The sequence below is a fragment of the Chironomus tepperi genome, unplaced genomic scaffold, assembly GCF_022539635.2.
Source record: "Chironomus tepperi strain 1889 unplaced genomic scaffold, CSIRO-AGI_Ctep_v1 contig_247, whole genome shotgun sequence".
In the NCBI taxonomy this organism is placed as follows: Eukaryota; Metazoa; Arthropoda; class Insecta; order Diptera; family Chironomidae; genus Chironomus; species Chironomus tepperi.
The window spans coordinates 43,783-112,667 of record NW_027226369.1 but is presented as its reverse complement, the minus strand read 5'-3'; the positions used below and the strand labels follow the sequence as shown (position 1 = coordinate 112,667).

The 68,885-nt window shown below is 34.1% G+C and overlaps 12 protein-coding genes and 1 long non-coding RNA gene across 13 annotated transcripts in view; 9 read left to right on the top strand and 4 right to left on the bottom strand.

Moving 5' to 3' along the window:
• The window catches only part of LOC139091541 (delta(9)-fatty-acid desaturase fat-7-like), a 2,058-nt gene extending 342 nt beyond the window's left edge, over positions 1-1,716 (top strand). The window contains exons 2-4 of the mRNA XM_070641675.1: positions 450-580; positions 640-845; positions 1,041-1,716. Of these exons, the coding sequence (XP_070497776.1) occupies positions 450-580; positions 640-845; positions 1,041-1,632 (929 nt within the window). The 3' untranslated portion in view covers positions 1,633-1,716. The remainder of the gene's footprint in view (positions 1-449; positions 581-639; positions 846-1,040) is intronic.
• Positions 1,717-3,544: 1,828 nt separating this feature from the next.
• LOC139091540 (general odorant-binding protein 67-like) lies at positions 3,545-5,198 on the bottom strand. Its single transcript, XM_070641674.1, has 5 exons — positions 5,160-5,198; positions 4,892-4,966; positions 4,173-4,274; positions 3,784-4,032; positions 3,545-3,722 (listed from the first exon to the last, which is right to left on the bottom strand). Exons 1-5 carry the CDS (start codon positions 5,196-5,198, stop codon positions 3,588-3,590), a joined length of 600 nt encoding a protein of 199 aa, XP_070497775.1. The 3' UTR covers positions 3,545-3,587.
• A 1,347-nt stretch (positions 5,199-6,545) lies between these two features.
• On the top strand, positions 6,546-9,684 carry LOC139091531 (trypsin-4-like). Its single transcript, XM_070641664.1, has 4 exons — positions 6,546-6,699; positions 7,532-7,871; positions 8,639-8,652; positions 9,313-9,684. Exons 1-4 carry the CDS (start codon positions 6,577-6,579, stop codon positions 9,643-9,645), a joined length of 810 nt encoding a protein of 269 aa, XP_070497765.1. The 5' UTR covers positions 6,546-6,576; the 3' UTR covers positions 9,646-9,684.
• A 3,123-nt stretch (positions 9,685-12,807) lies between these two features.
• Positions 12,808-14,481, top strand: LOC139091538 (atlastin-2-like). The gene is made up of 2 exons (XM_070641673.1): positions 12,808-13,017; positions 13,081-14,481. Exons 1-2 carry the CDS (start codon positions 12,808-12,810, stop codon positions 14,479-14,481), a joined length of 1,611 nt encoding a protein of 536 aa, XP_070497774.1.
• A 112-nt stretch (positions 14,482-14,593) lies between these two features.
• On the bottom strand, positions 14,594-16,765 carry LOC139091534 (atlastin-like). The gene is made up of 2 exons (XM_070641668.1): positions 16,533-16,765; positions 14,594-16,469 (listed from the first exon to the last, which is right to left on the bottom strand). Exons 1-2 carry the CDS (start codon positions 16,740-16,742, stop codon positions 14,847-14,849), a joined length of 1,833 nt encoding a protein of 610 aa, XP_070497769.1. The 5' UTR covers positions 16,743-16,765; the 3' UTR covers positions 14,594-14,846.
• A 517-nt stretch (positions 16,766-17,282) lies between these two features.
• LOC139091535 (atlastin-like) lies at positions 17,283-19,413 on the bottom strand. Its single transcript, XM_070641669.1, has 2 exons — positions 19,171-19,413; positions 17,283-19,107 (listed from the first exon to the last, which is right to left on the bottom strand). The coding sequence occupies exons 1-2, from the start codon at positions 19,378-19,380 to the stop codon at positions 17,728-17,730; spliced, it is 1,590 nt and encodes a 529-aa protein (XP_070497770.1). The 5' UTR covers positions 19,381-19,413; the 3' UTR covers positions 17,283-17,727.
• Positions 19,414-19,776: 363 nt separating this feature from the next.
• Positions 19,777-21,654, top strand: LOC139091537 (atlastin-2-like). Its single transcript, XM_070641672.1, has 2 exons — positions 19,777-20,019; positions 20,083-21,654. Exons 1-2 carry the CDS (start codon positions 19,810-19,812, stop codon positions 21,445-21,447), a joined length of 1,575 nt encoding a protein of 524 aa, XP_070497773.1. The 5' UTR covers positions 19,777-19,809; the 3' UTR covers positions 21,448-21,654.
• Positions 21,655-49,069: 27,415 nt separating this feature from the next.
• On the top strand, positions 49,070-50,782 carry LOC139091548 (uncharacterized). The gene is made up of 5 exons (XM_070641682.1): positions 49,070-49,144; positions 49,803-49,874; positions 50,097-50,198; positions 50,310-50,558; positions 50,615-50,782. The coding sequence occupies exons 1-5, from the start codon at positions 49,109-49,111 to the stop codon at positions 50,729-50,731; spliced, it is 576 nt and encodes a 191-aa protein (XP_070497783.1). The 5' UTR covers positions 49,070-49,108; the 3' UTR covers positions 50,732-50,782.
• Positions 50,783-53,796: 3,014 nt separating this feature from the next.
• LOC139091549 (uncharacterized) lies at positions 53,797-55,444 on the top strand. The gene is made up of 4 exons (XM_070641683.1): positions 53,797-53,905; positions 54,121-54,222; positions 54,583-54,831; positions 55,266-55,444. The coding sequence occupies exons 1-4, from the start codon at positions 53,798-53,800 to the stop codon at positions 55,383-55,385; spliced, it is 579 nt and encodes a 192-aa protein (XP_070497784.1). The 5' UTR covers position 53,797; the 3' UTR covers positions 55,386-55,444.
• A 176-nt stretch (positions 55,445-55,620) lies between these two features.
• Positions 55,621-56,963, top strand: LOC139091546 (uncharacterized). Its single transcript, XM_070641681.1, has 5 exons — positions 55,621-55,692; positions 55,858-55,929; positions 56,396-56,473; positions 56,533-56,781; positions 56,841-56,963. Exons 1-5 carry the CDS (start codon positions 55,657-55,659, stop codon positions 56,961-56,963), a joined length of 558 nt encoding a protein of 185 aa, XP_070497782.1. The 5' UTR covers positions 55,621-55,656.
• Positions 56,964-58,287: 1,324 nt separating this feature from the next.
• LOC139091547 (uncharacterized) lies at positions 58,288-58,957 on the top strand. Its single transcript, XR_011544521.1, has 3 exons — positions 58,288-58,367; positions 58,423-58,671; positions 58,742-58,957. It is a non-coding gene; the product is annotated as an uncharacterized lncRNA (long non-coding RNA).
• A 558-nt stretch (positions 58,958-59,515) lies between these two features.
• Positions 59,516-60,655, top strand: LOC139091545 (uncharacterized). Its single transcript, XM_070641680.1, has 5 exons — positions 59,516-59,585; positions 59,719-59,784; positions 60,011-60,118; positions 60,181-60,441; positions 60,568-60,655. The coding sequence occupies exons 1-5, from the start codon at positions 59,526-59,528 to the stop codon at positions 60,640-60,642; spliced, it is 570 nt and encodes a 189-aa protein (XP_070497781.1). The 5' UTR covers positions 59,516-59,525; the 3' UTR covers positions 60,643-60,655.
• A 3,161-nt stretch (positions 60,656-63,816) lies between these two features.
• Positions 63,817-66,825, bottom strand: LOC139091533 (trypsin-1-like). The gene is made up of 6 exons (XM_070641667.1): positions 66,594-66,825; positions 65,283-65,543; positions 65,063-65,224; positions 64,213-64,221; positions 64,033-64,113; positions 63,817-63,971 (listed from the first exon to the last, which is right to left on the bottom strand). Exons 1-6 carry the CDS (start codon positions 66,799-66,801, stop codon positions 63,877-63,879), a joined length of 816 nt encoding a protein of 271 aa, XP_070497768.1. The 5' UTR covers positions 66,802-66,825; the 3' UTR covers positions 63,817-63,876.
• Between the last annotated feature and the right edge of the window lie 2,060 nt (positions 66,826-68,885).

Genomic DNA, 68,885 nt, shown 5'->3' with positions numbered 1-68,885 from the left:
TTGCAATGTTCTGAACCCCTATATTGATCTTGGGATTACACTCAATTCAATTTTGAGCTTTCAAAACCCTAGCCCCGACCAATTTATCCTTGAAATCTTGAAAATTGTACGATTTTTCAAGTTTCAAAATGAGTCCATGCCACCAACGCCACCCATTCTTCCCTATTACTCTATGATTACGCCCCTAGTCAGTCATTCTCGTAATAATCGTAAAAATTATGATTTTGTATGATTTTTAACAGTTTTTATATGAAAAAATTGTATAGAAATTTTGATTCTTAATAACAATTCTTATGATAGTAGACACTAACAGGCAATGAACGTGCTTACAAGAGCAGAGCCAGGAGAGAACTACTAAATTAAGCAAGCTCACGAAAGCATGATCTTTGCCTGTTAAGAGGATACTCAGGTTATTCAGTAATTATGACTCTCTTACTTTATATTCACAGCATTCGTGTTTTTCCTAATTGGAGGCATTGGAACGGGACCTGGTGCTCACCGCTATTTCAGCCATCATGCTTTCAAAGCTACTCGACCATTTAAAATTTTCCTAATATTTTCTCAGCAGATCTCCGGAATGGTAATTTAAATAATTCACCATAAAATTCAATTCCGATGTTAAAGTTTCTCAATTCCCAGAAATCCATAATTTCCTGGTGCCGAATCCATCGAGTACATCACAAATTCTCCGACACAGAAGCTGATCCCACCAACATCAAACGCGGACTATTCTTCTCATTTTTGGGATGGCTGTTTATTGCTCCAACACCTGAATGTGCCCATGAATACAATCGGATTGATTTGGATGATTTATTTAATGATTCTGATGTTGCTTTTCAGTACAAGTAAGTACACGTGCACATGGAAGTGATTATGACCTAGTTGTGTCTTCAACTAAAATTGAAAGATGAAGCTATTTATGAATAATTAATATAATTAAAATTAGAAGCTAAATTTTCCAAAACCAAATTACTCATCAAAAATTGAATACTTAATTATTTCGGCGAATTTCAATAACGATTTTATCTTAAATTTCGCAGGCACTACCCAACACTCTTCATCACCATCACCCAATTCCTGCCCACAATCATTCCATATCTCATTTGGAATGAGTCAATTTACGTGGCATTTAGTATGAATATGTTAAGAATGGCTTCAAACTACATTCAATTATTATTCGGCAATGGTTTTGTTCATTGGAATGGACCGAGACCGTACGATGCAACGTCATCAGCAACTGATAATGTCCTGTACAATATTATCACACTAGGCGAGGGTTTTCATAATTATCATCATACATTTCCATTTGACTACCGAAATAACGAATTTTCATCATTATGGTATGTCAATTCCCTATCGACATTCTTTATAGAGCTATGTGAATTATTTGGACTTGTTTATGACAAGAAAATTGCATCGCCGGATATGATTAAGAGTAGAGTGTTGAAAACTGGTGATGGTAGCCATTGGATAGCAAAGAGGGAAGCATTGAGGGCTGCTGAAAGTGTTTATTCGAGTGGAAATGACAGTGGAAGTGTAGTGAGGAATGTAGATGAGGCATTGAAATTGGAAAGTTTATCGGAAGTGATAAAAGATGTTAAAAATTTGCAGGAAAAGTTAGTTTGTTTCTGATTTTATTTAGAATGTTAGGTTATTATGGTTGTAGTGCTATGTGAATTGTAATTATGATTAAATATAAATTTTAGAAAGGTTAAAAAATTGAACTAATTCAGATTTTTGTGTTTATTTAATCTAAACTAGTAAGGAAACCTCCCTCCTCCCACATCTTCTCTCCTGTCTAAATGACGAACCTAACTGAACTTAATTGCAGGTAATCGTCGCTTCAAGACTTTAACGACAAACTGTGTCCTACCTCCAACATTGTGTCATAAAGAGTCAACTGAAATTTGGGAGTCCGATCTTCAAAAGCCTCCATGATGTCCAGACGCCATACTGCAGTCTAAGGGTTCTCGATGCCGAAACCGAGGCCAGAGACTTCCGATGATCTCGGTCTCAGTCTCGATCTCGAGAATTTGTCGAGACCGAGACTTCGGGAAACCTTACTGCAGTCCTGATTCAACATCAAGTCCGGACACCATTAGAGTCCTGACTTAGCATAAAATCTGGATACTGCAGGAGTACTGACATAACATCAAGTCCGGACATCACTTCAATCTTTACTCAACATCGATTCCGAATACCACTGTAGTACTGACTCCAGTGAAAGCTTCTCCACATCAAAGTCCTCTCAACTCAGACTATCTTACCTCTAATATTGTCCTTGACATCAACACGTGTATTCAATTGTCATTCGACAGAAGTCATCCTACGCTCAATAATTGTTTACTTTATATTCAAACAATCGAACTTTTGCTTGAAAACAATTGCCAAATATTCATCAACAACGAAACTAATTCGCAATCTTTAAAATAAACTTTTTGAATGTTAATAGACTACTCAAGTCTAATGATGTGATAAAAGCACTTGAATTGTCCGGCTTAAACCTACTGTTCTTAAAATTCTATTTTCGTTCATGATGAATGTATTAATTTCAAACTCTAAACTTCTTGCATCTTCGTTTTTCACTAAGAATATTATTCATTCTTATGGAGAGAATTGTCAATATAGTCACGGTTTTTAGTTATGTTAAAATTACGAAGAGTTTGCCGGCGTTTGCCAATTTTTGTTTAGAAATGTGCTAAATATCTTCAAATAAAGGAAATGCAATATGATTGGCTGGATATCCAAACGGTAGTCAATGTAGGACTCTTCATCAAAGCTGCAACCCGTCTATATAGAGTGTATTAAATAAAGCCATCAAATCCATCTCCATAAAATATTTAAACCAAACATCCACCAATCGATTCATGCCCCAAATGAACTATAAAACCTCCGAAAAAATAAGAAAAATTTTGGCACAAAAAGAAAACTTTGTAAACCATAAAACGAAAGCAAAACTTGGCAAATTTTCTCCATTACACAAGCAATAAATCTTTTATGCGCAGTTAATGGAATTATCAAGACCCAAAACACAAACACAATCATCAAAAACTTTATCGTCAATTAAGTACAAATTTTCTGACGAAAAACTATAAAAGCTATGCATATTTTAGGGTGGCTATCTATTTGCCAAGCGAAGCTTGACCTGCCCGCTGGAGCTTGGTTCCTCAAACATTTGCCAAGTGAAGCTTGACCTACCCGCGAGACTTTTTATGGAACGGTGTGAATATATCCGCATTGTGTTTTATTTCCTTACTTCGCTGAACAGAATTAATTGTGATTCACGGCCTCCCTAAAACCAGCCCTATCGCTGGCTACTGCTCTTGCCAATTTCACATACAAAATGCAAAACTGACTCTATCGCCAGGCTTATACCAAAGACGATAGTTTATTCCAGATATGCCACTGTATCGTGTCAGTAGTGTGCCTATATCACAGCATACTGTACCGTACCAACTGATGGAAAAATCAGCTCCAGGAAGAAACCCAAAAATTTAAAATATAGCAAATAAAATTCAAAAACCTTAACTTTACTGCTTGTATAATATTTTATTGATTTTTCTCAAAATTTTCATTTAAAATGTTCTCTAATTAACTTTAGCAATTTTCAATTGATTTTGGACGTAAATATTCATTGCTTTTTCGTTCTCATAGCACTCAGCCAAGAAGGATCTGGTTCCTTTACATTCAGTTGAATCTGTGAAGCTTTTTGCTGGACATAACTGTTTAAAATTGATTATTTAAGTGTCAAGATGGATAAAATCATTCAAAAAAAGTACAAACCATGAAAGAAGTTCCCAAAACGCAATCCGAAAATGCAAGGTATCTAGTGTCGCATTCCTCTTTTGGTACTTTAACAATTTTATCATACATTTCTGAATACTTTGGTAAAATGTCGATACAATGGCTTGTAGCATTCTCATACAAAGTCAACCATTCTGGATCTTCGATTATCGTTGGCAAATAAGCCTTGTAAGCAGCTTTATCAAAGTCTTTAAGCTTCATAGCTTCAAACACTTTAACGGCAAAGAGCTGAAAATTTTGAAAAAGTTATTGAATGAATCGGTCCCAAAGAGAACCAAAATACGTTATAACTAGTGGATGGCAAGTTGATGTTCTAGTTCTAACGTATTTTTGTCCAATCGGGAAATAAGAAAATTTCAAAAACTTACACAATGAAATTTCATAGAATTTGGCTCAACCGTTTTGACTAAATCATCAATAATAGCCTTTATGGTGTCTATTTTTGCCATTGTCGGGTATTTACAGCATGTCTGAAATTAGAATTTATTTGAAACAATTGATGATGTACCGAGAATATGCAGCATAAATCGGTTAATCGGATTAAAATCCGGCACTGGAATGAACTGACTATTGTACCTTACCTAAATTGAATTTGGACTTAAACTGAATCTGGACTCAAGCTAAATCCGGAAATAAACTAAATTCGGACCTAAACTGAATCCAGAACTTAAACTGAATCCAGACTTAAACTGAATCCAGACCTAAACTGAATCCGGACTTAAATTGAATTCGAACTTAAACTGATTTCGGACTTAAACTGAATCTGGACCTAAACTGAATTTGGACCTAAACTGAATTTGGACTTAAACTGAATCTGGATTCAAGCTAAATCCGGAATCAAACTGAACCCGGACTTAAACAGACTCCGGACTTAAATTGAATCCAGACCTAAACTGAATCCGGACTTAAACTGAATCCAGAATCGGCTCAGAGTCAATCTGGCTTGTGTGATTAAACAAAATTTGGAATCAAAAGTCAGACTCACAGCGACTAGAAGCCGGAAATTTGATCGATTAATCGACTTTTGCTACTTGAATATCGAATCCAAATTCATTTGGTACGATTGATATTCATAAATTATGCTTACATGAATGGTGATTGCCTTTTCAGCCTTTTGCTCGCATGTCTCGCTACCTTGAACAACCAAGAATGTCTGAAGAAGCTGTTGATTTGGAAGTTTATTATCAAATGAGCATAAATATTAATTTGTAAAAATGGTAAAATTGAAGAAAAACTGATTAAAGATTCCCTGTCTGATTAAACAGGCAAAGAGCATGTAGCTATGTAAAAGCAGTCTCTTTGCCCGTAAGGGATTGATTTAAAGTACAAAAAACAATTCAATATGAAAAACTCACAACCAAAATCACTGAAATGTTAACAATTTTAGACGTCATTATTACTTTACTAAGACACAAGCTAAAAACAACTATAGGTGAATAATGAAGTGTCATTTAAATTTATAGTGATTTTTATAAAAACAAATTTAGATAATTTGAAGCAAAACAAATTTAAATTAGCAACACTACTTCCTCTGTTCATGCTAAATTTTGTAGCAAAAATGATTTCAATAACAATGAAATTGATAAGATTTGTGATGTTGTAGATGACATTTTAGTTGAATTAAAGGTGTTTTGTTGAAAATTGTAGTTTAATTCTATTTCTTATGTCGAGTGACATAAAAGAAAAAGGCAACATGGAGGGGGATATCGATTGGTATTAAGGAACGTTTATACGAGTTACATGACGTAAAAAAAGCATTTTCAGACCATTCCTTCTTATAAAATCATAAACCAAACTTAGGAATTTATAAACTAATTGTCCGAACAGGCAGAAGGCTTCGAAGGATAGAGCTGTCCTTAGACGTTCCCTAAGCTTGGCAAAGGATTCAAGAGCTTCCCAGTCAAGAAAGTAAGAAAGTAAGTAACCTAATTGTTGTTCCACTCTCCGTGTGTGTTGCGGAATTTCTATACGTTTCCTCAATGAGTGATCTACGATGGATCTTATGTGGAGTTTTTGGAATACACACCGTTTTTTATTTGTATTGCTCGGGTATTAGTTAAAGTTCTTTAATTTCTATACATACATTAAGTAGGGTGGGCAGAGGATTTTCGCAAAATATCGGAACACTTTCGGAAAAAATCGGGACACTTTTAAGTTTTTCACTATTGGGGTTCTCCGATGTGACTTTGACATGGCCCGAATCCGAATCCTACACCAAGTCAGCGTCACGCCAGCCAGGAGCTGAATTTTTGATCGATAATCCAATTTGCTCTATTGGGATGAATTATGAAAAAATCAAAAAATATCCACAAATAACACTAAAATTGATGATGTAATCAAAAAGGTGATTCCCCATCGGAAGTGGTGATTATCATTACAGATACAAAGAAAGTCGTGTCACCTTGTGTTCGCAATTTAACGATAAAGTTTATCAAATAAAACAATGATTGCTTAAGGTGTGTGGATTTCTTTTTTTTCGCACGAGAGGCTTAGGGTCGATTGTAAATGATGTCCAATTTATTTATAAGAATGCAGCAACAAGGCCCTGAATCTGTAAGGGCTTATCTTTCTCAAAATGAATTTTTTTGTAGAAATTTAGTGCCAATAGACGTAACTAAAGAATCCCTCCTGATATCAATTTCCGTAAAATTAATTACAAAAATTCACAATAAACTTGATAAGCACAAGCTTTATCATAATTATTTTGCCGTCTTTAATTACTCCAATTGATTCAGTATTAATTTAACCATTGAGGAATTAAAACAAGAAAAAATGTCTTTAATAAATTTATCAGTTCTTTTACTCAGCTTTGTTGCATTTGGAGAGTCAGTGATTCAAATTTCTCCTTTTATTACTAAAGGAACTGAGGTTCAGTTTGCCGAACTTCCGTTTTTGGTGAGTTTTTTTGGGTTATATTGGCTTGATGAATTTTCAAGTCGGCTTAATGGCACCTTAAGGGTTGGATTTGGCTTATATTGATCATAGTGTAGCTGCTAAGCTACCGCTAAGTCGCATTGTTGATGACAAAACGTCTAAATGATGGTCAAGTGCTCTGGCAGCACTGTAATGGCTATTTTTAGTCAATTAAAGCTAAAGGTTTAGTCAATTTTGGACATATTGCAGCTGTTAGGCCAACGTACGAGCTGTTTTGTCAATTTTTGGACACATTGTGACTCCTAAGACGTCGATTTGTCGCTCTGTCGACGGTAGGATGTCTAAATGATGCACAGTTGCTCTGGCAGCACTGCTAATGCCATGTTGATTCATTTTGACTCCATAACGTCGCCTTTATGGTACTGCAAAAGCTGTTTTGATCCATGTTGGGCACAATGCAGCAGCTAGACCACCGCTCTGTCGCTTTGTTGATGACAGAACGTCTAAATGATCCACAGATGCTGTAGCAGCATTGCCGTGGCTGTGTTTGGTTCATTTTGACTACAAAAACTCAGATTTGCTGTATCGTGTCACAGGAATATGGGAATATTGGCTGAAAATGGCCAGCATAGCTTTAAATGGATACAAATGAGCATAAGTGTAGTTCCTAATGCCGATTATACGCTTATTAAATTGATAAAAAAATAGGCAAAAATTCAATTTGTCAAAATTCTGGGCAATAATCCACCATAATGCTCAATTACCTTGACATTTGTCCTCAAATCCACCTAAACCCATCCATCAACCAACCACAAAATCAATAAAATTCTCCCCCTTATTTTATTTCCCACAGATATCAATTCAACAAGGTTCCGTTCATCTGTGCACAGGAACCTTAATAAGTGAAAAATTCAGTCTCTCATCCGCACGATGTAATTCATATCGCAACATTTCACTTTTGACAATCGAATATGGAAGTTCAATTATTAATCCAGGAAATAAAACGAGGGAAAATATTGTTGGAGTTTCAAAAATAATTTTTCATCCAAATTTCAACTATACGACAATTGAGAATGACATTGTAATTATTGAATCAACAACGGAAATTAGACTTACTGACTTTTATGAAGCTTATGCACATATTGCCTCGAGTGGTGCTAGATTTTCGAGTGGTGTGTTAGCTACGCATGCAGGTATGTGATGAATGGGATATGTGGGGTTGTGGATTGACAATTTTGGTGTTAGGTGGCTCTCTTTGACGGTTACACTCATGAAAAAAATTTAAAATTTTAGAATAATTTGAAAATTCCAAAAAAAAAATTAAAATTTTAAAAAAGTTCAAAAATTTAAAACAAATCAAGTTTTAAAAGAATTAAAAACTTTGAAAAAATTGAAAATTTTGAAAAGAATATGGAAAATTTGAAAAAATTGAAAAAAAAAATGAAAATTTTAAAAATTTTATAAAAATTGATAATTTTAAAAAAATTTTGAAAATTTTAAAAAAAGATGAAAATTTTGAAAAAATGAAAATTTTCAAAAAAAAAATTTTGAAAAAATTGAAAATTTTGAAATAAAAAATTTTGAAAAAATACAAAATTTAAAAAAAAAATTTTAAAAATTCAAAAAAAAATGAAAATTTTAAAAAAAATTTAAATTTTTTCCATGAGTGTCCCTAACATCCAAATGACCCCTTAATAAATGATATTGTTATCATTGATTGCAGTATTGTTAAGCATTTCCGCGATATTGTGGAAGTTGTTGTTATCAATTTTACGCTGTTTTTGTGACAGATTAGTCACATTCTCATATTATTTGCACGTCATTATTGATAATATTAAACAATAAACAAAAAAATGGGTGTAAAAAGTTTTTGATAAGTTCATATATTTTATGGATTTTAAGCTGTAAAAAATTTTAGGGTTTGAACAAAATTTCACCATATTTTTTTTTTGTTTTGCAGGATGGGGTGATGTTGTAAGTATATGGAATATTAAAAGATTGCTTTAGAACAGTGGTGGACAACCTGTGTGCTGCGGCACAACAGTGTCAATAATTGGTAATACCGTGCACCGTATGCTGTGTCCAATTTCAGTTGAGGTTAAGCAATAAGGTGTGCCGCGGTAAATAAAAGGTTGAGCACCACTGCTAAGATTTCCTAAAAGACAGAGAGCATGCTCTGAGCATATTCAGCAGCACTTTCAAAGCTTGTTACTGAATATTCTTACAACAATGTGCATGTTCATTGTATTTTAAGGCTGGTTCGATTCTTAGACCTTCCCGAAAAGCACATGTTGTGCTTCAAGCTTCTGACAGACTCTCGGGACAGACTGTATCGAATCTGATCTAGGACCAGATTCACGGTGATCTAACGCTAGATTTTTGGCCATTTCTACGTCGTGTGTCTTCTGTCCTTCTATTAGAGTTGTCAGACCTCCGTAGAAGACGGCGTCCATTGGAAGGGCCCTCAGTAGAAGTCCCTATTGGAGGCCACCTCACAATTGAGCACTGTCAACTCTGCTTACAAACTTAAAACTCATTTCCAGTCGACAGGCCTCAATGGAAGTCACGGTCCAGTTTGAGAGCCATCAGTAGAGCCTACTTTGACTAATTTCCATCTTCTTTCTCATTTTCCAGGCTCCAGGAGTTCGCAGCAAATTCCTCCACCGTGCAAATCTGCGAATAATCTCCCAAGCTGAGTGCATTGAAGCTGCCGGCGAGACAAAGTTTCCATTTTTCAACACCATTTGTGCGATGGATGAGAGTGTAGTCTGTGCTGGTGACTTGGGTGCTCCATTGCTTGTTAATCGAGTAGTTGTTGGTATTTCGTCATTTAGGAATGGTGATGAATGTGTTGGCACACCTGGACGGTACCCGAATGCCTATATTGCTGTGTCCTTTTACACTCGCTGGATTGAGCAAGTGACTGGAATTACTTATCGTGTAAATACTTTTTTGAGTAGAAATTGAAGGCAATAAAGTTAAAATTTTGTGAATTTTTAAAAGGAACTGCTTAAAAAATATTGAAATTTTCCATTTCCTTCCTTGAAATTTTCCACTCAGTTAAATCCAATGAAATCGTCTCGTTGGATGTATCGTACATACTGTAGACGAATTTATAATGGAATATTTGTATTTAAAATCACTAATGCTGAAAATTCAATTCAACCTTTCCCTCCGTCTTTTTGGAATATGTAAACGAGAAACTTTCTTACTTCTTCTTTATGCTGCTTATGCTGCTTATGTGTGTGTATTGGACAAATATACAAAAGAACAAATTGTTCGTATGTACTTGGAGAAATGGGACTAATGGATGTTGTTAGAGATATGGAAAATAAAGGAAATGTAGAGAAGGTAAGGTAAATAGAGAAAGTATGAAAAGGTTTTGTAGACTATTTAAATAAGAAACTAGTTGAATGATTAAGATTAAGGTGGTGGAGACGACTTTCTGGGAAATTTTTTGAAAGTTATTGAGAAATTTGAAATATTCAAGGTTTAAAATTCAAATTTGAAATTATTTAAAATAAAACGATATTTTTTAAAATTGACTTTTTTTTAAAAAAATCAGATTTTATTAAAATTTATTTTTCAAAGAAATTTAAATTTGAATTTTTAAATAAATTTAATTTTTTTTAATTTGATTTTTTAAACAAATTTAAATTTTCTAAAATTTGATTTTTAAAAAAAATTAAAATTTTCCTAAATTTGATTTTTAAATTTTTTTTTTTAATTTTTTTAATTTTGTTTTTTATTTTATACTGAAGAAATTTATATTATTTTGAAATTTCGAAATTTTTTATTTTAAGTTAAACTTTTCCAAGTTTTGATTTTTTAATTTAAATCATGAATAAGTCTTTATAAATTAAACTAGATTTCACTTTAAAAAATATTTTTAGACATTTGTCTTAAAATTTGATATTTTTCAAAAATTTCTATTGAAAAATTCAAAACTTGAAAACCAAAAATTTCAAACATGTTAAAAAATTCAAAAAAAAAAAAATAAAAAAAGCTTTTAAAATTGAATTTTTTAAAATTTCAAATTCCAGCCAAGCTTACCTTAACAACTCAAAATTTCCATCAGACACACACTTTCCAAAAAAATTGCAAACAAAAATTTTCAAGGTTCAATGAACTGTAAGTTAAAGAGTTTATATATTGTTATGTCTTTTGCCATTTTTTGTGCCATTTCCTTCTGCCAATTTTCAATTGCAACTTTTTATTTCCATTTTGTCTTCGAGTGGATCAATTTCCATCTCACTGATTTATGTGCTCATTGTTATTTCAAATATTTTTTTTTTTATCAAGAAACAAAGTTTTTTTGTGTTCATCCTTTGCCTTTACTCTCTATTGCTGATTGAATTGAATGGAATGGAATAGAAAATTTTATGAGCAATATACATTCATTGGATATGACCACTGAATTGAAATTGATATGAAAGTTTTACTTTGCTGAAATTGTATGTGGAGGACGAAAATTGGAAGTTCTTTTTTTTGGACATGCAGGTTATTTGGGGATGATGATTGGACATTTTGGGACTGTTTTTCATCACTTTTTTGATTGATCGCTTGAATTTAAATGATTGAATTGACCGAATTTTGGTAGAAACTCTTTAAATGGACATCACCGAGCGACACAAATGAAGAATGCTTCATTACGGAGCTTTTAAAGCTCTTTTTTAAAACATCATATGGAATCCAAATGACTACCACATGACATCTACATGACTACTACATAAAATCAACATGACTGCCACATAACATCTACATGACAACTATGTGACTTCCATATGACATCCACATGACTGCCATGTGACATCCACATGACTGCAATATTACATCCACATGACTGCCACATGACTGTCACTTAACATCCAAATGACATCCATATGACACCCAAATGACTACCACATGACTGTCTCATGACATCCACATCTATTACAAACGAGTTCACTACGAACATTTAGAAAGCTCCTCAAAGTCTCCATAATTCTCAAAAAATGACTGAAAATCCAATTTGCCCATCACCAAATATGCGCCTTCCCCAATCCACCTCAAATCCCATTCCCAACTTCCATCTGTTTTTCCACATGTGCATATATACAATCTGTATCACTGTAGGTAGCCATGCATATTCATTTACTTTCTATCAGAAATATATTCTTCCGTATTTTTTTTTTTGTTGCCCTTTCCGAAAAATGCATTTCCGATTGAATGATTTATTTGTGTTACATGCGACACATAAAGCACATACATGAGTACACACACAGACAAACATCACATTCAATAGATTTTTTGATATGAAATATAAATGAATGCAAAAAAGTTTGATGCGATATGAGTTATAAAATCGCCGAAGCTCCTTTTTTTGAGTATTATAATGGAACTGAATATTGAGGCGATTTATTTTTGGTTGATTTACATTTTTTGATTGGATTTTTTTTGTGTCTATTTTCCTTTAGTGTCGAAAATGGACAAAAATGAAAAAAAGCTTTAAATAATTTAATGGCTGGTCACTTTAAGTCCAAAATCTGTTCCTCACCTTCCTGGAAAAATCATCGATAATTGTCTCATCATGCTGTTTTATGGTCTGACATCTTGTGGGTGTAAAAGGGCAGAAAAATCAGAAATTCTTGGAAGGTAATGTCATGACTTTATTGACAGTTTGATATGAGAAAGTGTTTTAAAATTAGGAATGAAGGAGATTAGGCTTTGTGTGGGGATATTCACACCTACTTACTGATTTTACCGCATTTAGAGCTCGTCGAAAGCTGGATCTGGCTTTAGGTAGCTTCTACCAGCTTCTAATTCCCAGCACTTTTGTATCGATGCTCACACAGTAATCTCATAAGCTTTTTGGTCTACCTCGAGATTTTAGATAGTAACCGCTGTACCGCATATCATTTTCTACAGTCACAGCATCGTGTGACTCAACAAACTATGAACAACACTAATCTATTGCTCATAACTAGCAAAAAAAAACTTGAAATATAACTATTTGTTATGTGTGAATTTTTTCGAATTCGGAACGTACTGATTTTTATGATTTTTGGCGATTTGAAGAACCAGTTTTATATAGATATAAAATTTTTGTAAAAAAAGCTCAATTTTTGTGTTAAATAAAAATAATTAAAAATGTCGCATTTTCATCAATTTGGAAGTCCAAAAAGTGTTTTAAGTTTCTCAGATACAAAGGAAGTCATCGTAAATTATGAAGAACTTGATCGAATCTTTAGCCATCCGGAGATTCAAGATCGTAAGGTTGTGATTCTTTCAGTAATTGGAGCTTTTCGTGGTGGAAAAAGTTTCTTTTTGGATTATTGCTTGAGATTCTTGTATGCTCACGTAAGTTTCTCATGTCTCAATCAGTAATAAGCTTTAATAAATTGTTAATTCTGCGTGTTTCAGTTTCCATCAATTTCAAATCCATGGAAACCAAATTTTATCTTTAACATCAATCCAAATTGGATGGGTGACTCAAATGAACCATTGACTGGTTTCTCATGGCAAGCTGGCTCAAGTCGTAACACAATCGGAGTCATTTTCTGGAGTGACGTCTTCCTACACACAATCGACAGAAATGGTGAAAAGCTAGCGATTTTCGTGATGGATACTCAAGGTCTTTTTGACAATGAATCAAGTTTAATTGACAATTCAAGAATCTTCTCACTTGGAACTCTCCTGTCATCAATTCAAGTACTGAATCTCATCAATCACATCCAAGAAGATCAACTTCAATATCTACAATACGCAATAGAACTCACAAAGTATAATGCTGATATAAAAGGAAAGCCATTCCAAAAATTGTTGTTCCTCATTCGTGACTGGAACCATGGAGATGATTATAAGTTTGGTTTTCAAGGCGGACGGAAATATCAGAAAAAATTGCTAGAATTAAAACCTAAAAATGATGATCAGCTTTCAGTCCGTCAATCAATAATTGATAATTTTGATCACATTGATTCATGTTTGCTGCCCCATCCAGGGAAGACTGTTGCTAGAACTCGAACTTATAATGGATGTTGGTCGGAAATGGACAAGGATTTCCGTGTGGAACTTAAAAATATCATCGAAAATATTCTAGATCCCCAAAATATGATTAAAAAGACACTTAATTTACGAGAAATTAGAGTCAAGGATTTCAAGTCTTTAATTCATGAATATTTCAAGCTTTTTCAATCAGAATCACTTCCAAAGCCAAAATCAATGTATGAAATGACCGTCGAAAGTCAATTGAATAATTTGGTTGAAAATAAAGTTGATGACTACAAAATGAAGATCTATCGCAATAGAGACTTACTTGATGAAAAAACAGCACCAGCTATTCATAACTTTTGCAAAAATAATGTTCTTGAAGACTTTATCAAGGAACAAAAGATGGGATCAGCTGATCATGCAATTAAATATGAATTAAAACTATCTAATGACATCGACAGCACCTTTAACATGATCAGCAACATCAAAAACTCAAGACCTGATGATTTCAAGAAAATTAAAACTGATCTCGAGTCAAAAATGACGAAGGAAAAAAACAAGAAAGCTGAGATTGAAAACGAAATAAGGCAGGCAGAAAACGCTTTACAGAAGCTTGATGAGATGTTGGAAAGCAATAAGATTGATAAAGATACATACGACCAGATAAGTAACATTTGGAAAAAACGCGTCAAAAGTGATCAAAAAAGATTGAAAGATGAGGATGTGAAGGAACAAAAAGGAAATTTATTCCGAAAACAGCTGATTGATTTTATTACTAATTTTGCTACTCAATTTTTGGCAAAAGTTGCAGTTGAACTTTGCCGTCCTAGTTAATTATTAAGAAAATATGTTTTTTAATCATTTTTTATTACTTTTTAGTTACTTTTCATTTAAAATTTATGGATTAAATCAGTGGGCAATATTTTCATTTCTGCGGCACATCTTGGTGGTAAACCTTGACCAAAACCACACACGGTATATTTTTCTAGTATTTCCAAATAAATATAACGACAAACTAATGTGCAGCAACACACAGATTGCCCACCACTGGATTAAACAAATAATTTTATTAGTTGAGGACAAAATTGCTTCATAGCTTAACATCAACTGGATATTTAGGTGATTGGTTAGTCAATTATTATTGATTCATTTATATCATACATTAACTGTTATTTCAAAATTTAAACATAATAAAAATATTACATAATCAAGCACTGATTTGGATGTAACCTTTCACTTGCATCTCTTACGTACGGATCGTTCAAACGTTCCCGTTCAGTATTAATATCCGACAGCAATCTGTTCGTTTTCATCATTTTAAATGCAATAAATGATAACATAGCTAGAACAGCAATTGATCCTGTTCCTATTGTGCAGAACGAGCCAGCAATAAAGTAAGATACAAGTGCTGCTGCTACGGATATTAAGATTGCAACTGCAATTGCAGTGCAAGTTATAAAAGACTCTAAATTGTCGTTAATTCTTGTTCTAAAAGACTTTTCAAACTTTTCTTTCTGTTCGTAAAGCGTAATTTTGTCTTTCTCGACATTTAAACGTGTTTTGAGTATGTCCTTTCGTCTCTGATACTCAACCTGATCAATTTCGTTGATTATACTGTTGTAATTTAATTTTGTTATCATAGTACTAATGTTAATGTTCATTTCATTGGCATTAGTAGCTTCACGTTTTTCATTGTCCAGAGCAGCATTTAAAATTGCAATTTCATCATCACATTCTAGACTTGACATGTTAGCACGATCCCTAAAATACTGAAATATCAGATCTATTGAATCCATAAGTTTTTGTCGATATTCCTCCTCGTGCTCAGTATTTCCCATTTTTCGTTCCTTGAAGTACAACCATAATGCTCGATCTTTGCATAAATCATGTACAATTACGTCCACTGCATCAATCTTATTAAGCAATTGTTTATTACGATAAATTGCCAATTTGTAGGACTTGATGCATCTTTCAATCAAACTTTCCATTGCACAATCAACAGTAAATTCATAAATGCTTGATACATCTGGAACTTCGTTCTGTTTAAATAAGTCGAAATACATTTGATTGTATGTCCTCATTTCCTTGACTGTTAATTCTCTCGAATTTATTTTCTTCTTCATTAAGTCATCGGGACAAAGTAAAGACTCAATAAATCCTTTAAGCACAATTTTAAAATCTTCATCCATTGCTGACCAACGACCATCGTAAGCCTTTGTACGCGCGACTGTTTTGCCTGGATGAGGAAGCAGACAGCATGCAATATTCTCAAAACTATGAACTATCGTTTCTCTTACAGATTGAAGATCTTTCTTTTGATTGGGTTTAATTCTCAAAATATCTCTAAGATACTCTCTACCACCAATTAATCCATGCTCAAAATCATCTTCATTTTGCCAATCTCGAATACAAAATACAAAATTCTGAAATGGAGCTTTTCGGTCCTTTTCGCTTGCTGAAAATTTTGATAGTTCCATTGTATACTGCAGATATTGTAGTTGATCTTCTTGGATGCGATTGATTAGATTAAAGACTTGAATTGATGACAAAAGAGTTCCAAGTGAGAAGATTCTTGAATTGTCAACAAAAGTTGATTCATTGTCAAAAAGACCTTGAGTATCCATCACGAAAATTGCGATTTTTTCTCCAGATATGTCGATTGTGTGTAGGAAGACGTCACTCCAGAAAACGATCCCGATTGTGTTACGACTTGAGCCTGCTTGCCATGAGAAACCCGTCAATGGTTCATTTGAGTCACCCATCCAATTGGGATTTTTTTCAAAGATAAAACTTTGTTTCCATGGATTTGAAATTGATGGAAACTGAAACACACAAAATTAACAATTTATTAAGCCTTATTACTGATCGAGACATGAGAGACTTACGTGAGCATACAAGAATCTCAAGCAATAATCCAAAAAGAAACTTTTTCCACCACGAAAAGCTCCAATTACTGAAAGAATCACAACCTTACGATCTTGAATTTCCGGATGGCTAAAGATTCGATCAAGTTCTTCATAATTCACGATGACTTCCTTTGTATCTGAGAAACTTAAAACACTTTTTGGACTTCCAAATTGATGAGAATGCGACATTTTTTAATTTTTTTCACAAAAAAACTTTTTTCGTTCGTCTCAAATTTTTGGAAACTAATAATCAACTAAAAAACCAGTTCTATAAAACTACTACAGATAGAAAAAGCGAATCATTGAGGAATAAGATAACAAAATGTTATCCTCATATAACAGCAAAGCTTAATAATAACTCATAAGTTCTACGAATGGAAATTAGAGTTTGAAAAGAATTTTAGAGCAAGAGTTAACGACAGTTTAGAGTCATTCATAACTAGTACTGCAATTGCAGTTGCAATCTTAATATCCGTAGCAGCAGCACTTGTATCTTACATTATTGCTGTCTCGTTCTGCACAATAGGAACAGGATCAATTGTTATTCTAGCTATGTTATCATTTATTGCATTTAAAATGATGAAAACGAACAGATTGCTGTCGGATATTAATATTGAACGGGAACATTTAAACGATCCGTACGTAAGAGATGCAAGTGAAAGGTTACATCCAAATCAGTGCTTGATTATGTAATATTTTTATTATGTTTAAATTTTTAAATAACAGTTAATGAATAATATAAAATAATTGACTAACCAATCACCTAAATATCCAGTTGATGTTAAGCTATGAAGCAATTTTGTCCACAACTAATAAAATTATTTGTTTAATCCAGTGGTTGGCAACTTGTGTGTTGCTGCACATTAGTTTGCCGTTATACTTATTTAGAAATACTAGAACAGTATACCGTGTATGGTTTTAGTCGAGGTTTACATCCAAGATGTGCCGAAAAAAATTAAAGATTGGCCAACACTGATTTAATTCATTCATTTCAAATGAAGTTTAAATATTTGTCGAGTACAGAGTTGGTAGGACTTTGTGAGTCTGAATTCCATGAATCCAGTGGAGGTGCCTCGTCATTAGAGTCCGCCTAACTCTGTCTGACTTACAAGGTTACATTAAACAAATAAAGAAGTAATAAAAAATGATAAAAAAAAACATATTTTCTTAATAATTAAAGTATATTGCAAAAATTGGATTTACCAGTTATGCTTATAAATTTTTCCAAATATTTTTGGAATGAACTTTCTTCCCGTTCCTTATCATCCACACCTTTCAATCTTTTTTGGTTACTTTTGATGCGTTTTTTTAAAATTTTACTAATCTTGTCGTATGTCTCTTTATCAATCTCGTTGCTTTCCAACATTTTGTAAAGCTTCTGTTTATAATTTTCTGTCTGTTTTAAATCGTTTTCAATCTCAGCTTTCTTGTTTTTTTCCTTCATCCTTTTTGACTCGAGATCAGTTTCAATTTCCTTCAAGTCATCAGGTCTTGAGTTTTTGATGTTGCTGATCATGTTAAAGGTGCTGTCGATGTCATTAGATAGTTTTAATTCATATTTAATTGCATGATCAGCTGATCCCATCTTTTGTTCCTTGCTAAAGTCTTCAACAACCTTATTTTTACAATAATTATGAATAACTGGTGCTGTTTTTTCATCAAGTAAGTCTCTATTGCGATAGATCTTCATTTTGTAGTCATCAACTTTATTTTCAACCAAATTATTCAATTGACTTTCGACGGTCATTTCGTACATTGATTTTGGCTTTGGAAGTGATTTTGATTGAAAAAGCTTGAAATATTCATGAATTAAAGACTTGAAATCCTTGACTCTAATTTCACGTAAATTAAGAGTCTTTTTAATCATATTTTGGGGATCTAGAATATTTTCGATGATATTCTTAAGTTCCACACGGAAATCCTTGTCCATTTCCGACCAACATCCATTATAAGTTCGAGTTCTAGCAACAGTCTTCCCTGGATGGGGCAGCAAACATGAATCAATGTGATCAAAATTATCAATTATTGATTGACGGACTGAATGCTGATCATCATTTTTAGGTTTTAATTCTAGCAATTTTTTCTGATATTTCCGTCCGCCTTGAAAACCAAACTTATAATCATCTCCATGGTTCCAGTCACGAATGAGGAACAACAATTTTTGGAATGGCTTTCCTTTTATATCAGCATTATACTTTGTGAGTTCAATTGCGTTTTGTAGATATTGAAGTTGGTCTTCTTGGATGTGATGGTTGAAATTCAGTACTTGAATTGATGATAGAAGAGTTCCAAGTGAGAAGATTCTTGAATTGTCAAGAATTGTTGAATCAGTGTCAAAAAGACCTTGAGTATCCATCACAAAAATTGCGATTTTTTCTCCAGATATGTCAATTGTGTGTAAGAAGACGTCACTCCAGAAAACGACTCCAATTGTGTCACGATTTGAGCCAGCTTGCCATGAGAAACCAGTCAAAGGTTCGTTTGAGTCACCCATCCAATTGGGATTTTTTTCAAAGATAAAACTTTGATTCCATGGATTTGAAATTGATGGAAACTGAAACACACAAAATTAACAATTTATTAAGCCTTATTACTGATCGAGACATGAGAAACTTACGTGAGCATACAAGAATCTCAAGCAATAATCCAAAAAGAAACTTTTTCCACTACGAAAAGCTCCAATTACTGAAAGAATCACAACTTTACGATCTTGAATTTCCGGATGGCTAAAGATTCGATCAAGTTCTTCATAATTCACGATGACTTCCTTTGTATCTGAGAAAGTTAAAACACCTTTTGGACTTCCAAATTGGTGAGAATGCGACATTTTATAATTTTGAAAAAATAAAAATATTTTTGGAGATTTTAATGGCTTTTAAAAACTGGTTTGAAAAGTCTATAGTTTGTTATCTTTTCAAAAATATTTCCGTTACTCATATTTTTGAGCACTAAATTACTAAATAAATTTGTTATTCGTCAATTTATCTTTAATCTTTTAATTAGCTCGTGAATTTCACATTTATTATTGAAAATTACGATATTTCTTAAGTATAAAAATGCTTAATTTAAGCAATTTGCTTTACTATAAGTTATTATTAAGCTTTGCTTTTCTATGAGGATAACATTTTGTTATCTTATTCCTCAATGATTCGCTTTTTCCATTTGTAGTAGTTTAATAGAACTGGTTTTTTAGTTGATTATTAGTTTCAAAAAATTTGAGACGAACGAAAAAATTTTTTTGTGAAAATAATTAAAAATGTCGCATTCTCATCAATTTGGAAGTCCAAAAAGTGTTTTAAGTTTCTCAGATACAAAGGAAGTCATCGTAAATTATGAAGAACTTGATCGAATCTTTAGCCATCCGGAGATTCAAGATCGTAAAGTTGTGATTCTTTCAGTAATTGGAGCTTTTCGTGGTGGAAAAAGTTTCTTTTTGGATTATTGCTTGAGATTCTTGTATGCTCACGTAAGTTTCTCATGTCTCGATCAGTAATAAGCTTTGAAAAATTGTTAATTTTGTGTGTTTCAGTTTCCATCAATTTCAAATCCATGGAAACCAAATTTTATCTTTGAAAAAAATCCCAATTGGATGGGTGACTCAAATGAACCATTGACGGGTTTCTCATGGCAAGCTGGCTCAAATCGTGACACAATTGGGATCGTTTTCTGGAGTGACGTCTTCCTACACACAATTGACAGAAATGGTGAAAAGCTAGCGATTTTTGTGATGGATACTCAAGGTCTTTATGATAATGATTCAAGTACATCTGATAATAATAGAATCTTTGGCATTGGAACTTTAATTTCATCAATTCAAATTTTTAATGTTATGGCTAGAATTCAGGAAGATCAACTTCTAAATTTTCAACTTGCAACTGAATTGACAAAGTTTTATGGCGCGAGTAAACATCCATTTACAGGATGTCCATTTCAAAATTTGTTATTCCTGATAAGAGATTGGACTGATGAAGACTATGCATATGGAATTGAAGGTGGAAAAGAATATTTTGATAAAATTTTTATGAAAACTGTGTCAAAAAATGAAGAATTAAGGAAAGTCCGAGAATCAATTAAAAATTGTTTTGAACGAATTGAGTGCTGTCTGCTTCCACATCCAGGGAAGACTGTTGCGGGTAAGAAATCATATAATGGACGAATATCAGACATGGATGAAGAATTTCATGATGAAATAAGGAATATTATCGAATATATTCTGTTACCCGACAATATGATTCGAAAGAAAATGAATTCACAAGAATTGACCAGCATGGAAATGAAAAAATTCATTTTTGATTACTTTAAACTCTATCAATCAGAAGACATCCCAATAACTCCGACAATATTTGAACAAACTGTTAAGAATAAAATGGAAATTTTGATTGAAGAATGCGTCGAGGATTACAAACTGGCTGTTTATCGTAACAAAGATCTAGTAAAGGATCAAACATTTGAGACAATTCATAAAATGTGTAAAGCACGTGCTCTAAAATTGTATGATGATACGAAAAAACTGGGATTTGATAAGCATATAGAATTTTACAGAGCTGAACTAGAACAAAATATTGAGAAAGTTAGTAAGGAATTTGCAAGATATATTCCTAATCAGTTTGAAGTATGTGATGAATATATAGCTGAACTAGATGTAAAATTACAAAATTTCATAAATCGTCCAAATGATTTGAAAAAATCTCTAGAAAAGGTTGAAAATGAAAAAAGAAACTTTATTCCAAATGATGAATCCAATCTATCAAAAAGTAATACTTCGGAAATATTTTCACAACGTTTCATAGCCGAGAATAAGCGAATTGATGACGCAAAAAAAGCAAAAGATAAAGAAAAAAGTTTTAGGGAAAGGTTGAAAAGAGCAATTCGTCGTTTATGTATATTGATCTAATATCTAAATAGCACCAACCAGGCAACCAGGCAACTCTGACACTATTTTAATCAAATCCTGTACCAAAATAGATTCAAACCGATTCGTGATCCGTTCTTTTCTCTTTTCCCCTGGATATTTAGGGTAATATAAAAATAGTCTATCTTGTATAGTTCTAAAAAACAAACATTTTGATGTATAATATGTTAAATAAAACACTATAATTAAGCCGAAATTTGAAAAACAAACTCGATTTCTGACACTGAAAATTTGCGACTTAATCTGAATTTTTGGACAAAAATGTTTGTAATTTCATGAATAATGAGTTCTAAGGTTCAAAAATTAGTCGTACTTGTTCATTTATCAATGCTCTACAATGCAAAATATCTTAAGTTAGTCAAAAACTGGTTTAAAGTAGTTAAATTAATGATTTTTTGTAAAAGCGTTAAGAAGTTTTTTCATACAAATTTTTCTGTGTTTACAACAACAAAAATATACACAAAAATTCGAAAAAAATTAAAATTAATAGCTTAATTTGTTAATAATTGAACTGGAATGGAACTAGAGGCTGTATTTATGTTGCCTTTTTGTGTTTTGGTACTCAGATTATTTAACAGAAGTCGTTTTTTAAAGTTTTGAGTGATTTTAGTAAATGGAACTTTTTTTTCGTCTAAGCCTAAAAATTGGAATATTTTTTCTATGATACATGAAGGCTGCCTTCCTCATTCACAGAATCACGTAACATTCGTACAATCCCACAAAGTGATATATTGCAATTCAACTTCCTTCCTCCTAAAATCAACCTTCCCATGACCATCATGACACCGACAAACCATCGATGCCAAATCGAGAAAATTTTGTTATTGAATTGAACAATTTTTCTCGCATTTTAATTAATTAAGTAGTCCCCGACTCGCATCAATGAAGCTTCAGGTAATTTTAAAATCATCTCAATTTGCTAGTAAATTTTCAATTTATATTGAGTATCTTTCGTACCTTAACCGTCGACACAACATAATATGTACACTATAAACATAACCGAATGACTTTTTTAAATTGCAATCAATACATTCAGCTCCGGTATTGCCATCTCATATCAACCAGACGTGTTTTTACAGCAATTTTCCATTACATCGATTGCAATGGTAATGGGCGATAGAGCGTTTGAAATTAATTTTCACAGAACTCTGAATCTTTTGCCGCTTCTCAATACAATGCCTTCGATATTCCTTAGCGCTTACACACACACACATACATACACACAGCATTATGGGGAAAATAATTGGAGAGTAAATGGAATTTTCTTATTGTTCTAACTTTTCCCTCTGTCACTTTATGGTTCAATACAGAGTTGCAAAACAGGTGCTTGTGACATGCGAAAACCGTACAAATTCTTGATAATTTGTATGGTTTTGTAGGAAAAACCATATAAATACGGTTTTTGCCTGTCACAGGCACATACTAAAACCATACAAATTCTTGATAATTTGTATGGTTTTGTAGGAAAAACCATATAAATACGGTTTTTGCCTGTCACAGGCACATACTAAAACCGTACAAATTCTTGATAATTTGTATGGTTTTGTAGGAAAAACCATATAAATACGGTTTTTGCCTGTCACAGGCACATACTAAAACCGTACAAATTCTTGATAATTTGTATGGTTTTGTAGGAAAAACCATATAAATACGGTTTTTGCCTGTCACAGGCACATACTAAAACCGTACAAATTCTTGATAATTTGTATGGTTTTGTAGGAAAAACCATATAAATACGGTTTTTGCCTGTCACAGGCACATACTAAAACCGTACAAATTCTTGATAATTTGTATGGTTTTGTAGGAAAAACCATACAAATAAGGTTTTTGTCTGTCACAGGCACATACTAAAACCGTACAAATTCTTGATAATTTGTATGGTTTTGTAGGGAAAACAGTTCTTGTCTGTCACATGCACTTGTTCTGCAACTCTGGTTCAATATATCTGACTTGTACATGTACAATTGGTATAGATGAGAAATAATTGAAAATCTGTTCAATATCTTATAATTGAATGGGAATAAAAAAATATATTGGATGGGATGATGATGATGGCGATGTTATTAATTGGTAGTTTATTGCTAGAATCAAATTATTAATTCTCGTCTCTTCTACTCTATTAACTTCGAACTTCTCGTCTAGCTGAATCTCAATTGCATTCAGCATTTGATGAATAATGAACTATGAGTCATTATGATGCAAAGTTAAATCCATTGGAATATTTTTGTAATCAAATGAAGGGATGAATATGTCCATTTATTAATTTAATTAAATATTTAAAAGTTTTATGGTGACTGGTTGGTATTGAAAGGAGTCACTTGTGGATATTGAGGGAATGTCTTCGGAATAAAAGATAGATGCAGGAACTAAATGCAGTTAGTTATGAATTTTTGATTAACAAAGCTTCATTTAGCACATGATCTTGAAGAAGACTGCTTGATTATGCTCTTGCCTTAAGTTTTGTCCAAACTGTCCAAACTGACACACATTAGTGTGCCGCCAAGGTTTTTCAAAATGTCATGAACAGTATACGTGCAAGGTGTGGCATGGCGCAAACAAGGTTGGACAATACTGCTTTAGGGGAAAACTTGGGACAGAAGTCGATTTTTGATAGTATAACTAATTAAAATTCAACAAAATCAAGTCGATTTAAATCAATCCAGAATTATAACTTAGAAATGGTTGTGATTCACAGGATAAACCGGTTTTCCCAAAGCGGTCTATAATTTTTCAGTAAACCACCGAAAAAGCGGACGATAAGAAACTATCCCTAACAGGCAAAGAGATCGTTTTTAGGTATTGTAGTGATTATTTTTTACCATCCATTCCCTGTCAAAGCACTGTTCATTTTCTGCAAAATTTGACTATTTTCGGTCAATTAATCAATCGTTTCTGGCCAATAAATAGAAAAACGGTCAAAAAATTGGCAAGACTCGCCTGGAAAATCGTCAGCGTTCGATCGAAAAATGACAGAATTTGGTCGGTAAATAGTATGATTCACTCGAAAAATCTGTCATTAAAACGGTCGAAAATTAGGTTGGTCTCATGAATCACGCCGTAGGAATCAACCTACATCTCCAAAATGTTCAGCTCCATCTTGGATAATTTCAAAACTGGAACTCTAAAAGTCATTAAAATGTTGTCAAACTCTTCAAATAGCATCAATAAGTCAAAAACTCAATTTAAAATAGCAACAACAACATCTCATTAGCCTCATTCATCTCCAAAATCGTGACATAATATCACCCAAAAAATCAATATTTTTCAATCATTCTCTATTTTCTCATTAATATCATCAACATAAAATAAAATCCCCCGCCATTAAAATTCAAATCACAAGAAAAGTCATCAGCTATGCAGCTACCATCCACTAGTTATATAAAAAAAATTTTTTGCTTTCTATCCTAATTTCACGCTCGATTCCTCTCGACGTCAGATTGTAAACATGTTTTTTAACGATGAAATTTATCGACAACTACTTTTCATACAAAAGATCAACTTTTATTTCTTTTTTTTTTCATCAAAGATGAGTTGAGAATATTAAATATTTTCTACTTATTGTCTTGAAAGTTTTATTTTTTTTTTGTTGCTGCTTTGCTTTTACTTAATTTTTTATTGAGCAGGATTTTCGGGAAGAAAAAGTTTTGTTAATGACACAATTGTGTCATACTTGTGCACCAGGTACTATGATGGATTTAAGGGCGTATAAAGGATACAGTGAAGCTTATAGTCTCGATTTTCACCAATTTTTGAGAGTGATATCGAGACCAAGACGAGACGGGGACAGCGACTGTAACGCACTTTTCGGAAGACGCATTCTCGACCAAATTACGAAATCTAAACCGAAGATCTTGATCTCGGGGTTGAGAGCTCGAAAATAGTGATCGAAACTGTCGCTTTTTACACATTTAGTTGTACCAAACCCTTTAGATCTACAGTTTATAGTGGAATTCAAACTACTTGCATTTCGTTTCCATGGTACACTGTTACAAAATTAATTTCCATAATGACTGCTTTTTGGAGGCTGCTTCAAAACGAAGGCCTCAAAACCTGGTGAAGCTCCATATGAGACATTAAAGGAATTCAGTTTGAGTAATCGACAGTGGAAGAAGTTACATGGCAGAGAAGATATTTGTAGATATTAACAGATTCAGAAGCAAATCCTGACTGATCTTGGAAGGAAGCAAAAAAGTTGATTCAGATAATTCAGTACCAGAGTGTGGCCGTCTCAAATTCGAATTCTTCGACATTTGAATGTCGAAGAAATTCGAACTATTCGAACTCAACTTATTTTAAAATAAAAATTTACGTTACGAAGAAAAGTATGAGTAACGGTCAAAAAAAAATTGAATTTTATCGAAAAAAATATTTTTTTTGAAAAAAATTAACAGTCGTTTTTGAGAAAGCCACACTCTGTTCAGTACAAGAAGGAAATGGGGTTTGACTCTAACCTAATAGCTTGCGCTAAATTTTTTATGATAGAAATTCAAACATTTTTAAGGATTTTTGGGTTTTTGTCTAGAAAAATTATAGAAAATTGAAGAATTTTGTCAAAAATGCATAAGTTTTGATTTCCTCAGATACGGTTTGGTGTGACTATACCGTGAGACCGTATCATACCAGTACTAGATATAACATTCACCAATTGTCTTAGTTCAGTTCAAGCAATTCAGCCAACGCTGTAATTCTACCTAGCTGTTCCCATAAATTCATAACTTGAATGAAAAATCATTTTAAAGACATTCAACTTTAATTACCTTTCAAATGCGCTTCCCAACCCTTCCTACCTCAACTTCCATTTCCCCTAAAAGTGAGCGCATACACGAAAAAAATCAAGAAAATAAAGTTTTTATCTCAATTTTTCTTAGCTTATTTCGCCTTCTTTTTTTTGTCTATGAAAAGCTGTTGTCAGATATTTGAAAAGTTTTTCTCGATATTGCTTATTGCTTCCGTCTTTTTCCTTCCTATTATCTATTTAGTCAGCGATTTTTATTGTATTGTGTTTTGCTTTTCTTTTATTTTTGTAAAGGAATAAACTTTTACTTGTAGCTTGACTGTTGAAACTGATAGAAAATTTCCTTCATCGTCCCTTTTTTGATGTGCTTTATAATTTTTTTTAAAGTTGAAAAGCTTCTTAACAGATTCTCTATGTCTTTGTTTTGACAGTCACTTCTACATAGGGACACAAAAAAACTGGTGTCATTTCATGAATGGCTCTTTTTTGTGAATGTAATCTCTAACTTTTGTATATATTCTAGCCATCTTTCAAGGGCTAGACACTACAATGAACAAGACTGTACTTACTATGCTTACTGTACTGTCGTGTACTGTCGTGTACTGTCGTGTACTGTCGTATACTGTCGTGTACTGTAGTATACTGTCGTATACTATCGTATACTGTCGTATGCTATCGTATACTGTCGTATACTGTCGTATACTGTCGTTTACTGTCGTGTACTGTCGTGTACTGTCGTATACTGTCGTGTACTGTCGTATACTGTCGTATACTGTCGTATACTATCGTTTACTGTCGTGTACTGTCGTTTTTTGTCGTTTACTGTCGTTTACAGTCGTGTCCTGACGCTTACAATCGTATACTGTCGGGTACTGTAGTATACTATCGTATACCAGACTAGCGTCATTTCAAATATTGATCGTTATTATTTGAATGAAAAAACGGGGATGGAAACTATATTTTTAAAAAATAAATGACCGTTGAAAATTTTTAAATTCGAAAAATACGTTGCAAACAAAAAATCAATAATTATTCAAATTATGTTGCATGTAACTGTTTTCTTTCAAATGAGCAATGATATCAATGATAACTTGAGTCTTAATTTCATGAAATTTCATGAAAAGAACTGATAATTTTTAAAAAATATTTTTCGTTGTTTACATTTATATCAACGGTAAAATATTTTTTGAATTTTCGCAATCAATTTCGAATATTTTCGAACTAATTTCGAATTTTTTCGAAATGAAATGACGCAAGTCTGTCGTATACTGCTGTTTACTTTCGTGTACTGTCGCGTATGCTGTCGTTAACTGTCGTATACTGTCGTATACTATCGTATACTGTCGTGTACAGTCGTATACAGTCTCATACTGTCGTGTCCAACCCTCTGCCATCATCTGTACTCTTTTTTAATCTCTTTCCATTCACAAGTGTCGTTATCGTTGATGGAAAGAAAGATGAAAAGTTTGTCTGAATGAGAAAATGTCTTGATTGAGCAATTTTAAAAGTTTTACAAATGGAAATAGTTATTATAACATTCTTCGTTATGGATTCAATCTTGACGGCGATTTTGAGTGGAGAGCTTAATTTTTCAATCTGTTGTAATTGTATAAAGTTATGTGATTTGGAGTTATTTTGATGTTGTGAGTTTGGATATAGAATTAGTATTAAATTTGATTTTTAATGGAGTGGATTGATGACATCTGTGATTTGAATATGATTAACAATGTTATGGATATTTTGAGAAGTTTAATGGTAATGTTATTGGAATTGATGTCTTTAATGGCTGTTTTGAAGATTTTTTGATGGGTTTCAAGATTTGACCTTCTAAATTAATGGTAATTTTTGGATATATCAGAGTTTCCAACTAGACTAATCGCAACAAGCTTGGTGTTTGGTTTGAGGCTCAAAGCCTTCCTCTTTTTTGACCAAATTCTTGAATTTTTTAGAGTTTTCCTGGCTATACAGACCATTTGTGATCAATGGACTCCCTCAGATGGCACCTGAAACTGGCTCTATCGCTCTTCACCACCAATATAAGCTGTATGATTACAATATGGCTCCAAACAAGCCAAAATGACAACAAGTCTGAATCCATAAATCTCTAAAACATCAAAATATATTTAATTTTTGTTCATACAAATACCTTTTTCCTCAAGAATCCAACTAGCCACACCTTTGATGATCCAACACCTCAAAAACATGTCCCAATTTTACTACACTTTTCCTTATTTACACTGAAAAATATTTTTCCTGCAAAAATGTCATCTAAAATCGATTTTTGTCTATGCAAACTATGATCAAAAAAATATTTTTTTTTTATATCTATGCCAATATTTGCAAAACATTGAACATCGGTACACAAGTGGTGGGCAACCTTTTTTATGTCATAACACATGGGGCGGTGCCAAAGAATTTTCTTATGGAAGCCCGACCGTTGTTTTTTGATTTTTTTTAAACGGTTAACGGTTTTCCTAACCTCCAAGGGGCGAGGGGCACGTGAACTTAATGCCCCCTCTCCCCCTGTGCTACGCTCCTGACACGGTACATCTTTATAGTAAGCCTCACACACGGCTTGTGGTGAAGCTATAAGGAGGATTGATGATCCAGTTGATCGGCCGTCAAACCAAGTATAGTACAGTATAGTACAGTATAGTACAGTATAGTACAGTATAGTACAGTATAGTACAGTATAGTACAGTATAGTACAGTATAGTACAGTATAGTACAGTATAGTACAGTATAGTACAGTATAGTACAGTATAGTACAGTATAGTACAGTATAGTACAGTATAGTACAGTATAGTACAGTATAGTACAGTATAGTACAGTATAGTACAGTATAGTACAGTATAGTACAGTATAGTACAGTATAGTACAGTATAGTACAGTATAGTACAGTATAGTACAGTATAGTACAGTATAGTACAGTATAGTACAGTATAGTACAGTATAGTACAGTATAGTACAGTATAGTACAGTATAGTACAGTATAGTACAGTATAGTACAGTATAGTACAGTATAGTACAGTCCAAAATATTATGGCGTAACGCAGGTTGCCCATCACTGCCGTACACAATGAAGTATAAAATGTACAGAAATAAAACAATTTATCACCAGAAAATTTTATTATTGAACCAATGTTTCAATGTTTTCAGTACATTTGTTTGATGACAAACAAGAATTTTTCGTTAAGAAATTTTATTGAATAACTTTAAAATGTTTGCAATTTTGGGTCTACAGTTTCATCCATGGACAAATTCCTATCCATCTAAACGACAATCTTTCTCCAAAAAAGTTCTCATAGTTGTTCCATTCATGCAACAAAATTTGTGGTCAAGTTATATAACTTGAGGCAATTGTCGAACAATTCAACTCAATTTGTCCCCTTTCCTTTTATTCTCACTTGAATCTCATATGTATGTGCTCAGCATATCCCTTAAAATATAATTTCTTTCCCATCTACTTTTTTAAATCAAATTCATTCTGAAATGTACACTTGGTTAAGCACATTCTATTGGCACTAAAGTGAAGGATGTCTCTTTTTCTTTTCATTTGGTTATATGTGACTGTATATCCATGGGTGGAATGATATGAATATCTGCAAAATTAATTTCTCAATTTTTGCATGCTATAGCAAAAGTTAAGTTTGGATTGGATGATTGGGAAATGGGAAGGGGTTTAAGGCGCATTTTACATGCATAAGAAGCTCGGGTAGACATAAATACGTAAAAATTAGGCATCAACTGGATATAAACTTGTCATCAACTAGTTATAACGTATTTTTTTCCATTCGGGAAGTAGATGAGGTTATGACAATTTTTTGTTTTATGGCGGTCATATGACGTCGCCAAGATGTTAGTCATCATCGTCATTCTTCAGGTTCTATTTAATTTCAAGTCATGTTCAACTGACAAGTCGTTTCTCATTTTACCGATTAACACGGAAAAAATCAAGTAAAATGTCAAAAATCTGCTAGTTCAAAGTCTGATTTGCTATAAAACTTACACAAAACCAAACCAGCGCTGGCTCTATGCCACTTAATAGCCTTAAATAGGTATATGACGTGAAAAGTCGAAAAGTGGGACAAGAATTTGCAAAATTGGATTGAAAGCTAGAGTCAAAACGGGCAGTGCCGTTCTGTGGATACTATTTTACAAATTTTTGACACCTATAGTGCCCATTAGAGTTATTATTGACGTAATTGACACATTATTTGTCTCCTTTACCGACTTCTTATCCCATCAATCAGAGCTCGAAGTAGAAATTGCCGTGCATTTAATGGCATCCGGAAAGCACATAGTATGGAAATGGACTAAATTCCGATCACAATCCAATTTGATTCTGGTTTGAGGCCAGGTTTCATTGAAATTGGTCTAAAGTCAGAGTCAACCATTACTTGGCGTACAACAGTAGAGAAGGAGGCAGAACAACAACAAAAGAAGTTAGCAGAAGTAGCCGTTATAGCCCGGAACAGAGACCTGTTCAATCGCTTTATTAACGTCCTACGATTCACAGTGGATCAATAGGAACCTATCATCATCATCAGAGTCAACCTGGATTGAAGCTGAAATATCGGTCATTTCTGTGACGTGTGTCTTTTGGGGCAATTTGTGGTCTGTTCTATTCACAAATTCCTTAAAAATTAGACCTGAATTTCTGTGAAGTATCGTTCTACAACAATAAGCATCTCACAATACATTCGTCATCTATAAATTTGAAAAATTACACTAAAATTGCTGCAAAATTGTATATTAAGAGCCCAATCACTCTACAGCCATCCAGCCAAACCATCGCCCATCATAACTCATCCTCTCCCTCAACGCGCATCCATCAAAAAATATATATTTTTGAATGCAGCTAATTTTTCAATTTTTGTTGCGAGAATGAAGAGCAAGACTAGAGTATGAAGCAATTGTAAATGGTAGGAACGATTTTCATGCATGAGATGTTTTGTAAATTAATTGCCAGAAGTGTAGGAAATGGAACAACAATTTTTTTGCTTACTGTTTCATTTATTGTTGCTGTTCCTTGCGGTCGAGAGGAGAAAAGCAGGAAAAATTTGAAATATATAGTTTGCGAGTGCTGAAGCAGAAATCCATGTCCAGAAGGCAGCATAGATGCACACAACAAAAATTACCGCAATAATTTTATTTTTTATTTATCTCATGGATGATAGTCGGGTATGGGTATGGGGAGATAAGAACTAAATTTATGTAGTGCAAGTTTTTTTATGGACATTACATGAATTTTAAAATGATGTCAAACAGTCACAAGTTGAATATTAAAATGGGATGCATAATAAAAAATGCCTGAAATGAAAATTTTCTTATTAATTAACCAGGATGCAGGACATGATTGAGAGCACAAGTTTCAACTTCTTCTTCTGTTTTGCATTTATGAAATATTTTCTGTCTTTATTTTCTATAAATGAGGTTTTTATGGCTTCTTCATGTAAAATATGTTTTGGCTTTTATGGACAATATTTTATGTTGTGTGGGTAACTTAATTGCTTTTTATTATGAACTTGTTTTATTGAATTTTGTTTGTATATTTATTAAATACCTTAAAGGCACAAGGATGTCTAAATTTAGCAAATGTATCTAAGCATTTCTGGGGCTTCTGAATGGTAATCTACAAGGCTTTTGGCTCAAATTTTGTGAAGTAATTTCAAGTTCGTCTGTTAGAATTAGAGGCAGTGACGTAGGATATCTCGATGCATTCCAGCTGCTTCCTCAACAGCTCACCGATCAGTACACTCCAGAGCTACGATGACAGGTACCTGTCACAGGTGTCTTTGGCCTGTAACAGACCAGTCAAATCTTGTTGTCAATAGCATGACTTGTGACAATCTTTTTTGGGTTAGACTCCGACTTGGGTTAGACTCCGACTTGGGTTAGACTCCGACTTGGGTTAGACTCCGACTTGGGTTAGACTCCGACTTGGGTTAGACTCCGACTTGGGTTAGACTCCGACTTGGGTTAGACTCCGACTTGGGTTAGACTCCGACTTGGGTTAGACTCCGACTTGGGTTAGACTCCGATTTGGGTTAGACTCCGACTTAGCTTGTGCCAAGAGCCACAGCCATGCATTTCCTTCATTTTACTACATATTAGTCACATTGCTCCAATTTTGCAACATCTTAAAATCTATTGTGTAATTTAAATATCGCAGCTTTTTCCTCCATCTTCTTACATAATCCAAAACCACATCCAATTCCTCCTTCTTATCAGCTGTTACAAATTACACCAACTTAATTGAAATCCAGAATATTTTTACATTTCAAATTTTCCTATCCTTACACTATGTATTAAAAATGCTTCATCTTAATGAATATCATATTGACTTAATGAGGCTGCAACATTCTGCAAGATCAGTGAACTTTCATACAAATTATATTTCATCAATTTCTTACCTTTCATTACACAGAATTGCAATTTGAATTCATTACCTATTGGGGATGTTCACTTATTATGTATTATGTATATTATGTTATTATGTAACATGTCACCTATCAATTTGCTATAAAAGGCAAAAATCTATCACAGGCATTGCTATTGAAAGGCAAACAAGTTTGCCTACCTTGTAGGACTTGGGTTAGACTCCGATTTGGGTTAGACTCCGACTTTACCTAGCCAAAGGCAAAATCTAGACAAAGGCACTGCCTAGCCAAAGGCAATAGTTTTTGCCTTTGCCTAGGCACTGCCTATAATAGGCATGTCTATGCCTAGGCAAACCTAGCATAGATTTTAGTAGGTGCGTGATTTTTTCACATTTTTACAAAAAACACTAGGTAATAAAAACATAGGTAATGCCTAGACAAAGTCAAAAGCTACCATGATACAGCTAGGCACCTACCCACAGGCACCTATCTGACAACTCTGAAATTAGCTTTTCTAGACAGGAGGTCATGTAACAAAATCTCATCTTTCATCCCTTAGGAGCGCTTAGGAAGAGAGGATGGGAAGAGGGGGACAGAGGGGGACAGAGGGGGACAGAGGGGGACAGAGGGGGACAGAGGGGGACAGAGGGGGACAGAGGGAGGCAGAGGGGAACAGAGGGAGACAGAGGGAGGCAGAGGGAGGCAGAGGGAGGCAGAGGGAGGCAGAGGGAGGCAGAGGGAGGCAGAGGGAGACAGAGGGAGGCAGAGGGAGGCAGAGGGAGGCAGAGGGAGGCAGAGGGAGGCAGAGGGAGGCAGAGGGAGGCAGAGGAAGGCAGACGGAGGCAGAGGGAGGCAGACGGAGGCAGAGGGGAAAACGAAGAGGGGAGTTGAGATTTTGTTGCACCTTAAGCAATGCAAAAAATTGGTTCCTTCCGTTACGCAACATGTGAACGAACCCCATTATATAAATTTGATTACATTCAAGAGAATTTTTTTTCTTTTATGCCACGAGAAGTGTGATACCATAAGTCAATTAAATAAAATGAGAAAATTTAATTAAATCAATGATAAGAAAAATGAAGTTTCTTCTTGAGTTATGTCTGCATGATGAGACGATGTTAAAAGATTTATTATAGAGAAATTTGAAGAGCTTTTGATGAATTTGTGGGGAATTATTTTAGTAACTGAAAAATTTATAGAGAACTTGAAAAGAATCAGCATTTTAGGGATGGAGGTAGGGTCACGGGTAAAGCAAGGGTAGTACTCGCTAGTTCATTGATCCTTAATCCGGAACCAGATCAGTGTGACTCTAGCATGTTGCAGGATTTAAATCAAATCCGTCAAAAATTCTGAGACACGCCGACCTGAGGATGAATTTAAACACAACATCAATTTAGAGTCTTGATAGACTAAAGGCGGACTTAAACTCAATCCAGCATCAAGTATCATCCCGTCCTGAGGACGGATTTCAACCGAATCCGGCATCAAATCAGAGTCACACCAACCTGAGGACGGATTCAAGCTTAATCCGACACCAAGTATCATCTCGACCTGGATCCAGATTGTTAATCTTACATCCTTGCTTCGCTGTCCGTAGAGATCAATTGTGATCGATGACCTCCTTCAGATAGCGCTTAAAGCTAGCTCTATAGCTGTCTTCTGTCTGCTAATTGCCAATTTATCCGGCTTTCGTTTGTAAGTTGCTAATCCGGATTTTAAATCAATTTCCCGATTTGTGCTATTCGTATGGATGATTGCTAGATATGACCAAAGCTAGGGAAAAACAGCCTAAAAATCATACATACAATATCTTATCAAAATGAGTCAAAACCAGTCGTCACGGTGCAGTTAAAACGATTCTATCTCATTTTGACGATGATCCATCAACATGCTGACACAGCGGTACCTTAGCTCCTTTATTTAGATCCTCGAATTCCTTGCTACATCCAAAATAATAGGGAATCTAATGAGCTCATTTCATCTTTATTTTTCCACTCCATCCACAACCATCAATCTTCCATTTAACCTTCAAAAATATTAAATATCACACACAAAAAAAACCCACAAACATCCTGTCTTAAAACAAAAGCACAAAAAATGTTGAATTAATAAGCAGAAAAATATCCCAAAAGATTATTAAAATGATAAAGACTAATGCACATCACCGCCAGCAATAAAGCTGAAATATATTCTTTCTCATCATAATTTCTGATGAACATTTTTCATTTTGATGATGAAAGCAAGAAGAAGCAACAGCACAAAAAAGAAAATTTGATTAAAAAATATTACATTAAGGTACGACGAAAGAAAGAAGAAAAAAAACTGCAGACTGCTTGTGGTCTTATTGTGTTGCTGTTTTTTTTATTCTAGAGCAAATGAATAGAAAGTAAAAACTGTGCATGGATTTTTCTGTTATTGTTTGTATGACAAGTTTAATTAATAAACAAGGTGTGAGCATGTGTTGAGGTTTTAGATGACTTTGAATTATTAGATGGATGCAGATGAACTTTGATAGACACATGGGGGTTAAAAATGAACATCGATAAATTCAGATAGATGCTAAGAGACTCAGATTGGCATTAAAAAGACACAGATGGATAGGGAAAGACACAGATGAGTACTATGAGACAAAGGTGGACACTTTAAGAAACAGATGGACAGTAAAAGACAAAATTGAGTGTTAAAAGTCACAGATGGATACTTACAGAAACAGATGGTCATTTATAGGCACAGATGGACACTAATAAACACAAATAGACACAGATGTACACAAAAAAGCACTAATAGTCTGAGATAGACACTAATCGACTTAGAAGGATACTATAAGACACATAAAGACACAAATGGACACCATTAGACACAAATAGGCAAATGTGATTACTATGAGATACAAATATTCACAGATGGACACTAATAGACACAGATGGACACCAATAGACACAGATGGACACTAATAGACACAGATGGACACTAATAGACAAATATGCTGATCGTGAGACACACATGGACAAAGAAAGACAAAGATGGACCTTAATAGCCTCTGATGGTCACTGATATAGTCACTAATGGATACTATTACGCATAAATGAACACTAATAGACTCAGATAGACACTAAAAGGCATCTATGAGTACTGCTAGACACAGATGGACACTAATACACTCACATCGACACTATTATACGCAAGTAGATAATTATGGTCAATGTGAGATACAGATGGATACAAATAGACACATATGGACACTAATAGACACATATGGACACTAATAGACACAAATGGACATAAATAGACACCTTATGGACATAGATAATAACATATAGACTCATATGGCTCCTAATAAACTCAAACGGACACTGATGGATAATAATAGACTCCAAATAGACACTTATGGATTAAAATAGGTACAAATGGACACTAATAGACACAGATGGATACAGATAGACACAGATGGATACAGATAGACACAAATGGATACAGATAGACACAAATGGACTCATATGGACACTAATAGGCACTAATAGACACAAAGAGCATAGATAGACACTAATAGACTTAAATGAACATTAATAGACATATAATAACACTTTTAGACGCACTAATAGACCGAAATAGACACAAATGAGCATAACATGACTAAAGCATAGAGACTAACCTTAATATTACCTTAATAATTTTGCTCTTAACTTCTAGTTCCATCCCTAGCTTTCTTACAAAACCTTCCATTATTATTGCATTCTTACAATACTTACATAAATTCATGTTTTTTTTTTCCAAATGGTGCTGCATATTTTTTCTGCTGTTTTTATACTGAAATAAATTAAATGTTTTTATGCTATACAAAATAATGCACACGTTTCAGTCGATAATTACTGAAAAAACTTTCTTTTTCTCATTTTTCTACTGCGCCACAGTTTTTAATTAATTTCTGTTCCTTTTCTTACATTCAAAAAAGTACCAATTAGTTCTCACCTATGTAGCGTGGTGCACAGCATTCATATGAATAAGTCAGCGAAGTGAAAAAGCTTGTAAGGGAGTTGTCTTGGTTTTATTGATGTTGTGTGACTGCATACGTAAGAAAATGCATGTTTTTAAATCAAAATTAAAGCTTAATATTCCTGTTGGAACTAAGTAAACCTTAAAAATATTCCATTTTTTCTTTGTCCATCCAGCTTTTCCTTGTTCTGCTATTTTTTTGCAATTTATGTATACTTTTATTGCCTTGTGCTTAATTTTCATCACAATGCATAAACATTTTCTCACGTTCACCAGCTTTACTATTGTATTGTTCTCATTTTCATCCGCTTTGCCTTTATTTTGTTTGTCTTTCGTCTTCTACTCTTACTCTAGAGTTCATGGACGTTTGGAGGTACAACAATTATCCTTTGCTGATTTCCTTGTGGTGAAATTTTTTTGAATTTTATGGGATGTAAATGAAGATGGTCTTTATAAGTCCTCTAAAGTCTTCTAATGATGATCATCTATACTATACCTAGTCTATTATGGCAATGTTCCAACTTCACCTTCTCGCGGTGGAGACTGTCAATCCAAGTCACATAGTGGGACAGAATCTAATGAGCCTCAAGAGCCGGTTTCTTAATCTACACTGGATACTCTACCCTACCCTACCTGGATGAGTTCGGGTAACCTAGCTCTGGGATAGCCCTGGGTTTTAACCCAGCTCTGGGTAACCTTCTTAACCCAGCCCTGGATAACCCTCCTAACCCAGCCCTGGAGTGCCCACCTAACCCAGCCCTGGAGTTACCTTCTTAACCCAGACCTGGAGCAATCTTCCTAACCCAGCCCAGGGTAACCCTCTTAACCCGGCCCTGGAGCAACCCTCCTAACTCTTCCTAACCCAGCCCTGAGTAACCTTCTTAACCCAGTCCTGGTTAACCTTCCTAACCCAGCTTTGAGGCCCTGGCTAATCCCAATCTACCCCAGCCCTAAAGTATCAACCTAGCATAGCTAAACTGTCATTATCCCTAACCAGAACTCGATTACTACTCGGTTTTAGTGTAGTAGTTTGGACTTCGACCCTGACACGAATGTAGAGTCTTTTTTGAGCTTAAAATTGCCAAGATTGCCAGCCATAAATTCTGACAAAATTCATCCTAACAACACCATTTTGTGTATAAAATGTATTTATGTTTTCTATGTTAATGCTCTACAAAAAAAAAGCTGGTGGTAGTGTGAATGAGGATAGTTAAATTATGTCTACTAACAATATGAACATTTAAATTCCAGACAGTACAAGCGATGAAGGTGATTATAAGTACAAGACAAATAAAAACTGAAGTAAATGGAGCATCATAAAAAAATATACTCTGTTCCGTTCTCTGTTATCAACGGGAAAAGATGAAGTGATTTTAATTAAAATTGAGGTGAACAGGTGGAATGAAAATGACGCACATGTGGCTGACAGCTTTATTCTTTTATTGCTTCATTTATTTTCAGCTATTCATGTAAAAAAAAAAAATGAAAATGAGGAAAAATGAATGGTGCTGTTTTTGGGGGGATGAAATGAGAGGAAATTGGATGTTGGGAGTCGTGTGCCTGTGATGTCCATCAATTTGGAGAAGTTTGAATTTGCTTGAGATGTTGGAAAATTATGGGATGGATACTTACTTGCTCTAACAGGCAATGAACTTAATAGGCAACTTAAATATAAAATTTGAGCCTGCTTCTTGAGCATTCATTCAGCTAGCTTCAGTTGCTTCAACTCTGCCCTTTGGAGCATGCTCTTTGTCTACTAAGGTATTGACAGTTCCTTTCTTTGTACAAATTCGCTTTATAATATCTTAAGTTAAGAGATTGCAACTCCTATGAAATTGCGGTCCAAGCAACTTTTCAATACAAACTTTTAGATTCACAAGATTTTTGCAAACAATTTTGGAAGAAATATGCAAGTTTTCGAACTCCTTGTATCTAGTATAACTGTGTTGTTGTCATTTTCAAGCCAGGTTGTTGCAAGTAAGTTTTGAATCTATCCTTTTGCATCCTTATCTCAGTGGATAGCTTGATCTATTCGATTTGGCATTAGTCTACTTGAACAACTTCTGCTTTGTCAATCAAGAGGCACATTCAGGAGAATCTCTTCCTTTCTGACTTCACATTCATGAGTCTATTCCTAAAGACAGTAGGCTATCCATAATTTGGTGAGTAACGTTGCTGTATCAAAGAATTACCGATATCCCTAGGATTGTATTGAGGTAAAAAGCGCAGTAAGTTGAACTGTTTCCCTATCCAGAAGAGTATTTGACACTAAAAATCACTTCCTTGTAGTGTATTTGAAGGGATCTGTCTTTGTAAATGAGATCATAATCATACTTAATAAAGTGTCAAAAGCAATAAATGGCGTATCAATGTCCGAAAATCTGACACCAAGCCAACAGGACTCTGGCCCCATGTTAGATTTGATGGAATTCGGTTTCAAGTCTAGTCAAGTCAAACTAGGACCAGATTTTCAACCATTTCAATGCCGTGTTCTTTCCAGAGGAAGATTCTGTGACAAATTTGATTGAAATTGAAAATCAAGACCTAAATATTTAAGAATGCACAAAATTCCATCTCACAAAACATCCATAACTTCAGTAAAAAATCAACTCATGACAAAATTACTCCAAATTCTTTCTTTTTCCTCTTCCTCTAAATGCTGTTCATAAAAAATTCAACATCAAAGCTGTAAAAAAAGAAAATCTTCACCTTAAATTTGAAACCAAAGACGAGAAAAAAAGAGAAAAATTTATTCCATTTTATGTTCCAATCAGCATTCGTAAAAATATCTCTTAAAAATATACTTATAAGGAAGCATGCAAAAAGAAAATTTCATCACAAGGCTTCTCCTTCCCAATATAAATTTTTTTTGCAATCTTCAAAGCGATGATGATTGAAAAAAAAAAAGAATTTACGATGAAAATTACATTCAATTGAGCAGACATAAATTGACTTGTGCTGCTAGTAAATGATGAAGTAAGAAGAGCAGTAGTGAATATTGAGTGGAAGAAGTAGAAGGAAGAAATGAGGAAAAGAAAGTTTTTGAATAGATAAAAAAAAAAAATAAAAAAGTTGGAACAGAGAAGTGTAGAGAATGGCAACCAGAGGGTGCAGTCTTTTATTAGAAAAAGGAAGGTGTGGTGGGAGTTGGGAGTGGGTCGGGAGATGGGTCGGTTGAATCTTGAATTGAAAATTTTTTTGTAAAAAGATTGTAAGAATTTAAGGGAATTTTAGAATTTTTATCAAAATAAGTGCAGCAAATTGTAGAATTTGTTCAAAGTGGTTAAAAGGTTGTTGAATTCAAGGAAATTTAATGGATGGCCCAAGAGCGTATTCAGGGTGAGGAAATGATTGACCCAGAGCGTATTATGGAAGAGAGTGTTCTTGACCCAGGGAGATATTCAGAGGTAGAACCCAAGAGCGCATTCAAGGGGAAGAAGCAGTTGACCCAGGGGTGCATTTAGAAATTGGAAATGGTTGACCCAAGGGCGTTTTCAGGAGGAGGAAATGATTGTTCCAGGGGCGCATTTAGAAGGAGAAAGTGGTTGACCCAGGTGCGAATTCAGGGGCAGAAACTGGTTGGCTCAGAGGCGAATTCACAGCGAGGAAGTAGTTGACCCAGGGGCGTATTCAGGGTTTGGATGTGGTTGACCCAAGAGCGTATTGAAGAAGGAAGTGGTTGATCCATGAGAGTATTGAGAAGGGGGAAATGGTTGACCCCTGGGCAAATTCAGAGAAAGGAAGCGGCTGACCCTTGAGTGTATTCAAGAGAAGAAAGTGGCTGACCCAAAGGTGCATTTAGAAGGAGGAAGTGATTGTCCCAGGGACGCATTTACAGGGATGAAGTGGTTGACCCAAAGGCGCATTTGGATGAAGGAAGTAGGTGATCCAGGGGCGTATTCAAGGGTAAGAAGTGGTTGATCCTGTAGTCGTATTCAAGGGTAAGAAGTGGTAAGACCCAGCGGGCGTACTCAGTGGGTGGAAGTGGATGACCCAAGGGTGTATTCAACAAAAACTCAATCCATGATTTTGTTCTATTTGAAAACTTTTCATTTTAATTTTTTACAGTTTTTTTAATCAAATTCAAAGTTTATCGTCGCTGTTTTTGAGGCCATCATGCATTGTCATTTCACCTAAATTCTCAATAGTCAGCTACATTTTCATACCTTACATCACAACCACGAATTCCTCTCAAAAACCCCAAAATCAGCATCATTTCCCCCTTCTCAATTTAAAGCATATCTTGACTATAGAATATCCAATCTAATTGAATCCAGCTTCATAATTGAAGTTTCGACCTCTGCCACCACTTCATCAACCATAAAATTCATAAATTCTAGTTCTACTCATTTTCCCATCAGAGAATTTCATAATTGAAACTGAATAAAGGCAGATAAAAAGTGCTGAAACATAAACTTGATGTTCTCATGTTGAGCACCATAAAAATTCCAATTTACGTACAATTTTTTTTTTTTTGCTCCTCATATCCTATTTCGCAAGCCGTCTCGTATGGAGAAAATTGGAATTTTTTTTCCTTGCTTTTCTTCTTTCTCCAAACTATCCATTAAATGATGCTGAAGATGCAACGAGAATGATAATTGGAATTAAAGAAGAAGAACCTTGTTCAACTTACACATATACATACATACATGCATGTTATGTGGAAAATGTTTTGATGTTATTTAGATCCTGTGGATAGATGAATAGTTATTGGGAGAGAATATGAGACTTAGAATGTGGATTAGACACTCTTTATTGAGGTTTTGGTGCTGGATAGACTTGATATGAGCTTATTGAAGCATAAATTTTCATTATAACTAAGAAGGGGAAGCTCAGGAATGCTCAAGGGAATGTGGAAGCTTAAGGAACACTTCAGGAACATTGAAGATGTAAGGAACTATGAATTAGTGCTGCCTGGAGAGCACATGGCGTGTTTATGCCCGAAAATTCGACTGCAGACTAACTCGACTCAACTTGTGGCCGAATTTTTGCGAATCTAGTCTAAACCCAGACACATGCCAGCCTGGTATCTGATTTTTGGCCATTTCTTCACCATACCAGAACTCAAAACCCTCTGTACATGATGAACACCTCAATTTATCTTCAATTTGACTAACATTCCCACTCAAAATAAGCGTAAAACTGCATAAAACTGCAAAAAACTGCATCTCCCATCTCAGTTTCTTATCCTATGGACAACAATGTACAAAAGGGGATTAGATTTCAATTTTTTGCATTTGTCTAGATGAGGAAAAAGTTGTTTTTGAGATGCTTTTGTGTATTGGCTTTGAAATTTTACTTAATCGAGTTCCATTTGCAGTTATTATCATGTTCTATTGTTCTGTGCATGGATCAGTTTATGGATTCACTTTCAGAAGATTTATGTTGGATCTGTGTTGTGATCCAGGACAACAATAAGAATTTGGGTATGAAAAATCGGTACTAAAAATTTATCCCATTGGTCGGGACAGAAGAGATGCTTTAAAAATACCAGGAATGCCCATTAAGATGTCAAAATTAATTAAAGTTCTCAAAAACTCACAAAAAAACTTCTACTTCGTCCGAAAACACCTTCTCTATTCCCCTATCATATCCACTTGTTCCCCTTACTCTATTTCAAAACTTTTACCTTTTTTAGAAATCCGAAACTTTCCCATCCAAAAAAAAAAAATAAAAATTCATTTAATTCATCCTCTTTTGTATTCATGCACACACAAGAATGAAAGCTCTCAAAAAAAAAACTTTTACTCGCACTTGATTCGTTTTTCATTTCTTTATTCTTCCTTTTTCTATTTCATTCCTTTCATATCATCCACAAATAATTTCCGAAAATAAAATTTTTATAAAAAAAAAAAAAACATTCAAGTAGAAAGAAATTTTAATTAAAAAACTTTTGATATTTCTTTTGCCTTAAAAATTGGAGAGGCCAAGAGGAAAGAAAAGAACAGGAAAAATGCCGAGAAGGTGAAGTAAAATTTATGGTTTCTCATCAATGGTTTGGCTTATGCCCATTGAAAGCTAATAATGGGATATCAAGTATGGGAAAGCTTGTGAAAGCAGTGTAGAGTAAGTTGTGGATTGAGGCATTTTTATGGATTTTCTATTGTTCCACAGTTTTTGATTACTGTTGCTCAAATTTAGTAGTTGTTCAATTTTCGGTTTGTGTTGCCCAAAATTAGTTGTTGCTCAATTTTGATCACTGATGCTCATTTTTTCGGTCATTCTTGCTAAATTTTTGATAATGTGTTGCTAGATTTTTGATTGAGGCTCATTTTTATGGATGATTCTTTTTTGTCACTGTTGCTCAAATTTACATTTGCTCAATTTTTGCTCAATTTTTTAATTTTGTTGCTCATTTTTCATTAATTTCAAAATTTTTGGATTTTTTGCTGTTGCTGATTATTCGTCACAGTTGCTCAAATTTGGCTATTTTTGCTCAATTTTTTTCATTTTGCTAATTTTTTCTGCTCAATTTTAGATTCCTATTGCTCAATTTATTGTCAAAGTTGCTCAATATTTTTATCAATATTTTTTCAGATAGTAGGAATTGTTTTCAATGCTCAATTTTAAGTCAAATTTGCTCAATTTTTGAACAATTTTGCTCAGTTTGTAGACAATTTTGCTAAAGTTTAGATTATTATTGCTCAATTTATACAATTTATGCTCACTTTTTGGTAAAATTTGCTCATTTTTGGTGACTGTTGCTCAATCTGTAGACTTTGCTGCGTTTTTTACGATCACTGTTGCTCAGTGTAGTTATTAAGAGTGTAATGCTCAATTTTGGTGACTTTGGCTCAGTTTTTAGCCTCTTTTGCCAAATTGTAGCTTTTAAATTTTGTAAAGTGTTAACTTTTATCAAATTTAACGCAAATTTTCAATTTTTTTCTCTAGACTGACCAGACATCATCCCAAAATGCATCAAAATCTATGTCATTCACCGATTACAATCTAAAAGAAATCTAAAAAGAGTAAAAAAAAAATTCAACCGCAGCTCTGCAAAAAATAAAAAAGGAGCCCCGAAGGTGAATTGCCTTTTGGAAGCGAAGTTTATATTTTATCGTAATTGTAGCAATAAATCAAATTTTCCCAATTTAATAATTTTCCATGGCTTCCTGTTCGCTGCTACCTCGTCTGTCTTACGATATCGAACCAAGGATGGAATAAAAAAAATGGTAATATCGCTAACAATTTTATATACTTAATAGACTCGTTCATGTAATTTAATAAACATTATAAACTAATTGGAATCTGTTTCATTTAATAAAGCGTTTCATATTTCCTTAAAAATTGCTCAATTTCTGTGATTATGTGAGAATTTATTACAGAATATTTTATGATAATATAATTAGGATACCGACGATGTAATTGAGACTGAATATTTAAAATGGATGTGAAAAAAAATGTTTCAATCTTATTGGCATATTTAAGGTTAAATTTACTTTAAAGCCAGTGCTGGGCAACCTTTAATCACTTTTAGGACAACTTGGTGGTAAGCCTCGACGGAAACCGCACACAGCATACCAGGGGGGTGACTAGAAAATTTTACTAGGGGGTCTGACCATATTTTTGGAATTTTTGTTTTTTAAAAGCGAATAAAAAATTTGAAAATAAAAAAACCGTTACAAAATAAACGATTTTCCAATTCTCAGAGGAGGGCCCGTGCCCCCAATGACCCCCTCTGGCTACACCCCTGAAGCATATAATTAACATTTTGGGCAGTTCCACGGCACACAGGTTACCAACGACTGCTATTGCTCCTGAAGCATACAATTCAAAGCATTTTTGACGGTACCACAGCCCACAAGCTACCAACAACTGCTTCATACCCAAAAAAAGATCCAAATATAATGTAATAAATATGCTATTGAGAAAATCAATTTCAGATATTTTATGGTAATCTGGATAAAGGTAATAAAGAGATTACAAATATCTCTTAGAAAAATGTTTTTATTTTTATTTTTTACCAATGCTTGGAGCAATTTGACGTTAAACACGTGTCTAAAAATGCTATCGAGTGTTTGGATTAACATTACAAAATTTTTTTTTATCTGCCTTAAAGCTATGCAATTTTTGATGAAATTGTGGGTATTTTTTTTTTCAATTTTTACACAATAAATATAGCAACATTGCTGTGGAGTTGAGTTTTGAATTTTTATACACAGCCTAAATGAGGTGAATTTTGAGCTTTTGTTGGATTTGATGAAATTTGATGTTAGTCCATATTTAAGACGGCCTGAGACCCATTTTTTGGCTATTTCTGTGCTGCATGCTTTCCGGTTCACTTGACATCAGAGTTGCCAAACTCTTGATTTTGCTGGTTTTTACTCCGACCAGCTTGAGTCATGTCACAACGTCACCACGATGCCGTCACCAGATGACGATACCCTCATAGAACATTCTGCTCAATTCTATTCGATATAGTGCCTACAAATGACCTAAATACTTACAAAATACCTCTCTCAACATTATAGAATCCAATCAAATAAAATTCCCATTTACAATATTCATTGCTATTAGAAGCATGACCACGTAATCAATATTCATATCTATCTCATTTATCCATTCGCAACATTAACTTCAAAAGAACCATTTACTTCAATTTCTTTTTTTCGCCTTAACCAAACAAGAGAGTTGAAAACTAGTATAAATGTGGTCACTCGTGACCGACGGAAGCGCATTTTTTATGCAAAGATAAAAAAATATAAATGCATAATTGACGTACGGAGACGAACTAAGACGAACGGAGACGAATGGAGACGAACAGCGACGAATGAAGACGAACGGAGACGAACAGAGACGAACGGAGACGAGCGGAGACGAATAGCGATGAAAGGAGACGAACAGAGACAAACGGAGACGAAAGGAGACGAACGGAGACGAACGGAGACGACTGTAGACGAACGGTGACGAATTGAGACGAACGGAGACGAACGGAGACGAACGGAGACGAACTGAGACGAACTGAGACGAACTGAGACGAACTATGACGAACGGAGACGAACTGAGACGAATGGAGACAAACGGAGACGAACGGAGACGAACGGAGACGAACGGAGACGAACTGAGACAAACGGAGACGAACGGAGACAAACGGAGACAAACGGAGACAAACGGAGACAAACGGAGACAAACGGAGACAAACGGAGACAAACGGAGACAAACGGAGACGAACGGAGACGAACGGAGACAAACGGAGACAAACGGAGACGAACCTGATGAACGAACGAATTGGACTAACGGACACGAACGGAAAAGCATTTTAGTAAGGAAAATGAGCTAATAAAGTACATAAAAATGAATTTGCCCTCATAAATGTTCCATCCAGCAAAAATACTCAAAAACCGGGAGTAGAAAATTTATTTCTACGAGAAAATTTATGAAAAATTATTCATGTTTTAACATAAGTGGCTTCATCCAACTTCAACAGTTCCACATTTACTCGTTGTATTATGTAGTTATTATGAATGAATGGAAATAAATGTATTGCATATTGCGGATGAGAATATCATCAGAGATAGAAAAGTTTCTGAATATTTTCTTTTTTTTTTCCTATGAGTGAAAAATTTGTGCATATAAAATAAACCAAAATTTATGTCTATGCTGCTCGTAGTGCTGTCAAAAAAGTTTTTTATCATCATAACGACAGTGCAATCATACATACAATATACATTCATTAGTTGGATGATTATAATAGGGAAAAATTGGGGTTAAAGCGAATTTTATGATAATTAGGTGATTAATCAAGAGGTTTTGGATGGGGTTAGATGGGGTTCTGCACTTATGTTGGATTAAAATTAATGATAATGTGTGCTGAACATATTTTAAATGCTAATATTGAGGATAGCTTTCTTGGAATATATGAAAAAAATGTAAATCAAGTGGAATTGATCATAAGTCATCGTGCATGTTGGCTGTAAGTCATGGTTTGTGACCACTTGCTTATCATTTACTTCTCTATTGATAGAGATCAATTTTGATCCAAGCTAGTTTGAGATTCGCTCGACCCAAGTTAGTCTTGAGATTCGCTCGACCCAAGTTAGTCTTGAGATGCGCTCGACCCAAGTTAGTCTTGAGATTCGCTCGACCCAAGTTAGTCTTGAGATCCGCTCGACCCAAACTAGTCTTGAGATGCGCTCGACCCAAACTAGTCTTGAGATTCGCTCGACCCAAGCTAGTCTTGAGATTAGCTCGACTCAAGGTAGTCTTGAGATCCGCTCGACCCAAGTTAGTCTTGAGATTCGCTCGATCTAAGCTAATCTTGAGATTCGCTCGACCCTACCTAGTCTTGAGATGCGCTCGACTTAAGCTAGTCTTGAGATTCGTTCGACCCAAGTTTGTCTTGAAATTCGCTTGACCCAAGGTAGTCTTGAGATGCGCTCGACTCAAGGTAGTCTTGAGATTCGCTCGACCTAAGCTAGTCTTGAGATCCGCTCGACCCAAGGTAGTCTTGAGATTAGCTCGACCCAAGGCAGTCTTGAGATTAGCTCGACTCAAGGTAGTCTTGATATTCGCTCAACCCAAGTTAGTCTTGATATTCGCTCGACCCAAGTTAGTCTTAAGATTAGCTCGACCCAAGTTAGTCTTGAGATTAGCTCGACCCAAGGCAGTCTTGAGATCCGCTCGACCCTAGCTAGTTTTGAGATGCGCTCGACCTAAGCTAGTCTTGAGATGCGCTCGACCTAACTTGTCTTGAGATTCGCTCGACCTAAGTTAGTCTTGATATTCGCTCGACCCAAGTTAGTCTTGAGATGCGCTCGACCCAAGTTAGTCAACAGTTAAAATTAACAGGACAAAATGAATAAATAACTTCAATAAATGAATATAAAATAATCAAATAGCCGTTGGTAGTTTTTGCTTTTTGCACTTTCCCAAACTACATATCCACAAACAACACGAGAGAGAAGCAAAAAAAAAAAATAGAAAATTTCTGTCATATGACGTCGATCCAGCCACTTTGCAATGTTCATGCACAACATTTTTGAAATTTTATTGTTTTGAAATCTAAAATTATGATAAATGCCAATGCATACATTGTAAAATTTATATACATTTCTGCGCAATTTATGCGAATTTTATTTTCGCATCTTTTTAGAATTTAATTTAGCGTATAAATCATAAAAAAACTTTTTTCACAGCGTACGCATAGAGAAACACTCAATTCTGATAAAATATTTATGTATGTAGCGTGATTTAGTTCTGGGTATGAATACATAAATATTTGCGTGGCATCGAAAAATACACAAAAAAAGGGCTAAGTTCTGCGAAAGTTTTTAAGTGCAAAACTTTTTTGGGAAATTTTATTGACTCCATAAACTTTCACTATTTACTGCTGTATCTTTTAGTTGTAGTTACTTGATAATTTAGATAATTATTTGTTGTGGATGTGTGGAGGGTGGCCAGAGGATTTTTGGAAAATATCGAGACACTATGGGAAAAAATCGGAACACTTCTAAGTTTGGCCTTATTGGGGTACGTTTTGGCTATTTTGATTCTTAATATTCAAAGAACTAGTTGAATTAATTTGAAACTTGCATCAATCGAAATTCCGAAAAAAAAAATCAGTCCTTGGCTTGAACCCAGTTTTGAAAATGTCCAAAATTTGTCAAAATATCCAAAATTTGTCAAAATGTCCAAAATTTGGCAAAATGTCCAAAATTTGTCAAAATGTCCAAAATTTGTCGAAAATTCCAGAATTTGTCAAAAATTCCAAAATTTGTCAAAAATTCCAAAATTTGCCAAAATGTCCAAAATTTGCCAAAATGTCCAAAATTTGCCAAAATGTCCAAAATTTGTCAAAAATTCCAAAATTTGCCAAAATGTCCAAAATTTGCCAAAATGTCCAAAATTTGCCAAAATGTCCAAAATTTTTCAGAAATTCCAAATTTGTCAAAAATTCTAAAATTTGTCAAAAATTCCAAAATCTGTCAAAAGTTCCAAAATTTGTCAATAATTCCAAAATCTGTCAAAAGTCCCAAAATTTGTCAAAAATTCCAAAATTTGTCAAAAATTCCAAAATTTGTATGGAGTTTTCGACTTGTATAAAAATCAAGACATTTTGAGGCTTTGTCGGGACACAGCAGCAAGGTAGAAAAGGACAACAGCATCCCGGCATACAGCAGGTGCATTTGCTTGTTTGCTTGCTTACAGAAAATGAATTTTTCGATTTTCTCAGCAATGCCTCGACTAATTTCAAATCTGTTTTTTGATTATGATGTGGAATTCCAGGCACAAACCTTTTGGGAAAGATCATAGCTTGCCATTGTACTTAGTTTTGCTGGAAAATCCAAAAAACTGGTTTTTCAATTTGAACAAATTCAAAACATTCACTTCATGCTCTGCTCTTTCTCCTTCCTACAATCCTGCTTTTAACACATCTACAACATCGGAAACAAGTAGAAAGTATTCTTGTCAAACAATTTAGTATCAATTACCTCAAACATTTAAACTTCTTTTTTAAATGATTATACATTTTTCAGAATTTTAGCAGTGTTGTGTGAACTGTTGAATTAAGGAGTTGAAAAGTTTGATAAAAATGAGGGAAATTTTATTGACAATTTTTGTCATTGGTGTAAGAGTCTCATTTAGTAATTACAAAACTTTATGAAATAAGGGTCCATTAACTTATTACGTAACCCAAAAAATCTATATTTTCACTTTTCCCTCTCTCGTGAGTCGGTGAGTCAAGGTGGCTCGATGGTTTCGTACTTCGGTACCTAATTATTGTGATATCAATTAAGCAGTCACGGATTCGAGACTCGGCAGGAGAAACTTTATCACCTGAAAACAGTCTCTCTTTGTAGACCTAAGATAATAGCCGATACAATAATATCATCATCAAAGGAGTGGTTCTTATCCCACTACAAACTGTAGCTCTATTGAATGCAGAGGTCTGGCGTATCCTCACTCGTTAAACAATCATAAGCCGCGAAATGCCCTAAAGCTTTTTATTCTTCTTTTTTGCAACAAAATCTCGAAGTAAAAAGCATAAAAGGCATAAAAAGACCAGCCACCTCCCCCCACCTCCTTTAAGCAGTTACGTAATAAGTAAATGGCCTCTAAGATATGGTTTCCAGAATTCCCGTTCCCGTTTGATTTCGGAAATCAGGAACGGGAATTCATTACCGGGAAAATCATTCATTCCCAGGAAAATTCCTGTTTTTGGAAACCGTACTCAAAAAGAATAAAGGCACCATCAAACACTGTTTTTAATCAATTATTTTCAACAGGTTGTATCAGCGAATAAGATGAATACAGACGAGCATTGTGTAAATTGGGCTAAGAATACTGTATCAATTCATGTAAGTAGACTATGATTCATAGGTTAAGGACTAGCCAGAGGACGAAGTCGACTCGAACTTTTATGGAATCGAATCGACTTGAGTCCAGAGTTGGCAGGACTTTAAAGTGGAGTCTGGACTTTCAAAGTCCGGACTTTTGGAACTTTTGGAGTCCGGACTCCAAAGTCCTGCCAACTCTGCTTGAGTCAATACAAAATGTCAAAATTAAATTTTATTTTTCAGCACTGCTGCAAGTTGGCTCCATTATTTTCACATGAGTTAAAAACTCAAGTAATTGAAGACATTCCAAAAAGTGTTGCAGTTAATTCATCGCTTTATTTTTGTGTAATTAACAATAAGGAATTGTTCATAAATAATGTTCAAGTTGGACGTCATTTATGAACAACCCCTAATTAATTTTATTAGAACTTTAAATTCCAAATTTATCAATTTCAGCACCTAAGTAGTTTATATTTCGACAAATTAAACGTTTCGTCATTTGATCAACCAAGTATGAGGGGTTTTTTGGATAAAGTTATCCAGGATCCAGACTGGCTGCCAATTATGAAAAATGCATCTGATAGTTGCGTTGATAATGGCATAAAAAATGCTGAAAAAGATCAGACTAGTTTGAATGTTCCAAAGGAAGAATGCGATGCTCGATTTCTCTATTATATTGACTGTTTTGTTGTATACTGCAAAGTGGTAAGTTCCATTACATAAATCCTTAAAACTGGCATTTTATACTTTAACATTTACAGTTCTGTCCAGCAAAGTTTCTCATAAGTTCTGAATCATGCTTAGAAGCAGCTCGATTTTTCAAATTATGCGGTGATAGTAAACCGGCACTTAAAACGTACATGGAGTTACATCAATAAGTGAAATTGGTAGCTGATTTATGATGCAGCATTGGAGTTCAAGAAGCAACAGAGTGGAATTTTAAAACATTGCATTTAAACTTGTAATGACGAAATCTTTAATAAAAAGTTTATAATCAAATAATTCAAATTAAATCTTTTATTTGTGTTCATCCAGTAAAGATTAAGATACTTTATATCCATGAAAGCACAAGGCAATAAGTCCGAATTTAGATAACGTCCCTCTATAATATATGAGCATATTCTTTGTTTATTAGGTACTGTACACTTCATTCTCATTCGAAATTTAAAATCGACTCCAATTTGTTATGGAAAAGTAGAGCTCAAGTCGACTATGCTTCATATGAAATTACAAAATGGCAAAATTATTGGGTAACTCTACGAATAAATATCTATCGAATGTAAAAAATACAATTGCTTTATTCGCTGAGTTAATGTCTCACTCAAGCCAATCAACCATCCAGTCAATCAGTCCACCAGTCAGTCAAGAAGTCAACAAGCCAATCAAGCAGTTAACCAGTTAGTCAAGGAGTCAACTAGCCAGTCAACAAGCCAGTCAACAAGCCAGTCAAGCAGTCAATTAACCGTTCAAGGAGTCAACCAGCTAGTTGAAGTGGACCTCTAGCCATTTTGTTGTTTTTTCAAAAAAAAAAAAAAAGGAAAATCATTTTTACGCAAAATTTTGAGTTGTGATCGTGTTAAAAAATCAAATTTAGCAACAAAAAATCAGATGTACATACATGGATGATGTACGACATTTTCTAATAAATTGTGATAAACATTGGTTAATCAGTTGTCCAGTTAGTCACTAGTTGGTAAAGTTTTGATAAGAGTAGATCTAATTTCAGGAAATGAATAAATATTTTGGCATTTTAATCGCATTTTCGGGTGTAAGTATTTTGGGATATTCTAGGGGAAATTATTGTCGGAATAGCACAAATCGGTTGATTAATCGAAAAATCAGGCACGTGGCTGGTGTGACTCTGGTTTGGCTAAACTCTGGCTGGCTCTGGTTGCTGGATTCGGTTTAAATCCGGAAGCATGCCAAAGTCACCTTTTATAATGGATTTCGGATCGATTAGCTGACTTACGCTATTCCAGTGGTGGGCAATCTGCGTGTAGCCAAATACTCCATAAATCGTATGCCGTTCCCGGTTTCGGTTGAGGCTTAGCCCCAAGGTGTGCTGCGAAACATAGAAGATTCCCCACCACTGTGCTATTCGGATTATTAATTCCCATTAATATCCAAATTATTCATTAATTTTCGACAGATTCTTTATGGGATACAAAGCGAGAATGATCAATGTGCTCAAAGGGTTAACAATACTGTTTCAATACAAGTAATGCATATCATTATATTTTAAAAATTCAATTAATTAAACAATATTATTTCAAAACATACAGACATGTTGCAATGTTATTGATATATTTGAAGCCGTCAAAAAAGAACATGCTGAAAAAATGTGGAATAGAGTGGATGAGGAACTAATGTTATATTTTTGTGTAAGTGCTGTAAATTTACCAAAAAATTCAGCTATTAATTGAATCTAATTCCAGAAATGGTGGGAAAGGCTTTTTCAAGTAATAAATATTAAATTACCATTAAATGAAGGAGCCATTACTGCTTATCTTCAAAAGACTATAACTGATGAAGACTGGTTGCCGATACTAACAAGTAAAATCGAACAATGCATAAAATTTTCTGTAACAAACGGTGAAGAATTTCAATCTATAACTAATATAACAAAAGATGAATGCAATGGTCAATATGTTCTGTTTATGGATTGCTATTATTTTGTTTTATCAATAGTAAGTATTAAGCTTATTGAGTTGAAGTTGGGATATTATCTTGGGTATTGCTATATTATGCCTGGGTAAAACCCTAACTTGGTACATGTCTTGCTGTGCTACAAATGCTTTATCGGTTGGAGCTAATGGATCAAACGAATATCTTGTAACATTAATGACTTGGCTTCATGCCAGGAGCCAAGGTCAAACTATGTATCTTGGAGCCAGAGCGTGTACCTTCCGGGCATATAAATCTTCATAACAGTTTTCCACTATTATTATTATTTATAGTTTTGTCCAGAAAAGAGCTTCGAGAATTCAGATGAATGCAAGGAAGTCAGAAATTTCTTCAATGAGTGTCATGAAAATAAAGCTGTTATGGCAGAATATGTTCGAAAGCATTATCAAATGATGCACGCATGAATATTTGGTGTGGAGAGGTCACATATTGCTTGTAGAAAAGACACTTCTTTCTGTCGATTAGATATAATTTCTTAAAATTTATGAAATTTTAATAAATCTTAAATTTATAAAACCTAAAGCTTTATGTTTTCATTATTTATTTGAATAGTCTACGATCTAGTAAATGGCAAGTTAATGACTTGTTCCAACGATTTTTTGTCTACTCGGAGATTAGTCGATCATTTATATCGCTCTGATATCAAACTCTAGTAGATTTGTTGAAATCCAGCCTCAGACCAAGATCAAGTCAGCTTGGAAGCTAGATGATGTGCTTTCCAAGCATCTTCCCGACCCGCACAAGTAAGGGTTACAAATCCCGAGATCGAGACTTCAGGAAACTTAAACACAAGTCAATTAATCGATCCAAGCACTATACTAGCGTGGCTTTTTCATGATCATGGTCAAGATCTAGCTTGGATCTAGCATCGGAAACAACATCAAGTCAGAGACTCCTCATCCTGTGGACGGATTTTTGATCGATTAACTGATTTGTGCTATTTAGACTTCTAAATTTGACATGTCAAGGCAAATTCCCCAAAAGTGACATTAGTAACTGGACATATGAATATCTAATCGCAGCTTGTTCCACTCGGGATGTTATGTACATGATTTTTTTATACAAAATATTAAAATTCTACAAAAAATTACGTTGCTAAGTAAAATTCATTGACTTTCACACAGAACTGAGCGGAATTAAAAAAAATGTTTACATCATGTTATTATTGTACAATGAATAAAAATTATATGTTAAAGGTTTTGTTGCAAAAATTGTTTTCATTTGCTGTGCAAATCATTTATTCTAGAAAAATATTCAAAATGAATCAGATCAATATTTTGGGAATATTTGCTGTAATTTTTCTTAGGTTTCAAGCTTATGCATCTAATAGCTGCATGACAGCAGTGAATTCAAGTGAATCTGCCCAGGTAATGGATTTGGATGAAGCAACCTGAATGGACATGAATACGTTGTAATAAGTTGATGACGAGTTCATGTCCAGTTGATGACTAATTCCCGAGTGGACAAAAATACGTTAAAACTAGTCATTAACTGGACATTAACTTGCCATCAACTAGTTTTAACGCATTTTTGTCCAGTCGGGGAATTTTTAACAAAATTCAATGAAACTCTTTTATTGTAGATGTGCTGTAAAGTTCCTCCAACTGGCGACCCAAAAGTTGTCGAAGCCGTTATTAAGGAACATCCAGAAGTCAATAACAACACTTTTAAGTTGGGTCATTGTGTAAGAATTTATTCTATTTGACTGATTCTTTGTCATGTTCCTGAACAGACAAAGAGCATGCTTTCATGGTATACAAATGTCACTACGGTGCCTAAAAGCAATCTTTTTGCCTGTTAGAGCTCTAGAACGACAAATCACATCAAAGTATTAATCGTTGTCCTTAGACTAGACATAAAACTAGTCAACCCAAACAGGCAAAGTCAATGCTCTCGAAAGCTTGTTCATCTTAACTATACTAGATGAGCATGCTCGTTAGCGTTGTTCTTACCTTACTCTGCTCTTGAGACCCTGCTCTTTGCCTGCTAGGGCAAACACTACCTAAACCGAACATCTTTACTTCCATTTTCCTATCTTCTACAGCTTCTCGCAAAATACTACATGGTCAAGTTGAACTTAACATCTCTAAAAAGTGAGGATATCAAAAACTATGTAAGAGTGATTTTCAAAGAACCCGAATGGATAGAGGCCATGGATAAGGTTACGGATCAGTGTCTTGAGTCATTACCAAAATATGTCAAATCATTTAAAAAGCATTACAAGATAACCGATGAGGAATGTGATTTGAGATATGAAACTTTCTTAGTTTGCACGATTATGTTTGCTTATAAGGTAAGGAGCTTAAAATGGACAAAAATACGTTAGAACTAGTCGTTAATTGGACATTAAGATTCCATTAATTGGTTATAATGTACTTTTGTCCACTCGGCATCGTTCAAAAATGTCGTATTTGAGAAAATTGACAATTAAGATCCGTAAAGCTTTTAGGAGTCGTTTACTAATTAAGTAGCGCTGGGGAAAGGAAGTTGAGATTTTGCTACAAAAATGTCGATTTTTCGTGTTACGTAATAAGTGAACAGTGGACTTAAATAGACCAGAGCTCGAAGTCGACTTGGATTTTGTACGAAAAAGTCAACTAAATTCCATATAAACTGTGAGTCGACTTCAAGCTCTGAATTAGATACTTTAGGACTTAATTCCTAATTCTACAAAATCCACACATCATTTACAAACAACCCCTAAAATCTTAAATTATCTATTTCCAGGAATGTCCATCAAAAGACCTAATTAACGTCGACAAATGCAAATCCGTAAAGCAATTCTTTGACAATTGTTTATTTGATGGCGAGGCCTTCATAGCTTATATTGATAAACATAACATTTGATCCACATTTTTTTGTACTTTTTTCACTCATAAGTGAATGACTTTTATGATCACAAATAAATTGACGTACTTATCCATAATCATATTGTCAATGTCAAAATTCAATTGATAATTTTATTTATTTAAACAATAATGAGAAAATTTGTTTATATTTTAAGCTTGCTAAACAGATTTTTGGACATAAACATTTGAAAGTATAAATTGATTTGAATTTGAGTATTCATCTTTAGTCTTTGGTTTCAGGCACAGAGAATCAATTTTTCTAAGAGAACATGAAGTGTGTTTTGATAATTGTGGTAGCTTTTATGGTAAAATTGTACTTTCAAAGTTAAAAACCCACAGTTCGGAGTCGACTCGAATTTCACATGGAGTCAAGTCGACTTGAGTTGATTTTTCCATTCAAAATCTGAATCGAATTTCAGCTCTGATTGCAACATTTTAAAACTGAAATGTTAATTTTAATCATTTTAAAGATTTTTCAAGCAGTTGTTAGTGATGTGTCTACTGAAAAATGTGGCGCTTGGATGAAAATTGATGCAATGAAGGTAAGATCATGTGAAAAGCAGAAGAACTAGATAGAACTTGACGTTTCAAACATCTTCCTGGTATTGTTCGTTAGCTAAGTTGTCGTTTTTTGCTACACAACAGTCCTACTTACTTACTTCGCAGTCCATACAGATCGACTGTGATCCATGGCCTCCCTTAGTTTGCGTCTGACTCTATCTTTGGCAACCGCGTGTCAATTATCGATGCCAAGTGCAATACTGAACGCCCTTAAAAGAATCAAAAGCTTTGATACTCCGTTGTAAACTAAAGCTGGGTAATCTGTGTGCCGCGGCAAACATGAAAGTTGCTCCCAATTGTCGTTGACTCGATCGTTGAGGATCTTAGACCAGTACATGGCAACCTGTGTGCTTCGAGGCATATATGTAGAATGGTTGCTCACAATTGTGCTCACAATTGCCTTTGACTCTCTAGAATCTTCAAAAATGCAATTGAATTTCTTTCCAGAGATGCTGTGACATTCCAGACCTGATTGAAGAAGATAAAGTTCGTCATATTTACAAAAATGGCAATTTAACATTATGTGTAAGTTTTTCATCAGATTCTTCTATTTGTTATCGCAATATATTATTCTTTCCTACCAGGCTATCTACGAGAAAATGTCAGAAACTCTAAATTTGAAAAGTTTTGATAAAACTGTATTCAAAGCATATTTGAAGAAGACCATAAATGAATCCGATTGGCAGCCAATTTTCGATAAAAGTGTTGACATCTGTATGGATTTTGTTCCTAAAATATTGCCATCGTTTGCTAAGACTTATAATATGGCTGAGGATGGATGTGGATTAAAGTTGGTATTGAGTTTGTTTTGTTGGACAACAACTGCATTTTTGGTAAGACTTAAATTAGTTTCTGGAATAATCGATCCATAACTTTTGCTATTTGTCAATAGGACTGCCCAGCAAACCACTTCACAGATTCTAGCAAGTGCAAGGAAACAAGGGAAGTTGCTAAAGAATGCCATAAGAATCCGGATGAAATAATCAAAGTGTTTAACTCATGGAATAAGCAATGAAGAATCTTGCTGTAACAAATCTTTAAAGCAATTGATGCAAGAATATTTTCAATGAATTTTAATAAAATTTATGAAAAAAATCTAAATTTTAAATCAAATTTCAATAGTTTTTGTATTTAATTACAAATGATTTTTAATATTTCATGATGTGCTTAAGGTTATTAAAATGTAGTTAATGATTAGTGCAATGAATTTACAGCATACTTTTCTCTCTTGCTGATGTTTTCTGACCAAAACTTGAAGTCGACTCGCATTTGGTATGGAAAAGTCGAATGAATTCGACTCGACTGCATATGAAATTCGAGTCGACTTTAACCTCTGATCTCGACAGCTCACAATGTCTCGATTTTTCAAAAAGTCGAGAATTCAAAACTAATTTTTAGAATTTTAATTAAAATTTGAACAAATATTGAATGCAAAACACTAAATTTGTAATATTCTTTAAACATTCAAAAGCAAATCATTTTCATACAAAAAGTTCAATTTTTTGCGTTTGAAGATTTTTCAAATCAAAAATTTTGTTTTTTTACAAATTTTCTGCCAAATTTTCACAAATCTTTATTTGTCGATTTGTGAATTAAATCAAAAAAATGTGAAAATAGGAAACAAAATTGCAATTGATCTGTAAATTTAGAATTTAATTAAAACAATTCAATATCTTACTGTATTTTTGATGTTTTAAACTTTAAAAAAAATCCATTTGAATTCAAATTTTTTCAAAAGAATTTCAGCACAATTTTTTTGTTTGCAAAATGCAAATTATGGCAAACAAAAAACCAATAAAAATTTGACTCTTAATTTTAAATTGGCTCTCAAAATATAAAAACAATTCATTTTCATTAAAATATTTAAATTTCAGTCGGCAAGCTGTCAACAAAATCATTCTTAATTTACTTTTGATTGACATTATGAACATTTGAAGCAAAAAATTTAATGACCATATTAGAACAAATAAAGCATCAATGTTAAATAAACAAACCAGAGTGCTTTATAATGCTCGAAATTTAATTCAGTAGCATTTGTCTTGTAAATTGAGTCAAACTGGTTTGGTATTTTGGACTAAAATGGGGAAAATTCTATTTACTATCTTGATTTGTGCTGTAAGTACTTCTATTTTACATATTAAAAGTCATTCTTCTAAATTGTTTATTAAAATTAAACATTTAATTTTTAATAAATTAAATTTTAATGTTCTCAGATATTCCAACTGACACTGTGTGCTGATTCGGATATAAAATGTAGAATTTGGTTGCAGGGAATCGAAAAAATGAACGTAAGCTTGTTAAAAATCTCAAAATTTTTTATTAAAACCAATTTTTCTTTCTTAAGAAATGCTGCAAAGTACCAATACCCGTGGACGAAAAACAATGGGACTCATTTAAGAAAGAAAATTTAACATTTTGTGTAAGTTTAAAATTCAAAATTCAAAGATGAAATTCACTAAAATATTTAATTTTAGGAAAGAAATGAAAAAGCTCTTGAATTCATAAACCTTAAAAATGCTGACAAAGCAGCTTATAAAAATTATTTGACAAAGTTAATAAATGATTCAGACTGGAAAGCAGTTTTCGTAAAAAATTCAGATTTTTGTTTCGATTTAGTTCCAAAACTTCTTCCAACGTTTGTTAAGAAAGTTAATTTAACTGAAGAAGGATGTGGAACTAAATTTATCATAATGGTAAACTGCTGGATGATATCTGCATTTTCAGTATGTTGATGAAAGTCACAATTTTATCGATTTTTATTAAAATTTAATCAATAATTTACTTATTTTTCAGGAATGTCCAGCAAAGTTCTTCACAGATTCCGCTGAATGCAAAGATTTAACAAAAACAATGAAAGAATGTCAAGAAAATCCAGCTGATATTATCAAAGCATTTGAAGCACAACAATAAGGCTTTTTAGCTGTCACTAAATAAATAAACAGTTTGATATTTTACACATGTTTATTATAAATATTGAGTTGATTCAAAATAAAGTTTTTAAAAACATAATTTTAGTTATTTGCTTTTTAATTTTCATTCATTGTTTGGAAATTTCATTGAACAAAAAAATCAGAGTTATTAAGTTCGTTAACAACGTAATGTGGGGAAGGAATTAGGGAATTTGAATTTTCCGGGGTAAATCTCCTAATCGAAATTCTCGAAGACAAGTACTACTTAACAATAGGAAATTTTTTGCCGACAACACTCTATACAAATATTCAGATATCAGTTCTCAGGTAGGAATCAAGCCCAAGTTCTCTCAGAAAAGTGATAACATCATCCAGTCTGCTGTCTAACCACTCGGCCACAGAAGCCTTTTTCTAAAAATGGCTAAATTGTTTGATTATGACTCAGTACCTCAGGTTCTACTCTGTTCAGACACTATTTAATTAAATTGGTAGTCAAAATTGTTCATTTTTTTTCGTTACACAATAAAACGACTTTTTAGGTGATTCACCCAAAAAAATGGTTTCAAAAAAGTGTTAACAAATTATTTGTTCAAAATTTGTTATTTTATTCTATTTAACTGAATAATAAAATGGAATAATTTTAGTGTGATTTTGTAAGTTTGTCAAGTATGTCGAAAATGGATCTATTATTGAAATTCTTCAAAATTGTCACTTTATTGGTCTTTATGGTAATGAAAAATATTCAGAATTTTAGCTCGATTCGGATTTTGCATGAAAATGTCGACTTGAGTCGACTCGACTCCATACAAAATTCTAGTGGACTTCGAGCTCTGAAAACATTAAAAAAAATTTTAATTTTAGTATGAAACTGCATCAGCTCAAGGAAGCTGTGCTGATCGTGCAAAGAAAATTTCTGTGAACATGACGGTAAGGAAAAATTTCCGAGACCGCGACCGAGACCGCGACCGAGACTACCCGAGACTAATCGAGACTATGCTTTCTCGCTATCGGGATCGGAATTGGGATATCCAGATCCCGAAAATTTATCGGGATCGAAATTTCGAAAAAGCATAATCGAGACTACCCAGGAAGTGTCGGTCTCGGTATCAGCATCTTGAATCTTTAACTTTCATGTTACTAATATTATTTTCAGGACTGCTGCCAATATCCAGAGCTTTTTGATTTGAAAGTTTTCAACGCAACTTATGAAAAAGTTGTTTCCGAAGGAAAAGCTGCACCGGCAACGCCTTTATTTGACTGTGTATGTAACTAATTTGCTTTAATATGTCAAAATTAACCATAATTCCTTCTTCCCACTTCCAGCTCCTCGAACAAGAACTTTTCAAAACACTAAAATTTATCGACGATAAGGGCAACATCGATGGTGCCAGAATCAATCAAACAATATCAGAAACGATCAAAGATCCTGCCTGGAAGTCAACAATTCTCAACATAATTCCTAGATGTTTTATTGAAGGTAAAAAATTAGCTGATAAATTTCAATCAGACGTGAAAATCTCAAAGGACGTTTGTGATGTTACTTACGATATTATTGCTGATTGTGTTGATATAAATTTATTTGTGGTGAGCTAAAGATTAATTTTTTGAGGTTATGCAAGGAACTGAAAAGTCTTGATCGCAATATCCTCAATGTGATGACATCACTTCATTGTCTGTTTAACTCAAAATTATCCATTTTGTCTTCAACAGCAATGTCCAGAAACTGCATGGCTCAAAAGCACACCAAAACCAAATGAAACTGTTGTTGAGCATGTGATTTTGTAAAGTCATTCATGAATGCAACACTGATATTACGGCAATGGAAGCTTTCCTCGATAACCAAAAAGACTAGGAAAAGTTTGAGTCTGTTATAAAGTTGTAGTGTCTTATCCTATTAATAAACGTGCATTTTTTCCAAATTATTGCATAGACTAGTTGCATAGCTTGAGCTAGGGGCGTGCTTAAGGGTAGGTTTTGTATTTTTTTGTATATTTGTATGAAGATGGAGAGGGTATTCGGGAATTTAGTCTCGAAAACCGTAGAAAATTGAAGAATTTTGAAATGTCATTAGCTTGAGCCAGAGCTCGAAGTCGATATAATCGATTCTAATCGACTCAAATGTACTCGAGCTTCAAATCGAGGAAGTCGATTCGGTTCTTTCTGAGACGACTCAAGTCGACTCGACTCGACTTCTAGCTTAACTTAGTAGTTTTATTACAAAATTAATTTTGAGGTTTGGAACTAACCCGAATAGAACAAATCGATTAATCACATGACAGCAAAAAAGCGGCAATGGTCAAGTAGCTAGAGCGATTTTCAAGTGGTGCGCAATATGCTTTCTGAAATCCCGGTTAAATTTTGATCGGGATCGGGATTGAAATTTTCCTGGATCTGAAAAAAACTGCAATTTATCATTTAGGGAAGCTTTTTGAATATTTTAACAGCAAAAATCGAGTACAAATTATGGAAAAATTACAAAAAAAATGAAAATTTTTAAAAATTTCCCTAGAAATCCCGGGGAATCCCGATCCCGATTCAGATAGCGAGAAAGCATAGTGCGCAATCAGTGTGCCACAACAATCTAGTTTGCGTGTGCGGTTTCGATCGAGGGGGATCGAGGCTTACCTCCAAGGTATGTCGCTAAAAACTAAAGGTTGCCCATATGGGTTATTCGATCAAAAATCGACCCCATGTCAATTTGATCAATTGGTTATTCTGACACGATAAAATTTTTCACCCATACTTTGTTATTTAATCAAAAAAATTGTAAAATTTAATATTTCATTCTCGTCTGTACCACAAAAACTAAAAAAACTATATGTGGTTTGCCTTATTACTAAATCATTAATGTGATATTTTTTTTTTTTTTAAATAAACTTTTTATTCATTAAATTTTTAACTTAATTATTACAAAGTTTGGATACATTTTATTTGTATTTAAGATTTTTAAAGGATTCTGGCTTATCGCATTCATCACTTAGTTTTTGATTTTATTTTGAAATTGTTTTGCTTTAATTTTGTTGTGGTTTATTCGGTGTTTCGCGACGCAAGACGAGTGTTGAAATTCGCTTGCAACTTTCCGACGTAGTCCTCAATAGAATTTTTGCTTCAGTATGTAACTGATATCCTTTCATAAAGAACAATTCTCAAGAATTTGTTTTGTAGTACTTGTAGTTTTTGTAGATGTGTTTTTTCCGTTCAAATGCTCAGCCGTATAAAAGATGGGTCTCACGGCTAGCTGTAGATGACAGTTTGTTTCGAACGTTGAGATGTTTCCTGCTGATGAGGGGATAAAGTAGTCTTAGTGCAGTGTGGGCTCTGTTGAATATTCTACATGCTGCTTTTGTTCTCTTGTCGTTATTCCCAGTTTTAGCTTCGGTTTCATTTATGTTTTCGTTGAGGAATTTGATGTTGTCTCTAGGCAGTTGCGGAGTACCTATTTGTGGTGAATAAGGCTTGAGTCTTCTGTTTGTTGAGATTTATTTTCCATTTGTTCATGTATTGTTGTACTCTTCAGTGTGTTGTAGATGTGTTACAATACTGAGTTTTCTAGAATGATACATGCAGTATCTTGCGAAGAGTGCGATATTGTTGGTTGTTTCTCTTACAATATCATATGTGTAGATGTTGTAGAAGTTGGTGAAAGCACTGCTCCTTGTGGTACTCCGAATTTGATTTTTTTTTGAACTGACCTTTAATGAAAACTGAGAAAGTTCTTTCACTTAGGAAAGATCTTACAGTTTTTATAAGTGGTAGTGGAAACCCTAATTTGATCATTTTAAACAAGAGTCCGTTATGCCAGACTCTGTTAGCTTTCTGTGATTTCTTGAAAAATGTTTTCCTTTGCTGTTTTGATTACTTTGATGAGTTGGTGAGATGTTGATCGGTCCTGTGCGAAAGCCAACTGTTTCGGAATGATGTTGTTATCCTCCAGATGCCGTTTATTCTATTCAGCAATACTTCTCCGTTATTTTGCTTCAGCAAATTGGCCTATAGCTGCTCACTTCGTTTGCTGGTTTGCCAGGTTTTGGGTCGGGATTACTTTAGCTTTTTTACAAACTTTCGGAAAATAGTTAAGTTTTGACACGTGTTGATGATGAACTTGGATATTCGAAGCCTGGAAGATTTTTGAGGAGAAATCGTCTAATCCTGGTGCTTTAGGATTTTTCAGATTTCTTACAATGTATGAGATTTCCTCTACATTTGTTTTGGCAGTCACTATTTTCTCTTCCAATTGCTTCCTTCACTGCGTTGTCTACTTCCTGGGAATGTACTGGGTTGTTGTCCTCAAGTGGATTTTCGTGAGCTTTACGAAAATATCACTGAGAACGCTGGCTTTTTCCTTATTAGTGATGACGTTCTATCTGCATCAATCAACGGTGGCATCGATTTTGAACCTTTCTTGCAATGCTTTGCAATACTCCAGACTGTTTGGTTTGATGGTTGGATTTCTGAAAGCCGCTTATTCAGTTTGTATTTTTGAGTTCCTTAATTTTGTCTTTGATGACTTTCTGTAGAATGTTTAATTCAGTTTTGATGAACTCTTATACGCCATACCTTGTTATTTAATCAAAAAAATTGTTGAATTTAATATTAATCATTTTCGTCTGTACCACAAAAGCAATAAAAAAATCTATATGTGGTTTGCCTGAATATTCCACTAAATCATTAATGTGATAATAATAAAAAATCCCAAAATGAATCGTCAATAAAAAGCTATTTTTAAAATGACCTCAACTTTTTTTTATATTGTTGTTCGCAAAATAAATTACACAATGTAAGTCCACAAGCAATTTGCATCCTCTGATTAAATGATCATTTTTCAGCCAACACTAAACCACAAAATGATAAAATGCACACAATGATGATTCAATTTAATTAATTTTAATCCACCTAGACACAAAATGTACAAATGATTTTAGTCTGTCTACACAGTTATGCGTCTAATTGCCAAAAACATACCAAAAATAGTCTTTCCGTTTATTTAAACAATAGTCTGAATATAAATGTTAATCAATCTTAATCCTTAATCTGTATAAACATTCGAAGTTTAATGTTAAGCATTGTATTGTCCATAATCCAATTAATATATGGCGCAACAGCCGTAAAAACGCCTACGAAAACAACCAAAAGTTCTCATACAAATAATTGACATAATCTCATATCACATAATACCTGGATATGGTGGCTCAGCACATGGCTTATTGCTCCAACTAACAATGCCAACTTGTACGCCATCAACAAGTAATGGACCGCCTGCAAAAATAAAAATGGGTTTTTTATGAAGTCATTCGTTGTTATCAGTGAAATTGATAATCTGGAAAAAAAAAATATTTTCGCGTCAAATTGCCTTACCTGAATCTCGTATATACCGGCCGAAATGAAAAGAGACAAGAGAGAAAAAATTGCAGGAAGAAGATGTAATTAACTTTTATGGTATAAAAAGAGAATTGGGTAGGAATATTGCATGTAATTGAGTGTAGCGCACTTTTTTTTATCGAGGAAATTGTTGTGGAATTAACTGAAGTAGAGAATGACATGTTGTGGATGTATAAAAATTGCGGTTGGATTTATTGGAGTCAATTAGGTTTTATGGGTTGTACAAGTCGGGGAATTGATGCCAAATTCGTTTTTCATGGCTCGTGGCATATGCGTGACTGTGGGATGCTGTAGGATTCGAATCTAATCCAGCATCAAGCTTATGGTCATCAAGTTCATCATATGCATCCCGGGATTGAAAACCACAAAGCTCAAAATTGACTCAGATTTTGGAAAGATCGACTCGAGTCCATGCAAAATCCGACGACGAGTTGGCTTCACCCTCCATGCAAGATCCGACGACGAGTCGACTCGACTCCATGCAAATTCTGACGACGAGTCGATTCGACTCCATGCAGAATCCGACGACAAGTCGACTCGACTCCATGCAAAATCTGACGCCGAGTTGACTCGACTCCATGCAAAATCCGACGACGAGTTGACTCGACTCCATGCAAAATCCGACGACAAGTTGACTCGACTCCATGCAAAATCCGACGACGAGTTGACTCGACTCCATGCAAAATCTGACGACGAATTGACTCGACTCCATGCATCCGACGGACTCGACTCCTAAAAAACCCCATTCCCCACAATTTCCCTCACCAAAAAAAGTGCACTCATCCAATTTCCACCCACAAAAAACCAAATTGTCTATAAAACTTATCTTTGCATTGTCCCATGTAACCACCAACATTTCCAGCACAAATATTATTGTAGTGAATCTCATCATTATGTAAGTCAGCACAATCACTTTGACTATAAATTTGATAGCTTACTTTTTGTAGCGTCGTACTAATCTCTGCATCTGTTCCAGTTCTTCCCCAACCTTCGAAATTAACACTAAAGAAGAATTTGACAATATAAATATATATGAGACATTTTACCTGCCAGAACAGCTGGCGTTCCTGTTGTAAAATAATCACTTGGTATTGGCAGCTTCACTTTGTATTCAAATAATCCAATTGTCATTGGACTTTTTGTTTTAATTAATCCAATATCATGCAACAATGTAAATGGATCAAATTTCTCATGGATTATTGTCCACTCAAAGTTAACAGTATTTGTTCCTTTTGATCCATGCGATATCACAGTTGTTCCATATTCAATTTGATTCGTTGTTGGATCGTCGTCATTGAGACAATGGGCTTCATATTATACATGTGAAAATATAAAAATAGCAGCAATGGATGAAAGAGAATACTTTTTAATTAATTTAATTAACCTGAAGGCTATGAAATTTAATTTTTTTTTGGGGTACGGATTTTAATACAATTGTGAAATTTGAGTGTATCAGCTTTGTTGCTGATTGGAAAATAGACATTCGTTTGATGCTTAATGGAATGCTTTTAGGAAGGAAAATATGCAATTTTGTTGGATATTTTTATTGCATTTTTGTAGAACTTTTATAGCCTTTTCAGATTAAGTTTGGTGTTCGGGGTGTATTAGAGTATATTGAGGAATGTATTTTGGAGTCGAGCTTGCTACAGGATTAATTAAGCAGATGTTTAAGCCTTCAAATGAATTTAAGACAGTTTTCATAATATCCAGGCATTTAGATAGCTTAACAAGCAGACTGACTCGTCTTTCAAGGCTGGAATCTACTGAATATAAATCCTATACGGCCGGTAAGACACATAGTAGAAGTAAGAATCCATATGGAGTCCCTATTAATTTTTGATTGACTCTAAATTGATTTTAAACCATTATGAACTCCATATAGACTCAGAACTCCATGCAGCTTCCAAATGACTGCCTTGTGTCACTCGAGTGTAGAATCTCGAGTGGAATAGACTGCTCTTAATCGTGTGACATGCTTTAAAATGTCAATTTTATAAATAGACATCAACCCGAGGGACACAAATGAAGAAGACTTCGCCACGGAGATTTTAAGGTCCCATTAAGCCTGTTTTATTAACAAACGGAAGCAATTTGTTTTTGGCAGCCATATGGACATCAAACAGAGATGGCTTCCATTTTTTATTATTAAAATATGCTTAGCGGAGCCTTTAAAGTTCCGTTGCGGATCATTTAAAGTTTGGTTGCGGAGCCTTTTTAATTTATGCCGCTCGGAATAGATAATCAGAATCCGTTCCATTCGTTTCAGCCTGTATTGTAGACAAAAGTATATCATATAATCATCACCAAAATACACCCCTGACTACCTATATTTATCCATCAAAAAACCCCTAACTAACCAGCAGTAAGAACCCAATCCACATTCAATATAGTTCCACCACAATAATGAATAAAAGTAGTTTCATTGAATCTCCACTGTAGTGACACTAAAAATGGAAACTCTTCAATCCTTGCATCAGTTCCATTAACAACAAATGGAGTAATTTCTACTGGAACAGCTACAGCCAAACTCACAAAAATCAACAATAAAAATGCTGGTTGAAGCATTTCCAAACTAGCAATTGATACCGCGGACTAAAGATAACTGAGTCGTTGAATTAGTCTGTTGTATTTGGGAATTAAAATGTTTTTTTTATGAGAATTGATAAGACAAGATTAAGAAGTTGTAAAACTTAAAGTGATTAGATTAGGGGTCGTTTACTTATTATGGTTCACTATTTAGGAGGAAGGGGATATATGTGAGATTTCATAGCAGTTTAAGAGCAAACTCAATTGACTTAGGAACTTGGCTGGTAGCTTGGGCGTAATTTGAGGGAGCCCGTGGATCAGAGTTGACAGAACTCCAATGTCCTCCAAATGAGCCTACTCTGGGAGTCAGGACCCAGAAAAAAGTGGAGTTGGATTCCATGGAGTCCGGAATTTTTGGATTTTTTGAGTCAAATGGATCGTCCGAATGGTCAAATGAACTTTTGATCGGACTCCAAAGTCCTGCCAACTATGCCATGGATCACAATTGGTCTGTATAGCCAGCCATCTCGTAAAATGGGCTGAAATCTACCATCACGATGTCGTCAAAGTTACTTTGCTGTCTTACAATTTATACAGTGACGTAACAGCGCCCTAGTCAGCACTATGTGCTGTTCGGGGCAGTAAGTACACAAGCAAGCCAATCAAATCAATTTTAAAAATTTCGGATGGAAAGAGAACGTCAGAAAATTCGCATTTTCAGGTACCGTAACAAGTAGATAGTCCCTTATAATGTTAGATAAATTGAAGATAAGTAAAAGAAGACTGCAAGATGATAAGGGCTGATAAGTTGTCATTGGTGACTTGGTATATTATCCAATGGAATTAAGTCGTCTTAGTGACATTAGTTTTATCTTAATTGTAGCTTTTAGATTGATTTTTTGGGATTTTTTATCATTTTAGATGCCGTAAGTTGGATTTTTGGTACCAGGTGCTGAACTAAATACAGAAATTAATCATAACGAATTATGAACTTTATCAGCTTTTCCAGGATGCTGATACTGTCACTATTCTTCTTGTGAATCGCTTGAGATGGACAGGTCATGTGAACAGACGACCACAGGATGCCATAGTATATAGAGTAACCTTTGCAGACTTTGTGGACGGCAAAAGATCAAAAGAAAGACCGAGTGTGTTGATTATGACAATAGAGTTCTCAATATCCCGAATCGGTAGTAGTTATCGTAAGATAGAGCTGTCTACAGACGTTCTTTAAACGCGGCAATGAGCCTTCGTGCGCCTCAGCCAAGGAAGTAAGTATAATAATAAATTATACTGCCATATTATTTGCTAATATGCAACTAGAGCTCAAGTATTGAGTCTAGTCGACTTTTCCATACAAAATCCTAGTCAACTTTAATCTCTTCTAATAACTGCAATGTTTATCAATTCCTAACTGCAAATATCACCAAATAACATAAAATTCAATTATTTCTTCTTTCTACCTCCTCAATCATACACTAAACCCCATCATACTCATTCATTTATTCATCCATCCATCCACTGATTCATAAATAAAATTGAATCGCAATATGACCTAAAAATCGAACTTCAATTCAATAAATTGAAACTCGTACAGAACGTAAAATAACATCAATCTTGTCCACATATCCATTAAAAATTTATTTATCATTCCTTTTACTACATAAACTATCAATGACAATATCTAAAGAATATTTTTACAACATGACATAAATTCTTTGTTACTTCAGGAAATTAATAGCCATAAAGTTAAGGTCAATATCATAGCTGAATTCCAATGTTTTTTTCAAGAATTTTTTTATGTGTCTGATTCATCACTAGTTTTTTGTTCTGATAGCAATGATCCAATAAAAAATTGTTTTTTTGCGACGATAATTTATGATGAACAGAGAATGATTATTTATTTACAGACAGCTGTGCTTTGAGTGTCGCTTCCATTGAAGGTCGTGTATGGAAAAATGAACAATGAAGGTAGTTTTACATATTGACAATTTTTACAGCTTGTTGTTTGAGAAGTCAGTTGATGTAAAATACAAAGTCAGGTATATTTGAGGTGTGATTGGAAGGGTGCTTAACTAAAAGTGTTACTAAAGAAATCAATACTTCCCAGTCTCTAACTCGTG

Coding starts and splice junctions, on each gene's coding strand:
- LOC139091540 (XM_070641674.1), bottom strand. CDS start 5,198: ATGACGTCTAAAATTGTTAACATTTCAGTGATTTTGGTT. Junction 4,967..5,159: donor ACATTTCAGTGATTTTGGTT/GTGAGTTTTTCA, acceptor CCAAATCAACAG/CTTCTTCAGACATTCTTGGT. Junction 4,033..4,172: donor ATTCTATGAAATTTCATTGT/GTAAGTTTTTGA, acceptor CAAAATTTTCAG/CTCTTTGCCGTTAAAGTGTT.
- LOC139091545 (XM_070641680.1), top strand. CDS start 59,526: ATGTCGAAAATGGATCTATTATTGAAATTCTTCAAAATTGTCACTTTA. Junction 59,586..59,718: donor TCACTTTATTGGTCTTTATG/GTAATGAAAAAT, acceptor TTTTAATTTTAG/TATGAAACTGCATCAGCTCA. Junction 60,119..60,180: donor CAACGCCTTTATTTGACTGT/GTATGTAACTAA, acceptor TCCCACTTCCAG/CTCCTCGAACAAGAACTTTT.
- LOC139091531 (XM_070641664.1), top strand. CDS start 6,577: ATGTCTTTAATAAATTTATCAGTTCTTTTACTCAGCTTTGTTGCATTT. Junction 6,700..7,531: donor TTGCCGAACTTCCGTTTTTG/GTGAGTTTTTTT, acceptor TATTTCCCACAG/ATATCAATTCAACAAGGTTC.
- LOC139091549 (XM_070641683.1), top strand. CDS start 53,798: ATGAATCAGATCAATATTTTGGGAATATTTGCTGTAATTTTTCTTAGG. Junction 54,223..54,582: donor CTTTTAAGTTGGGTCATTGT/GTAAGAATTTAT, acceptor TATCTTCTACAG/CTTCTCGCAAAATACTACAT. Junction 54,832..55,265: donor CGATTATGTTTGCTTATAAG/GTAAGGAGCTTA, acceptor ATCTATTTCCAG/GAATGTCCATCAAAAGACCT.
- LOC139091534 (XM_070641668.1), bottom strand. CDS start 16,742: ATGTCGCATTCTCATCAATTTGGAAGTCCAAAAAGTGTTTTAAGTTTC. Junction 16,470..16,532: donor TGAGATTCTTGTATGCTCAC/GTAAGTCTCTCA, acceptor TGTGTGTTTCAG/TTTCCATCAATTTCAAATCC.
- LOC139091533 (XM_070641667.1), bottom strand. CDS start 66,801: ATGCTTCAACCAGCATTTTTATTGTTGATTTTTGTGAGTTTGGCTGTA. Junction 65,225..65,282: donor AACGCCAGCTGTTCTGGCAG/GTAAAATGTCTC, acceptor TTAATTTCGAAG/GTTGGGGAAGAACTGGAACA. Junction 63,972..64,032: donor TGCTGAGCCACCATATCCAG/GTATTATGTGAT, acceptor TTGTTTTCGTAG/GCGTTTTTACGGCTGTTGCG.
- LOC139091535 (XM_070641669.1), bottom strand. CDS start 19,380: ATGTCGCATTCTCACCAATTTGGAAGTCCAAAAGGTGTTTTAACTTTC. Junction 19,108..19,170: donor TGAGATTCTTGTATGCTCAC/GTAAGTTTCTCA, acceptor TGTGTGTTTCAG/TTTCCATCAATTTCAAATCC.
- LOC139091537 (XM_070641672.1), top strand. CDS start 19,810: ATGTCGCATTCTCATCAATTTGGAAGTCCAAAAAGTGTTTTAAGTTTC. Junction 20,020..20,082: donor TGAGATTCTTGTATGCTCAC/GTAAGTTTCTCA, acceptor TGTGTGTTTCAG/TTTCCATCAATTTCAAATCC.
- LOC139091546 (XM_070641681.1), top strand. CDS start 55,657: ATGAAGTGTGTTTTGATAATTGTGGTAGCTTTTATG. Junction 56,474..56,532: donor ATGGCAATTTAACATTATGT/GTAAGTTTTTCA, acceptor CTTTCCTACCAG/GCTATCTACGAGAAAATGTC. Junction 56,782..56,840: donor GGACAACAACTGCATTTTTG/GTAAGACTTAAA, acceptor ATTTGTCAATAG/GACTGCCCAGCAAACCACTT.
- LOC139091548 (XM_070641682.1), top strand. CDS start 49,109: ATGAGGGAAATTTTATTGACAATTTTTGTCATTGGT. Junction 49,145..49,802: donor TGACAATTTTTGTCATTGGT/GTAAGAGTCTCA, acceptor TATTTTCAACAG/GTTGTATCAGCGAATAAGAT. Junction 50,559..50,614: donor TTGTTGTATACTGCAAAGTG/GTAAGTTCCATT, acceptor TAACATTTACAG/TTCTGTCCAGCAAAGTTTCT.
- LOC139091538 (XM_070641673.1), top strand. CDS start 12,808: ATGTCGCATTTTCATCAATTTGGAAGTCCAAAAAGTGTTTTAAGTTTC. Junction 13,018..13,080: donor TGAGATTCTTGTATGCTCAC/GTAAGTTTCTCA, acceptor TGCGTGTTTCAG/TTTCCATCAATTTCAAATCC.